We start from the raw sequence: 72,089 nt of genomic DNA, 5'->3' as shown, positions 1-72,089 counted from the left end.
TGATGCATGAGCACATTCTGAGGCTACACAAACAAAAATTGTATGCTTGCACCACTAGATGGCCTTATAATTGAACAAAACCTTTGATAACAAGCCAGCCCTATGGTCATACAACTGTTTCTCCACTAAACTAAAGTGCATAGACATAAAACTAGCTAGATGTAAAACAATCATGACCTGATGTTGCATGCACAATTTTGTCATTGCGCCACCTACTGGTTTTGAGATAGAATATGGTATTTTTGCCTAAAACTATTGCAACAACACATCTAAAACCACGAGTCATCATGGATTATTCCTTTCATGGCTTTGACTATAATCACTGGTGTTTGCCAATTCACTCCCTAGCAACCATTGAGAATACCTTATCAACCGTTTTTGCAAAAGCTATATCTCTGCATCAGAACATCGTAGAGACACTGGGATGGTCTCGTTTGACTAATTAAACTTGTTGTAACATGATGTGACCCATGTTTTGCAACTGCAAACACCACTCACATGCCCTTCAGTGCTCTAATGTTCCATGATTGTCAATAACAGAAGGACGATTGCAGTAGACAAGAACTTAGATTATTTTTGTTGATAACTTTTTTGTTTTTTCATCTAAAATTATTAGGTTTACCTAGGTTCTTCAATCTGCTTATCCAATCTCAATTTTACATCCTTCTGTGCCCTTTTCGGCTTGACCCCGGCATTGCTGCTTGCAGCTATATTTCAGGTAAGTTTTGTCTCTCAAATTACAAAAATAATACACACAACTGTGGTTGACACCTACTTGATACGCTTTTGTTCAATATTTACCTCACTGAAATGGCTTGTGTCTTCGAGAAAAGTCCGTTAGCATATCCGTTAGCATGGTGCTAGCGCTATAGTTTAGCGCTTGTTTATGAAAGTTTGGGTGATTGAGAACATCTAAATGTGTCATTGGGAGGTTTTAAAAGCGTTGTAAAGGGTGTCAATGCATTATTGGAAGTATGTTAATTTGTTTATCCTAAAATATGCGATTTACTCACAGTCTATGGATGTACTGTTACGTTAGGCAGTAGCAACTTCTAGGACGTCAAAATTAGCTGAAAGTATGTTTTATCGTAAACCAATATAGATAAAAAGTTGTTCTCTGATTTCAGAAGTGACAAAATAACCCCATAATAGAAAATAAGCTCAAGATTTCTGCATTTTCGAATGGAGCTGCAGTGCTGACAGAGAGATGTTGTAAATTCAGGTGAGTTGAAAAAGCTCATTCAATCACAAATGCACTTCACAACGTAATCTTGCATCTTGTTATTTCCTTTAAAAAATCATTACAGTTATTTAAAGAAGGTTTTGACAAACGTGAGTGACACTGTGCAATATATAATGAATAAATAAACCTAAAAACATAAAATTCTACGGAAGAGGATTAGGGCCACTGGTGAAAAAAAATATTTGAATTCTGACTTTATTCTCAGAATTCTGACTTTAATCTCAGAATAATATACAATATATTACAATATATGTAACCAGCTGAATAGCCAGCCAGTGAGCATAACAGCGTGAGCCAGGCGCTTCTTATATTCAAAGCTCACTTCAGTTTGTCATCATTATATATTTGTTATGCTTCAGAAGTAAATGAGTGTTAACATGTTAGCATGATGAGGGCCAGTGCAATTTGTTCCTTGTGATAAGACCGAGATTTCTGCGGCGGGTCAACTCGTCCCCAGCGAACGCGGTTTGTAATGTTATGATGCTTCATCCATACACTGTATAAAACAATAACCACAGTGAACAAAGCGGTTTCCGCACTGCGATCGAGTTGCAAAGTCAACAAACACCTCAAACTATTTCTTGTTTGTAACGTTAAACACTTTAGAAACGAGTATGCCACACATCTGGGATTATAACAAGTTAATTCATCCACATATTAAATTGGGCTGTGGACAAATAGAAGTTAAATTAAGCAAATATATGAGTATAACAAAGAGTGTACGAAGTTACTGGCAGACATTCATTGTATGATTTCAAGTTTATATAAATATATGCACAGATATTTACTCCTTATAATAAATTAACCTCTCAATTTGCTTTTGAACCATTGTATTTAAAATGATTGAGATATCTGGTGACTCTTGTCTAGTTGTCAAAAAGTTTTCGTTGACACAGAGCCTACTTTGAAAAGGGTTGATTTATTATGAGGCTTAACCTTATTATTTATGGAATGTGCACTTTGGAGATCATTGTCTTTTTTTCTTTGTTCTTCTGTGCAGATTGACAGTGACGTCATCATGCTCATGGATGATGCAAAGCTGGCAAATTACATCCCCTCCTATGGAGACAGAATCGCCCTCTTCAATTACTGCAAAAGTAAAAAGCCCATCTCAAAGCGAAAACATGGGCTTTTAGAAAAACTTCGTGAGAGCATGAAAGTCAGAAAGGAAGGCACCAAGGAAAACATATCACATGCTGACACAAGAACAACACAAAAAAGAAGCTAAAAACAACACGAAATGTAGAGATAGGATGGATTCACAGTGACGGTCACATTGCCAAACAGGTGAGTGCAAAGCAGGGAGGTGGCACCAGAAAAATTCAATTGGCAGCTGATGCTGTATTAAATGACATCCTTCAAGAAGGAAAGAAACTTTTTTTCCCAGATGGAATATCTCCTAAAGGACCAGAATCAGATTTTGAGTTTGAGGTGTGGGACTTCAAACAGAACCACCTTACTGTTGACACATGCCTGTCCATTGGCACTATGTATGAGACTGTAAGGCTCACAATGTTGCGCTTTTACATTGCAACAAAGCCAAAAGATCTTGAAGATGATGCCAGCGAGACATCTGAAGTCATTCTTGTATCTGCACACAGTCGCAATGAAATCAATACAGCAGAAATACAAGTGGGAGAGGTCATGCTTGGTTCTGATGGAGTCCAGTCTTCTTTAAATGTGTATGTTGACTCTGAAATTACTTTTGGTTCGAATTACAGCACTGAAGAAGTCACAGAGGACACATTGATCTATGAGGGATTTCTTATGCCCACCAGTCCAGCTCGTCCAGAGGATGTGATAATTATCACCATATATCATGCTAACACTTTTAATGACATGATTACAGCTTTCTCGGATGAAGAGATTTTGAACAAAGCACTGCATGTGAGGCGCATACTTCCAGACAACAAAGAAGAAGCAGGCAGTGGATCTGGGGTCTTAAGAGATGTCCTCACCTGCTTCTGGCAGGAATTCTATGATCGTTGTACACTTGGTACAACAGTTAAAGTGCCCTTCATTCGCCACGACTTCCCTGCTGAAAAATGGAAGGCAGTTGGCAGAATCCTTGTGAAAGGTTACCAAGATTGTAAATATTTGCCAAACAAACTTGCACTCCCCTTCCTTGAACAGGTGCTTTTCAACAATGTGTATAGTGACCTTAAAGCACATTTTCTGCAGTTTGTGAGCAGCCAAGAACGTGAGGTTTTGATGCAGGCAATGAGTAATTTCTCCGAAGTTGACTCTGATGATCTTGTGGAAGTTCTAGACAGCTATGGCTGTAGAAGAATAATCACAGCGGAGACTCTTCCTACAATAGTTGATGAAATATCACACAAAGAACTTGTCCAAAAACCCATGTTTGTCATTGACTGCTGGAGGGAGGTCACCCATCATCAGCTCTCTCTCAGTCAAGAAGCACTGACAAAGTTGTTCTCTGACCTGCAACCTACCACAAAAAAGGTCTGCAATCTGCTGAAAACTGGCATCGATTTGACTACAAAACAAAAGGAAGTAATAAATCATCTGAAAAGATTCATCAGAGAGCTAGATGAAAGTAAACTTCAGAAATTCCTGCGGTTCTGCACTGGATCTGATCTCATAGTTACAGACAGCAACTATGTGGAATTTCAAAAAATGACAGAGTTCACAAGAAGACCAGTTGGGCACACATGTGGGAATATTCTGCATATAGCTGACACCTATGAGAACTTCCCAGACTTTCGCTCAGAATTTAATGCAGTTCTTGAAAGCAATGTGTGGGTAATGGACATTGTTTAGATTGACAAAACCTATCCCACAACAAGCCACTGTTAAGACTTTTCACATTTGAAGTTTGAACTAATGCAGGATTTCAAGTATAGAAATGCAAGGAAGTGTGAGGAATAGACCCTTAAAGTCAGACATGTTACTCCAGCTATGCAGAAGGAAGCCCATCTTTTGCTACAAAAACTATATTATCCCTAGTTTCATGTGTTTTGGTGGTGCCTTAACATACCACAACAAACTGTCATACTGACCATTACCAAAGCCAGTTTCATCTCCACCAGATCAAGTTATCTAACTGTACAACCCAAACCTCGTTGCTGGACAGAAACATGTTTTATTTGTTTAATTGAGGTTAAGGATTCCATTCCAACAGCAGCAACAACTGTGTCATGCTTTATCACTGCACTCTGGAAACAAACGGTGCTATATAGCACAAAAAGTGGTACTTTGCTCGTAATCATGGAGGAACCATTTTTGGTGCCGTATAGCACCTGTGAAGAACCATATAGGGGCCATATAGCAGCACATCTGGTTCTACATAGCACTATATGGTTCTAAACAGGTGCTTCGCCGGTGCTATACGGCACTGGGGGTGGTTCTTCTATGATTACGATTTTTGGTGCTATATAGCACCGTTTGTTTTTTGAGTGTGCTTTATGCAGTCAGCTATATCAGCTATAGGATTTTTGTAAGTTGCAAAATAATGACCATGTGAATGTTGTGTGTAAACAACTATTCAATTTCAGCCAGAAGTGTTCCCAAGCCACAACTGACTATTGGCTGAAATGTCATGTTGGACCAGCAAGCGCATTGTTCTAGTCAGACTAGTTCATCTAGACCAATTTTTTTTTAAGTCTGCACTAATTACCATTCATGATCTATAAGTAAGGCTTGCAGTTTTTCAACACTATTGTTAATTTCCCAGTTTATACAATTTTCCCATGGCTTTTGCATTAGCCATGTTTGTGTTTGCCGGATTTAATTGAATTCAGGTCTTTAAGGCTTAAATACTTGTTGATTATTGTTAAAATACCACTTCCTAGTTAGTGAAAGCAGGTCTGAAGTGTATGTTTTCTTTTTTACTGTTTGATATTGCACGTGCACTGTACAATGCAGTCTGCAATTGTGTGTTCTTACATTACCTTGTGAATCAACACATTTGATACTAGCAATGCCAAATGGCTGTAGTTGTTCAGGAATCCATGTTACAAACTCTCAGGTTCTCATTTTATTTAAATACGAGAAGGTATTTCTTTGTTTGTAAGCAAGTGTGGCATATAGCTTTGCAGGTTGTCATAAGCATTAATACTTGCCTTAATTCTACACTACGTGTATGATTTTGATTTTATGATAGGCTTTAACGTTTGAGGTAACAGGCCCTGGTTGAATAGCCAATGTTGACCTGAGATCTTTTACATTAGGTTACTGTTGTAGAAGATGCATCGATAGAGGCTATACGAGATGTTAAGGCATTTTATTTTTTTAAGCATTAATATAAAATTGCATGCTTCATATACTGCATTTATTATGTAGAATTTGTCATGTGGTGTTCATGCACTTTTAGCTTGTGACCATCTCTTTAGTTAAGATTTCTTTTAAGCCTCTTTACTGTAAACATGTTAAATGTTACTTTTAATAGTCAAATGTTAGTTTAAAAAGTCATGCACTTTACAGACCAGGCTATGTGGTTATGATATTTAACCATCTTATTATTATAAAATGTTTAACATGTAGTTTTAATGTTAATAAAATGTTACTTTTTCCACATTTGTATTCAGGTATTTAATTGAATGTTGATGAAGCTCTCTTTTCCATATGTGTAAAAGTGATGGGGTAAATGAGGTTTAAAATACTGTTCAAGAATATTACAAAGTGTTTATTAGTCATTAACATTTGACACAAGTGTGAAAAAAAGAATTCAACTGGGATTAAAAACAAGTCACCCAGTGCAAGGTGTCAACTAGTCACAATTAAACAGAGCTGATCTTACACAAAACCTAAAACAGTTATGCTGAAAATTTTAATAGATGCACAATGATCAGATAAATACATGAAAATTGTGTTGCTGGGGGTCAAACATTTCTTAGGAACACATGGAATAGAAAGGGCAGTTTTTGATACATATTTGGAAAATAAAAACAACTTATTATAAGTTGGTTGGTTAAGTTGGTTAGTTAAGTTATTATAAGTGGGTTATTTTAAACCATCTTAATTTCTTTAACTGCTTACAAGCCAGTTTATTCATCATATGTCCTCACTGCATATAATGTACCCAACACTTTCATTTGTCCCCATTTTTTGCAGAAACAAAATTAAACTGACTAATTACTTTAAATAAAACTGTAACCACAATTTTGCTATTTTTATTAAGGGTCTTGTAGTTTTCTAATTTCATCTCTTAAAAGTTGGCACTTTGTATGCATCCAACATCCATTCATCTTAAACACATCAAATTATTTTCTGTATTTCCTCTCTTAACATGATGTACAGATCAGCTGGATCAAGTGGATCTGCTGGAACATCCCATCCTTTCTCCTCCATTAGGAGACAACACAGTTCAAAAACAGTTTCGTTACACGGAAACTGGCCTTTAGGAGTACACTCTTCCATAGTTACACAAAGTGACTTCCTCCATGACAATTGGTTTCAGTCTATCCTCAGCACTGCGTAACTCTGGAAATGAGTACATCACAAATGGCCGACCCGATGCCGCATCATCACTTGATCGTGCTCTGATTTTGTGTGAATTCCATGTGTTGACAACTTCATCAAGTTCATCCTGCAGAGAAACAAACACAGTAAATACAGACTACAAACATGTGATATAGTTGGTCTTAAACTATGCAACTGCTGCCTAAACTGAAACCTAGGTTTTCTGCATTTCATCAGCTAAGTCAACAGTGAACAGATACAGCAAGCCACACTAATCACTGTAAAACTGAACAGCAAGATAATGTCATTTTCACCAAACAGCATGAGCATATAGAACAATGCTGCACTGATACTGTAATACTTTACTAAGACTTTATGTCAGTGCATACAGTAACTGCATCCTAACAGGAGGCTCTGAATGAAAGTCTCAAATGTTCACTGTACATGAACAGAAAACTAGAGATGGATCATGTAAAAGCACCAGACAATAAGTGTATCTTAAAGGTGCAGTGTGTAATTTTTAAAAGGATCTCTTGACATAAATGCAAAATAATGAACAAATCTATATTATCAGGGGTGTTTAAAGACCTTTCATAATGAACCATTATGTTTTTAATACCTTAGAATGAGACATTTTATCTACATACACTGAGGGTCCCCTTACATGGAAGCCGCCATTTTGTGCCACCATTTTTCTACAGTAGCCCTTAACAGACAAACTTTTTTACTAAGTTGTCTCCGACGATGACATGTTTGTCCAGTGGTGGCTACCGTAGCTTCTCTATGTGTTTCAAAAGCGAGGGGTGAGCAGTGGACTGTTGCACTCGCAACCTCACCACTAGATGCCGCTAAAATTTACACACTGCACCTTTAACAGGGGGATAGTGAGTTTTACATCAGATGTGAATACAAATTTCTTTGCATTTTTATGGCTTTTTATTTCTACTTATTCAATTTCAATTCAACTTTATTTATAGTATTAAATCATAACAAGAGTCAGATAGAGTAGGTCTAGACCACACTCTATAATTTACAAAGACCCCAAAATTCCAGTAAGTCCCCCAAGAGTAATCATTCATGCCAAAGCGCATTTGGCCCTCTGCAGCTGTATTGACGTCTTCTCAAGCGTCTGGCTCGTCTTAATTCCACACCTTGTGGATCAACCAATTTGATGATGCGTCTGATGGTATCTTGTGATACAACAAATCCCCGTTGAACTGCACGAAGATGTAGCCAACGGTAACCCTGCATCTGTCCATTGGTCATGATCTCATGTTGAACAAAAGCCAGCACTTCATCCAAGTCAGACTGGTTCTTCCTTCTGAACAGACCAAGTCTTCCACAAATTCTCTTTAAAGTTCGGACACTTATTACTATTTGATTGTTGTGTGCTAAAATTGCAAGTATTTCTTTGTTACTGAAAGAAAGTCTGAAGTAGAGTTTGATGTATTCATCCAAATCTGACATAGCAGGCATTGTTATGAGTAGCAAAACTGATCAAATCCTATTGAGGGGAGGCTTTAACAGTAATTGAAGAGGGCGATTCGGTCTCCATAGGAGGGGATGTAATTTGCCAGCTTTGCATCATCCATGAGCATGATGACGTCACTGTCAATCTGCACAGAAGAACAAAGAAAAAAAGACAATGATCTCCAAAGTGCACATTCCGTAAATAATAAGGTTAAGCCTCATAATAAATTAACCCTTTTCAAAGTAGGCTCTGTGTCAACGAAAACTTTTTGACAACTAGACAAGAGTCACCAGATATCTCAATAATTTTAAATACAATGGTTCAAAAGCAAATTGACAGGTTAATTTATTATAAGGAGTAAATATCTATGCATATATTTATATAAACTTGAAATCATACAATGAATGTCTGCCAGTAACTTCGTACACTCTTTGTTATACTCTTATATTTGCTTAATTTAACTTCTATTTGTCCACAGCCCATTTTAATTTGTGGATGAATTAACTTGTTATAATCCCAGATGTGTGGCATACTCGTTTCTAAAGTGTTTAACGTTACAAACAAGAAATAGTTTGAGGTGTTTGTTGACTTTGCAAGTCGATCGCAGTGCGGAGACCGCTTTGTTCGCTTTGGTTATTGTTATATACAGTGTATGAATGAAGCATCATAACATTATGACCCGCCGCAGAAATCTCGGTCTTATCACAAGGAACAAATTGGACTGGCCCTCATCATGCTAACATGTTAACACTCATTTACTTCTGAAGCATAACAAATATATAATGATGACAAACTGAAGTGAGCTTTGAATATAAGAAGCGCCTGGCTCACGCTGTTATGCTCACTGGCTGGCTATTCAGCTGGTTACATTAATACTGCCTGAAAATTCAACATTAATCACAGGAATAATGCTGCCTTCACGTGCTATGGGAAAGATGATATTTTCCATTTGTGAACTGGTATTTACCAGCGTGTTGTGTTCAAGTGCATTTTCCATTTGTGAACTAGAATTTACCATTGCTTTTGTTGTCATTCAACCATTCACGACGTTGCTGCTGCTCTCCGCCATTTTGAAAAGGTCAAAGGTAATCTCATCTCGGCAACTCGGGCATCAAAATATTTTACGAGTTGCCCAGTGGAAAATACCACATGAGGGGTGTTCATGTGCATTTTCCAAGTGGGATTTTGCTATTTACCATAATTACGATAGCACGTGAAGGCAGCATTAATTACAACTTACAATATGTTCATATAATAAAAGACGTAAAAAAATTGAACCTAAACCTTTGAATGGCATTGTAAATTATAGTTATGATGGCTTGTTCCTCCAACTTAATGATACTATTGCATATGTAGTTTGTTCCATAGATAATGTTCCAAATAATGAGGACAAATTTACTAAGGAATCCAGAAAAAAATCAGATTGTGATTTGAACCAGATAATTGCTTAATAAGGTCACAAAATTCTTGGTAGTACCCAGGAGTCAAACTCTTCCAGTGTAAATCTAGAAAAAGTCCTACCTTTTTAGCCAAGCATTCACATAACACATTTTATAACCTTGTTCTTAAGTTATGAAAAGTATTAAACAAGTGCACATGATCATCTTTTGCTTGAAATAATATGAACAGCAGCTATGGTAATCCTTTTGCTTTCCTGTTTCTATCAGGATACCCATACAAGTTACAGAAGCTCCAGTATGGATCCAGCCTCACTTGTAAAGACTTCAGATGACGCCTACACTCTCAGAGACTTCAGATGATGGCAACTAGATGGACATACAAGACTGCCAAACATTATATATATATTGCACTCAGTGCCTCAAAGCATAAGTTTGCAGATTTTCAACCCACGTTATATTTTTACAATAAATTGGGGTATTTGAATGGACAATGTTAACGCTTTAACTTAGATCCCCAATTAGTTCTTGACAATACTCTGCCAGATGACAGATTACATATATTACAGACATTGTAACAATACAAAGTGGGTTGGAAATCTGTAAACTTCCTCTATAATCATAATTGTCTGTTTAACTGAGCATGACTGAGCAATACAAGGCATGTGTTTCATCTTAGAGCTATATGATTGCTGTATTAACATCACTTCGTTACTTAATGAGATTTATGCTTATCCCTAGTTTCACAGACAAGGCTTAAGCCCATAGTCCTTGACTATAGTCCTAGATGTTTGAGCTGTCTCACTTGAAAAGAACTTTCAATGTGAGATTTTAAAAAAAAGCCAGTGCCAGTGATTTGTCTTAAGATAGACACCAGTAACAAATTTTTTCTAAGGCATGTTTATTAAAGATGCTTAAACATCTTATTTTAACTAAGGCATAGTCTAGCTTTAGCTAAGCCGTGTCTGTGAAACCAGGCCTTTATTCTTAATGCATTAAGATATGTAAGTTGAATTAAAAGATAAAATTCTGTTTACACTTTATTGGTAAAACATACCAAGCAGATTAGCCCAGAAAATAAACCAAATGCGTTAAATTACAGTTTGCTTGACCATTGTATGAATTTAATAATTATTAAAATCCTTATACTTGTATGACAAATTAATATATCATTACTGAGAACTGAGATTTGGCATTTTGTTTAGTTTTGTTTTGAGTAAACGTTTCCAGTGTTTGTATACTATTAGTTTAACTTGATATGTCTGTTAGGAAGTCTTTGACTAACGTTTTTTTACATTATTTCATTGTTCATTATGTTTACAATTATATGTTGTGTCAGTTAGACGTTTTGTCATATTAGGTTGCATTAAATTAAATCCTTGTAGTTCTTAGCATAAGATATTTTCTCCGGTGATTTGTCAGTGTAGCTAACAGGTCCTCAGAAGAATTGTGTTAAACATGAGTTCAAAGCCTACTGGAAATCTAAATTTTTCACTAAAATAATGGAAGACAGATTTTGCGGAACCTACAGTTCAAGTCTACCTACAGAAGGATTGAGAGCTCACAGGTTTGATGATTAACGCGTTCTTTCTGTTAACGCCCAACGCGTTTCGGCACGTGCAACATGAGAGGTATTAACCCATTTGTGCCCAAATTTTTCTGAATGGTTTCATCCATATAATTGTGTTAATAGTGTCCTCTGTAAACATGTTCTGCATTTATTTTCCCCATTTTTATTTTTATTTTTTTGAAAATCGTATTTGAATGTGCGGCAACTATAGTTGCCGGTGGGCAAAAAGGTTGTATGCACCCCTTTAATGTCAAATTTTAATACATTTGGCATCTTTCTCAAAATAACGGCTTTCAACAGATCAACCTTTATTCATAAACACATTTATTATGTATAACAGTCAAAGAACATTCGATGCGAACCCCCCCCCCCCCCAAATAAAAATGCATCTAGCTTATAATCTCTTGTTCAATTCAATTCAATTTTATTTATATAACGCTTTTCACAATTGTTAATTGTTGCAAAGCAGATTTACATGAGTAGATGTAAAGGAGAACACAGAAAATCAATAGATAATATAAGATGTAGAATATAGCAGCTAAGGATAAACCGTACAAGCGAGCGTATTAATAATGTAACGTATACAGTAAAGTGCTAAGTTAAGCCAAAGTTGGCTGACTCTCTCGGGGACGAAAACCCCCCTAGGACAAAACCCTGTGGGAGAAACTCCTAGAAGGGCAAAAACCCTTGGGAGAAATTAATATATATATTTATATATATATATATATATATATATATATATATATATATATATATATATATATATATATATATATATATATAAACAGGGAAGGGATAGGAGGCGGGTAAGCGGATTAAACTGGTTCAGCCGGTGGTCGCGCATCGGCTGGGCATCACGTTGAAGGACAGCAAGTAGATCAGTGGTGTGATGACCTTCACAGCAACAGGAAATGGGTCTGTTTGTCCCATTGTCCTCGGGGTCGAGGACAAGACAGGGAGAGAGAAACAGAATTCTATTAGCATAGGGGCCGGTCGCATGAAACGCAAGTGTCATGCAGTATTGTAGTTTAAAAACGCTCGGTTCCAGACAGGCTACCTATTGCAGCAATAGTATACTACCCATATGAGGTATGTGAGTGCTTTGTTCTAGACAAAATAACTATTGTGGTGTAGCGTAGCCACATATGGAGATGACTATTTATACGCTGTTAATATTAGCGTCTTGTTAAATGTCTTTATTATCTCCACCTGTACTGTTTTTGTCCCTTCTGTTTAGTGTTTTGTCCCGTCCCTCGCTATCGCAAGAGTTTGCACGGCGATCTCACATCACGTGTGAGATTGCCGGTTGACTTCCGTATTGGCCATATATGGCGCCGGTTCCGGCGTGCGAGACAGCGTGTTAATGGTTGGCTGGCGATCGCAAAGAATACTGTACACATTTGCTGTCACTGTGAAGATACCTTTCCTTGAGGAATTGATCATTTGTTGGGATTATTCACCTTGGAGGACACCTTCACACTCACTATTTTGGATTATGCTGCTGGTTGCTATCATCACCGGTGGGACTTATCCGCACTTGTAAATATACTGAACTTGAGACTTTCACGCACACCCATACACGCACATTCATTGTATTACTCGTTGTTTGTCCTGTATATATTTTGGGATTGTATATATATATATGTGTCTTTTGTATAATACACTTGGGCAAGTTAAAAGTTATTGTGTCTGTCTCCTTATATTCTGCTATCGTATTTTACTGTTTTAAAGGAGAGCATCTTCCCCTCTCTTATTAGTAGGGTAGGAAGGGGGGGTTCACCTGCACCCGAAAGGTATATTTTTTTAACCTAGTTTTTTGTAATCCTTAAGGTGTCTAGAAAATAAATTTTGATGTTCCCCATGCAAATTATTGTCCCATGTGTGATTTTTTGTATCATCTTTTGTGTCCGTGCTTGATTTTCGGCTGTGAAAAAGGAAAACTTTAAATCAACATAGAATCTGAACAATACATTTTACAGACACAATCCACCCCATTTCCTATTTGTCTTTGCACGAGGAATTGATAGATATGAGGATTGTCATGATTAGATGATGTATAATGCATAAAAACTCAAATAAACACAAAAAAATGTAAATAAAATTGTGACATTGGATCACTGGAACTCCTCCCCTATGGACCCTATTGATATATGTCTTCTAACTTTTGTATTTTTACATTCTGTAAGATGTCTAATAAACAAACGTTGATGATCCACACCTGAAATATTGTCACGTGTATGTCTTTTCTGGCTATATTGGTTGCCTCCCTGGATTTCCAAAAAAAGCAAAAAAGAACATTTACATAATGTCTTTTTCAAACTGGTATATATTTGTAATGCTTCAGGTGTCTGATAAACATATTCCACATTAAAATATTGTGCCAAGTTTTTTATTTAGATTGGAATCAATTTGAAACTTAGAGCAATAAGTGTGGTCGAAAGTTAATAACTCTGAAGGCCTTCAGAAAGTCCAGACTTAGCAAGCCCAAAATACAAAAAAAGCTGTTTGGAGTAATCCAGTGCCACACTGTATCAGTGCCGGCCCATCTTCCCAGCTTCTCTTTTTTTGCAATTGATGCATGCTTATCATCCTCAAAAAAAGAGAAGAGTGATATCGATGGTGAGTCTGAAAAATATACTCCTCTACCAAGTTTGAAGCTGCCTTGAAGACATTAAGGAAAAATAAAGTCAACACTGTTATACTATAATAGCTAATTGGCTAGTTGGTGATCATTGCTAATCATGCCCAAGTCAAAGAAACACAAGGAAGAAAATGATAGTGAGTTTGAAGAGTTTAATCCTGCTACAAAGAAATCCAAGAGAGATGATGGTGTCAAATAATAATAATAATAATAATATGTTACATTTATATAGCGCTTTCCGGCAGCACTCAAAGCGATTTACATATGAAAGGGGGATTCTCCTCAACCACCACCAATGTGCAGCATCCACCTGGATGATGCGACGGCAGCCATATTGCGCCAGAACACCCATCACACACCAGCTTATTATTGGAGAGGAGACAGAGTGATATAGCCAATTAGTATGGGGGGATGATTAGTAGGCCAACGGGCAAGTTTAGCTAGGATGCCGGGGCACACCCCTACTCTTTTTCGAAAGACATCCTGGGATTTTTAATGACCACAGAGAGTCAGGACCTTGGTTTAACGTCTCATCCGAAGGACCACACTGATGGCCATGTGAGAAGTACTATGTGAGATACCTCAGTTGGATTCAACCCAGGAAGACACTGACAACCGGGTTGTTCTGTACTTGCTGTATGCCGCTCAACTGGGGCACAAGTTGGCTGTGGTGAGGACTGCAGACACAGACATTTTCTTCATCCTCCTACACCACGCCCAATCCGTCCCGCTGACCATCTACGTCGACATTGGGATTGGAAAGCACAGGCAGATCCTAAATGTCAGCGAACTGGCAGAATGTAAGGGGGCAGACTACTGCACAATACTCGGCCTCTACATCTTCACAGGGAAAGCTTTACAAGTACCTTTAGAGGCAAAGGGAAGGTTGGGTCTCTGAAAAAGCTGCAGAGTAATCCAAGTACCATGCAGCCTTCAAGTGAGTTTTTCAAGGCAGATATTCTGTAGCATGTAATGGCAATTACAGTTTTTTACAGATGCTAGGACACATTTCTCAATACATAGGTCACTTTTGCAAAACTCTTCACACAGTTCTCCTAACCAACTTTCAGCTTGGCAAAGCAGTTCATTTCACATTCAAAATCATGCTGAAAAGAATGATTGGAGAGGATGAGACGCTTACCACCAGATCCAAGGTGGATCTGTCCGGGCTCCCTCCCTGCAGAGACAACCTGGTCCCACACATCAACTGTGTCAACCACCGTCTGGCCATCTACAAGAGAGCAGCCACACCGATATTCTGGTGTCCCAAGCCCCATGATCCTGGCCAAGGCTGGGAAAAGACTGAAGAGGGTACTCTGGAACCAGTGTGGTCTTGTGGACCTATCCTCCCCACTTCACTCACTGGCTTGCTGGAGGAAACAGTCGGGGAGATGGATGGAGATGGTGAAGACGACGAGGAGCAAGAGATCGATTATGAAGACCTGGGCTGTTTCTCAATTCCAAGAACGCAAAGAACGGACTTGCGTCCTTGTGGAAATTGAACTTGCCAGGCGACCTCGGAAGAACGAACTCAGAAGGTCGCGAGAACACAGAACGCACTTATGAGAATTGAGATGTGTGCGATCTTCCTGTTGGTCACCTGACCTCTGCCATTGTTTTGCTTCAATGACTTCTGGGGCGTAAAGCGATTTCAGCGCGCAAGTCTGCACTCGATGCATCCTCGAAATCAAGAACACATCCGGGAATTTTCATGCGTCCTCTGTACTTGCGTTCTTGAGAATTGGAATGAACTTCGACTGTTAATGATGACGTAGAGCGAGGACACGAGAACGCAAGATCGCTAAAGAACGCATATTGAGAAACAGCCCTGCTGTATGATGAATAGACTTCATTGCCCTTGACCTTTTGACCTTTGATTAGAACCACTTTTTTCTATTTCAGTTTATTCTAATGGGGATTTGTTATACCCTATATATACACATATTTGACTATATGAGTGGTTTTCTCTTTTGTTTCTATAAATATAATACCAAAATAACGGTTTGAATAGTAACTCCTTATTATGGAAGATGTTCAGTTGGACCAACATGTGACAATATTTTAAGTAGGGATCATCAACATTTGCTTCTTAGACATCCTAAAGACTGTAAAAATACAAAAGTTAGAAAACATATATCAATAGGGTCCATAGGGGAGAAGTTCCACTGATCCAAGGTCACAGATTTTTTTTAATTATTTGTGTTTATTTGAGTTTTAATGCACCATACATCATCTAATCATGACAATCCTCATATCTATCAATTCCTTATGCAAAGATTAAGAGAAAATGGGGTGGATTGTGTCTGTAGGATGTATTGTTCAGATTCTATGTAGATTTAAAGTTTACATTTTTCACAGCCGAATATCAAGCACGGTCACAAAAGATGGTACAAAAAATCACATATGGGACAATAATTTGCATGGGGAACATCAAAATTCCTTTACTAGACACCTTAAGGATTACAAAAAACTAGGTTAAAAAAATATACCTTTCGGGTGCAGGTGAACCCCCCCTTCCTACCAGACTATATTTTTGTACACTCCGTGACTTATAAATAGTTGCGGAGTGTTACATAGTGGTGGCCCGTACGGGGATCGCTCTGTTTATTGTATTTTTTAGTTACAGTTACAGTTTAATATGTATGTAGACTTTGCAGACACTGTTATGCCCATTGCTTTTGTAAATATGGATGTACCAAATGTAAATGCAGACAATGATATTCAACAGACAAACAAAAAATGATGTTGCTGATGCAGATTTTACAACATGCCCATTTGTTAATAGACACAATCCAACTGCTGAAATAACATCAATGTTAAATTCATTATACACTTCTGATGATGATGATGATTCTGATGATGATTGTTGTACATTGAATGTGGATATGGTACAAATAATGCAAACAGATGTTGTACAGCTTAAGGGGGATTTATTGGCCCTAAGCACCCAGGTACAGTCTTTAAAGCAAGACTTTAAACAGTCCATTGACAGTACACTAAACCGGGAAACTTGTTTAAGGGAGGCATTGGACGCTAGATTAGAGGGGTTGGCAGACCATTTTCAGAGGTCCCTGGAGAGACTGGAAAAGGCCATCATCGACTGTTTCCTAAGGAGAGATGCAAAATGGGAACATCAGATGAAGAAAATTCGGACACCCTCACTCTCACGTTTGCAAGCAGTCACTCCAACCACATCTCATACTGCATCCATCCCTCAGCCTAAAACCCCGGTGTCAGCCAGAGCCAAGGTTTTTCTACCTGCACCTGTCAACAATGCTGCATTAACCCTACACTATGCTTTACCTTCCACAAGAAATCTCCCATCATTACCCAAGTTGCCTCCGACCATCACGTCAGGAAATGACACGGACAACCTGGAGGAGATAGTCAGAGCACAAATCACAGACAGCACCATAAGTCATCTACAGTCGGTTCATAAAGACCAGCAGATTTCCTTTCAGTGCCACCAAGGGGTGTTGTATCGGAGAGTTCCTTCAAAGAACACCGGAGAAAAGTTTCAGTTGGTAGTGCCACAATCACTAACATCAAAATTTCTCCACTACTACCATCACAACCCTCTGGGCGGACATCATGGGAGGCTGAAATCACTGCTGAGGCTGTTGGAGGTGTCATGGTGGCCTACGGTACGAAAAGATGTAGGGCAGTATGTTAAGGACTGTGAGATGTGTCAGAAACACAAACCAGAGAACACCAAATCCAGTGGTTACTTACAACACACCCAAGTCACAGAGCCAGGACACACCCTGGGCATTGAGTTTATGGGGCCCTTTCCACCTAGCAAGAAACAAAATGCTTACCTGCTCGTTTTGGTGGATTATCACACAAAGTGGGTTGAATTGTTTGCCCTCAGAGACCGCCAAACACACAGAGTGATAAAGATTCTCCGGGAAGAAATATTCACCCGTTGGGGGGTTCCCAAATACCTCGTCTCAGACCAATGCTCCTCCAGCGTGTTATCAGACTTCTGCAGGACATGGGGAACCACGCTAAAACTCACCACTAATTATCACTCACCAACACACCCAACAGAAAGAAACAATCAGACATTGAAAGCAATGATTGTGTCATACGTGGGACAGCATCATCAAACCTGGGATCATATGTTGCCCGAATTGCGGTATGCCATCAACACTGCCCACCAAGAGACCACCAGAAAAACTCCAGCTGAACTCATGCTGGGCAGGCAGATACGAGGTCCGCTGGAACGTCTCATCCTCCACCCACCTGTTACGGACCAAGCATCTGATAACCTGATTGAAAGGCAAAACTTCATGGCAATGGAGGAAAAAACGAGGGGTCATGCATCAAACCAGACAAGCCAGACTCTTCAGTACCCGACGGAAAGATGCGCAATTTCAGCCGGGCGATCTGGTCTGGATTAGAGCTCACCCTCTCTCCTTTGCTGCTACCATATCCTCTGCAAAGCTAGCGCCCAAGTGGGAGGGTCCAGCTAAAGTAATTTAAAAACAGGGTCAATAAATTACACTGTTTGTTGGGGCATCCACTTAAAACAGAAATTATTATGTGGTTTACCCGAATCGCTAGAACGGAGGTTCTCCTCAGACGCCACTGGCTGGGGGAGGGGTCTATGTAGCGTAGCCACATATGGAGATGACTATTTATACGCTGTTAATATTAGCGTCTTGTTAAATGTCTTTATTATCTCCACCTGTACTGTTTTTGTCCCTTCTGTTTAGTGTTTTGTCCCGTCCCTCGCTATCGCGAGAGTTTGCACGGCGATCTCACATCACGTGTGAGATTGCCGGTTGACTTCCGTATTGGCCATATATGGCGCCGGTTCCGGCGTGCGAGACAGCGTGTTAATGGTTGGCTGGCGATCGCTAAGAATACTGTACACATTTGCTGTCACTGTGAAGATACCTTTCCTTGAGGAATTGATCATTTGTTGGGATTATTCACCTTGGAGGACACCTTCACACTCACTATTTTGGATTATGCTGCTGGTTGCTATCATCACCGGTGGGACTTATCCGCACTTGTAAATATACTGAACTTGAGACTTTCACGCACACCCATACACGCACATTCATTGTATTACTCGTTGTTTGTCCTGTATATATTTTGGGATTGTATATATATATGTGTCTTTTGTATAATACACTTGGGCAAGTTAAAAGTTATTGTGTCTGTCTCCTTATATTCTGCTATCGTATTTTACTGTTTTAAAGGAGAGCATCTTCCCCTCTCTTATTTTTGTACACTCCGTGACTTATAAATAGTTGCGGAGTGTTACAGTGGGACAAGTAGGGGTGTGGCGGTTATTATATAACCGTGAGACCGACGGTTATAGTTGAACACCGTCATTAGAACTCTATAACCGACAAAACCGTGTTATTAAAATATAAAAAATATATATATCATAAAGAATGTTTAAATACTAATTAAAAACAATTGTCAACAGTCTGTGTTACACGCCCCACCATGTTTATCATGTCACGCAATGAAAAATACAGAGCGGAGCAGACACTGACAACGCGCTGACATACAGGAGAGACCAGGGCACTTTTTGGTTACTTTTGAGATTAAACATATTAAACAAAGTCTTACCTTTCAAATCATCTCTTCCTTCTATTTAATTTATAGAATCAAATAAACATGACCGACCATAAGATGTTTTAACCGCGGAAAGGCTCCGCCCCGCTTTTCAAGTTCAAATCCTCCCATGTTAATCTAACTCTCCTGAAAGCACATTCACTGCTAGTTGTCTTGCTGTTAATTGTAAATAAACGTAGAGCAAGTAAGTTATCAGTGTTTAGTTTATTCAAATGCTGGTTTCACATCGCAAGCATGAGCACTGAGCAGCGCGTATGCGGAGAGCGTTTGCCGCGCGTGGCCATTGTGCTTTTACACCGGCTGCGTTTGCAGCCCACATGGCACAGTTTAATAACAGTATAACAATCTCAAGTTCACATTACTTTATTTTACATGCATTTATGAGCAAAACCTCTTCAAGACGCTTTTTAATCCACATTGTTTTCGTGCTGTTCTGGTCCGTGTAATGACAGATATAGATACAATTATAGACATTAAAAGCCCATGGCACAAATCTGTTTCTCTGAATATTATTAAGATAATGATAGATAGAGGATTCATTTATGCTGGGCAGAGAGTGACAGCGCAGTCTGCTGGCAACAGTGTGTTTTTTAAATATTTAATTGCTTTCTGTTAAATTTCTCAAAGTCCTTACTGTTTAAAACACACTTGGCATCACATTCATGATTTTATTGTAAAATTACACTTTCGCATCCACGAGCATTTAAACAAGCAACCCCCCCCACCCCCCCAGACGGTTATGTGACGAACCGTCACATTTGACTCACGTCATAACCGTCATCACCAATTCTGAAACCGGCACAGCCCTAGGGACAAGTACAATTACTGGACATTTTATGTGAATGCTTTGTTAAAGAAGAATGTCTTAAGTTTACGTTAATTTACGTGCTAAGTGATATAAACTGTGACTTGTTCAGGTTTTTTATTATTATTTTTATTTATTTATTTTCTCTGTTGCATTCAGTGCTTTCTTCCAGAAACAACGGACCATATCTCAGCTCCAAATCAGTTCATATCACTTAGTTCATATCACTTAGCACATCGTTCGTGGCTCGACTTGTCGAGTCTGTTTTTCAAGATGTCTGCTGTCTGAATACGCGTAATGTGCTGTCTTTATAAAGTAGCTTCTTATTAAACTGTTTGTACACTTACAAAGTTCTCAATGCTTCGGTTTGCATGTAAGGACCCTCATTATGCTACTGTGGTAGTGTGAGGCTTGTTAGTTGTATTAAATAACGATTTACTTGTACTTACTCTTTGCCCCATATACTAGCGCTATACGCTAATCTGTTTTTATTGATAAAAAACTCTTTACATTCGATTATCATGAAAACGCATCCCAGAGAACGATCTACTCGGTAACCATGTGTTAATTACACCTAGGTTCATTTTTCACCTGAGTTGTCCTTTAATGAAAATAATATGAAAATAAATCAATAAAATGGGCAACCAGTCTTTGGAAGAAGAGGAGATCTCTGTCTCCCTCTTTAAATGACCTGTATCAATGGATTTTATTCCCTATCAAATTAAGGTCTAATGGACAGTAGATATGTTAGTTAAAGGGTTTTAGGTATGATATTATGAAAGAAAAAAGCACTAAAAAGACCAATAACCTTGATTATTAACCTATTGACATAGTATACACCATTTCCCCATGATATATGTACTTACAAGGCATTTGCCCACCGGCAACTATAGTTGCTGCTTGGACTTTTGACTAAGTATATAAAAAACTATAGATCTCTTGTAAGATTTGATTTGTTTGGATGACTCTAGAGTCCTTCATGATTATGTAAATACATAAATGTCAACCAAAAATACTTGTTAGTAAAATGAAAATTACCTTTCTTTGGGAGGGTTTGCCTTCGCCATGTTTCTTGGAAGGAGAGGTAAGAAGTTGACAGCCTCATGTGACAGGAAGGAGATAAATACCTTTTCTGTCTTTTGTATATCCTTTATTTGATTGTTAGCTTGCATGTCATTGAGAAATAAAACATGGATAACATCTAAAAAATTCTTAAAAAAAGGAAAATGACAACTATGCACTGTGGCAACTATAGTTGCCGGTGGGCTGAAATTTAATAACATTTTTTTCACGTTGTGAAAAGGTTGTGATAACGTTATTTTCCGACATATTTAATACGACCAAATGTCGGGTTTTTTGAACGTTATAAATACGTATTTTTACAACGTTGCAAAAATGTTTAGATTACGTTATCAAAACGTTTTTGCAACGTTGTGAAAATACGTATTTATAACGTTCAAAAAACCCGACATTTGGTCGTATTAAGTACGTCGGAAAATAACGTTATCAAAACTTTTTCACAACGTGAAAAAAACGTTTTTATAACGTTTTTGTGTTTGCTGGGTGGAAGTACCTGTAGCACGCGGCGAGCTCAGTGTTGTATTTGTAAACAATCCACGTCGTTCATATCCATGGTCCGTATTTTGCTGTTTTCACGTCTGTGGTAAACAGTCGCGAAGTTGCTCATGACCAAACAACATTGAATGAGACGACGTCAAACCGAAAATGCGTTTTTATCAACAGTACTGTTTGCACTTTAGGCTTCACAGAGGGCGTGCTAAGGACGTCGGCAATTCGGCGGTAAGCTGTTTTAAACAACTTTGGTGAAGAAATGTGGACGTAAACTTCCGAGGGCTATTTCATAAAACTCGCTTGGAAAAGCGAGGATTAAAGTTACAAACTCGACTTGAATTAACCTAACAAATGAGGCGAGGCTAAAGCGGTTTCAAAAAAGGCAAATGAAGCTTACGCAATCCAACTAATGTGATCCAGATTTCCCTAGTCAAGATAATTGCGCGTGCACGCTATTCTTGAGCAGCCCTAGAGGTCGAGCGTGGATCAAATCGATCAAAGTTAAAGAGAAAGCGGTAATTTTTGATAAAAATTTATGAAAATGTACTACTGACTGAAAATTATAATACTGCTGCAATAAACAAACCCACAAAATAGTTGGAAAGTCCTTATGAATGAAATAATTGCATGCAGAAACTAAATTTAATGAAAGCATGAAACACTGTTAGAAATGATGGCCTAGTGGTTAGTGCTCTCAGCAGCGCATGCGGCTATGCTTTGCTAAATTTTATATGCTGTACTTTTTAAAAATAACACAAATCTTAACTTTTAAAAGACAATTTGTAGTTTACTAAGTAACCTATATAATACATATTTAGCAGATGAATGATTTTAATACATTTATAGTAACTTTAAATGTAACTTAAATTTATTTATTTTTTATTTGGGGGTACATTTCAAAAGCAGCAACTTGAGTGGACAATAAAGTAACAGGTGAAAATAAAATATAAATATATTGTTCATAAGAAGTGTAGTTGATTTAAGCATAATCATATGATAGAAGAAGTGTCTGATCTCATAATGTTAGCTGCCAAAGATGTTGACTGGCAATGAGGAGAGCACTGTCATCTATCAGCAGCACAGCTTTACCCCAGCAGATGAACTGTGCTTGAAAGAAAAAAATGGGGTCACTGAGAGCATGGTGGGTGAACAGCATATACATTTCTGAATTTACAGTAGTACAAGAAATGATTGTGTAAAATCATATATGTTACACATATTCTTGACCAATCATTATTACTTGACATGTTACTCAAAACATTTTTGATGGCAAATAATGTGTGCGTTATAGAGCCACAAGTCATCATGTTAAACCCTGGGAGGATGAGAGATTTTAAACCACTGGTTTATTATCACACTGTTAAAAAAATTTGCTGTAGTTATGCAGCTGTTTGCCAGTAACTCATGCAGATTTAAAGGTTTATTACTTACTGGCAACAGTTTGTTAAAAGTTAAATCAACATTAAACATTAACAAGTATATGATTTTACCGCATAAATCTATAAAATAACAGCCTCATGCAAAGCATTTTGTGAACCAGAAATCCTCATCAACCTTTTTCTGTTGTTTCCTTCATATTTTGGTTCCCAGAATGCTTTGCATGAGGCTGTTATTTGATGGCTTTATTCTGTAAATAAAAAGACTTGTTAATGTTTAATGTTCATTTGGCTTTGAGCAGACTGTTGCCAGTAAATAACGTACATATAAATCTACACTAAGTTACTGGCAAACAGCTGACAGTAATACTGTAAGTTCTACATAATTTTTTTACAGTGTAGTGTTAGGTGTTGATAGATAAACAGAGTTTTATGAATGGTTACACGGTGAGGATCAGTTGAAGAAAAGCCTGAGGTATAAGCACATTATACTGTAAGTCTACAGTACAAGCCTTGTGAGCTGAAAAATTATTGTATGCAGGACACTAACAATCTTCTCTGTGATAAAAAAAGAATTTTAACTCATTACAACAAAATGCCAAGAGCATACCATCACATAATTATATTGTATTCCTTCAGCCATGCAGACACCATATATATATTTTTTTAATTTCAAGAAAAATGTAACAACTAGAGAAAGATACAAATACTGTAGATCTTTTAAAAAATGTGCATTTTTATGCACACCAAGCATAAAACAATTAAATGACTGTACTTGACTTTTGTGTGTTGTATATTTAAATTAAATTTCCTCTTTGTGTGACAGACAATCTGAAAAAAAAAATATATATATATATATATATATATATATATATATATATATATATATCATCAATACGTTGCAATTATATGAATTTAGATACATCTTAAATTTGTTAATATACTATTATCCTTATATTGAGGTAGTTAAGATTATCATTTATATTCAACATTTGATAGGCCTATATACCATATTATGAAACAAATGTCTATATTTTATTAATTATTATTGTAACAAAATTTATCAAATGTAATATATAAGTTGATTTTCTTTAATTGTTAGATTAATAGTGGTTAATAAAGTCAAATAAAATGGCAAAGAGTCAGCTGTAATATCATTGCATTTACATTTCAGTGTAAGTGGAAGTCTAGTTAAGCAACAACTGAGGCTTAGCCTGACAGTTAGCCTGCTCCGGACCAGGCTAGTTTGCAAGCATAAGTTTCCATAGTAACCAGGGTTGAGCTAGTTCAAGTTTGTTTTATGAAACGAAATCCACTGGCAATAAGCCAGACTTAACAAAATAAGCCTGGCTTATTCTGTAATCTAGTTTTATGAAATAGCCCTCAGGTGTGCTAAACTTTCAAGCAGCATGTGTGTGTGGAAACGTCAGTAAACACTGCGGGGTAAACGCGTCATCTGTATTAAAACGCTATGATTGGCCCGAAGCTGTCAGCACGGTCTGACGTCTTCCGTTCTAAATGCCGGTAATCCTATAATTTTCGTTCACACACAGCGCTTACCGGTAAATTACTGGTAATCTTACAACCTGTCTTACTGGTAAATTGGGAGCACTGATTTACCGGAAAGGTTCTGTTCACACATGACATGTTACAGTTTTTTACAATCACTTTGCTACTATTTTCAGAACCTTGATGTAATTTTTCACAACTCTAGATACAAAACTCAAAACGGTAATCACTTGTAACACAGGCTGTCTAGTGTTCAAAACATTGCATTGTGCATTCACATCTTTAAAGACATCTTGCACTTGCACAATCATTGTTTCAAAACACAAATTTACTGTGAAATACCATGGAAACATAACTATAGATCACCCACACACAAGCAACTGATAGTTTCACTAAGTAATTGTTTGTACAATCATTAAGTATTGTAGAACAAAATTGGTGATACAGATTTCATTATGGTACATGTAGAGCAAATACATATCTGTAAAAGTTCTGCAGTAGTAGAGAGAATACGACAGACACATTGGAATCATTGAACAAAGTTTGTAATGTATTGATGAAAACACTACAGTACAATCACAACATAGGTCACATCATTTCACAATCTGCACTCAATCATCAGTAACAAGTTGGCAGAATTGGACAAGCAAACAAGGGCCTGCATCTATACAGTACAGTGATAATTGGTTCATGCTCCATGCTTATTGGTTACAATGAACCTCATTATCTTGAAACTTTCATGATTTTCAGTAAACATGGAAGATTCTTTGTCTGTTTCCATACAACTATTACAAATAATGCTACAGTTACTTATCATTTTGGGCAGTTGTATTGATTGATAGTTAGATCATTGTAAGAAAATGAATAGACATGAATTTGAAATGTGATGTGTGAATAGCCTTTTGAAACAGTAGTACTTTGATGTTAAGTTGTGTCATATTGAACATGTGATTTTGGTTGAATGAACAAATGATCCAAGTTTTATGTGTATTGTATCCAAGCAATTGAGAAAAGAGTTAAGAGTTTTGAAAAATGTGCATTTTGATCTTTGGTTGTGAGTTTTGTGTCTAGAGTTGTGAAAAATGACATCAAGGTTCTGAAAATAGTAGCAAAGTGATTGTAAAAAACTGTAACGGCAATTTACCAGTAAATTACCAGTAAAGACTGTATGTGTGAAAGGGACTACTGTAAACTAAACTCTCACTCTGTTTACAAAATCACTGTAAACATGTCTCAGGATCAACTAGTTATACCAGATCACCAACACATGTTCTCTTCCAACAGAAACATTTAGTCAATCATAACACAATGTCATGAAAAACACAAACATAAGATGGAAAAACAAAAACTGCATAAGTTTATGTGTAAGTCTGTCCTTATACAATAGACAGTAGATTGTATTGATTATAGACTGAGTTTTGCACTGCAGTTTCTTTTGAAAACTTGTTTATATTTTTTTTTAGTTGGGTTTAGTAAATGCATGCATTATGTTTGTTTTGCTGCAGCAATTCAAGACAAAAATGAATCATCCATCTTAGAGTACGGTTTATGAAAAAAAGTAGACAGAATATGTTGCAGTAAAGACTTTACAGTATTTACAACAGGACATTACTGCAAGATAACAAACATATTGAATATTACTTCCATTTAGAGTAAAAAAGTAAAAATAAACGAATGCAAACAAAAAAAGTCACTGAAGAATAAAGCAAAAAAGAAAATCTCATCATCTAATCTATTGCGTTTCTATTTGGCCACATGTTCTCATTCACATTACACCTGATTTTTCTCTGGCAAGGCATCTTGGGAAGAATCCTTTTGCTATGTCTTATCCACCTCTGACAGTGTTCAGGTGTGATGTCTGGGAATGCACCATCTATTGCATCCAGGTGGGACTGGAGGAAAACCTTCCCCTTGTTCTGGTGGTCTTCCGTTGACTTGTGCAGCCATATATCTTATTTTTTTGTGTGGCTCATATTGTTCCTTTTCCACACAAGATCGACCTAAAGAGCCCCTCAGTTACTCTATTTACAGTATACCATATAATAATGCAATTGAAAGAACCTGAGTGTGTTTCCTATGTGGGAATCAGCTGTGATTTATATATTAGCATTGGTACAATAAGTTGTTTTTCAATCCCAATGGAATAAAATACAGGAGATATATTTATGTTTCAATTCATCATATTAGCACATGATGTTATCTGTTTTGACATACTGTGTGAAAGCATTTGTAAATTTGACATTAAAAATCTATTGTTTTGGTCTTGTTTGAGCTTGTATGTAAAAGAAGTTAAAGCATTTTAAATTTGTGTTAATTATATGCATTTTGTGTTAAACCAACAAGAAATGTGTTAATAGTATAGCTTACACAGGTGGATGTAGTGCTAACTGTGTTAAGAGTTTTGAAAACGTGTTAAAAGTATTGAAAAATCTGTCATAGCAATCGTAAAAAACTGTAACCCGAGAACCAGAGAACAACGCATATAGGAATTTGGTACTGATTGGTTATTGTAAAACTCAGGGCTATCCTTAATTTGAATACAGGGGGTGATTGGTTTGGTGTCTAAGATGGGAGGTGTCTATCAACATTGAGTGAAGTTTGCTTACACTTTAACATTGAATTATGTTGTTATAAGAGTGAGACCATTGTAACCACTTGCAATTAGATATTTCAATACAAAACAAATAAGATCTGTTTCAGATTCTTTGTGCATGTAGCATTTCATATTCTGTTTGCTTTGAGAGAATGAGAATACAGATCCGAAACCAAATGGTCACGGTGGGAAGTCCATTGCATAGTACCCCACGGCTCGGTTCAGCTTGGGTCGGGTCAACTCACTTTTGGGAGCTTTTCCATTAGGTGCAGTAAGTGGTACCCGATCCTTTTTTCGTACCACCTCGATTGGGGTTCCAAGCGACCCGAGCTGATACCAAACGTGATGCGAAAACACAGTAGATCACTGATTGGTCTGAAAGAAACGCTTTACCTTTAGTGTTAGCTTGCGCTGTCTCGAGCAAACATGTTGTCATCTGTGCTCTGCTATAAGTTCCCAAACTCCCTTTTAGCAAAAAACAACCACATGTTGAGAATCAGCGACACCATAACAGTTTTTTCCAGACTTGCAGTTTGTGGCGAAACATTCGCGACGAGCACTTCAGCATTATATGCTTAAATGCAACTTCAGTGAGGCTCAGCGGAGCGCCGTCGGCTGACGCCTCGGGTGTTTGAACAGAAAACTGTTATGTGATACAGAGGTAGTGATAAACGCGATGTGCAAACATCTATTTGTGGTGGCCAATTTTAATTTTGTAGCGGACTGAGAAATAAATAAACGTATGGGAATATACAACGATGCTCTCCTCTCACTTGTATGATGTCACAGCTGTAGGCAGCACAAATATAACGACACGCCTATAATCCCTCCCACTGCGAAGTGATACTAAACTCAATGGAAAAGCTAACCACGCCAAATTAGGTGAGCTGACCCGACCCAAACTAAACCAAACCGTGGGATACCAATGGAAAAGCGCCAACAGAGAGTTGTTTTCCCGAGCACTCACTGTGCACCCATGCTGTGCTCTGTGGGGAGGGGCTATCTTTATTCAGGAAATTGTCCTTACACTCATTTCTATTTTTCTTAAGAATATATTGATACAACCACAAAAATACAAAACCACCCACTAAACACTAGTGTCTGATTACTAAAGAGGAGACCCTTACTATATATGCTAAAACTAAGGCATGAACTAAAGACATGGCCTTCCACAAATAACTCCAATGATAAACTTACATCTGTGTTTCAATATACAAATTAATAAAATATAGCAAAGCCATTGTGCTGTATAAGTACAAAGCAATACTTAAAGATCTACTAGTACACTGTTAGGAAAAAATGGTCAAAATATTGTATGTACACCAGCTGTCCCTGGGGCAGTACAGAACCCTTTAAAAATGTCCTAATATTTACTGTACCATTAGGTATAGAGACAGAGCGCCGTTATGCAAATTTGAAAACCACGCCCACCGGGGGGGAAATCAATCCAACCGTCTCCATTGAGTCTGCACCGCGAGAAGCCGCCTCCCCGTCATTCCCGGCTCCCAACAAAAAACTGAACAATGCCCAAAAGCTGCTGTGTGACAATATGTACAGCTAACAAGCCAAAGAACCCAGAAATAAGTTTTTATAAGCTGTCGAGCCGTAAAACCCAGCCTTTAAGGAGAATAAAGTGGATCGCCGACTACGTTTCCCCCTAGTGGACGCAGTTCTACTAATAGAAGTACTATGAAAAGTTGCCTGTATCCATTTTTGTGTCTTTAAACGCTCGTTTTTTGGGGTCGACAGCTTATAAAAACTTATTTACAGATTAAACTTAAAAACAGAATAATACCTAAAAGCTGCTGTGTGACAAGGTGTACATCTAACACGCCAAAAAAATAAATAAATAATTTTTTATAAGCTGTCGACTTCAAAAAACGAGCGTTTAGACACAGAAATGGAAACAGGCAACTTTTCATAGTACTCCTATTAGTAAAACTGCGTCCAATAGGGGGAAACGTAATCGGCGATCCACTTTATTCTCCTTAAAGACTGGGTTTTACGGCTCGACAGCTTATAAAAACTTATTTCTGTGTTCTTTGGCTTGTTAGCTGTACATATTGTTCCAAATCAGCTTTTAGGCATTATTCAGTTTTTTGTTATAAGCCAGAAATGACAAGGAGGCGGCCTTTTGCAATACAAAGTCAATGGAGACTGTTGGATTGCTTTCCCCCCCGGTGGGCGTGGTTTTCAGGTTGTGACGCGCTGCGCTCTGTCTCTATAGATTTGGCACCAAAAGGTAGATACCAATATATACATATTAATACAAAGTCTTTAGGTCCAATTAGTCGGGGAGCCAAAGTCCCAAAAGCTCAATTAAATGGGCCGAACCTGACATGGTCTGCCATACTTTTTATTTGTGTTTTTTCTGTTAACTTTGACCCCAAGAACCAACAACCGGAAAGTCTGCTCTGCCGGAAATATCGCGAAAAAAATTGTGGCCATTTTAGTGTATGCACCCTTTATTTTTATCAGAAAATTGTAAAAAAATATTTTTTCCTCAAATTCTCAGTGGGTTGGGTAAGCTGTCAATGAATGCATTCCAGACACACAGAACACACGTGCTGACAACGTCCACCGAAAAAACAACTCTCCAATCACATCTCTGCATAATTTTGCATCAATTTAATGCAAAAAAGTAGGCGTTTTTTCACTTTTTTCCAATATTTTCATTTTTACTTCATTGGCAATCAACCACTCCCCCATGTTATGACATCAGTCAATATGCTAGGGCTGCACGACAAATCGCATGCGATACCACGCGCATCACGTCAGCAATGCCGGCTCCCTGATCAGTACCAAATCGCCATCAGCTGCTCCCAGATGGCGCGACACCAACTGCACAGAGCCGCAGCTCCCCGACAATTTGGGCCATATCGCATACACATCGCAGGCGATACGTCCGCGATAATTAATGCGAAACTGCCCCGATTTTCAGGGAACCACGGCTCTGTGCAGCCACAGCCGCTCCATCTGAAAACAGCTGATGGCGACCCAACACCAATCAAGGAACCGGCACCACCGACGCGATGCGCGTGAAAAACACATGCGACCCATCATGCAGCCCCACAATATGCCATTCCCTTCACCAAACAGCACACCCACTCCACAGAAAAAAGTACAAAAATCCAAACAAAATCAACAGATCCGCGATGACTTCACCACCAGTCGGCGATCAACAGGCCCAGAACCCCAACAGAACCCCTGCCTACTTTCAAAATTCCGAAAGACACACTGGACAACACGATTGCCAATGTCCACATCACCAAACATCATGGTCCAGGGGTCCCTCCAACTTCAACACAACCCTGCTCTCCCAATGGAAATGTGCCACACAACAAATACAACACAGCAGAAGGACTCTACTCTTCCGCCTCAGATCACAACCATTACAACTCCAAAGAGACACCTCACCCATTTGCATTAAGCTTTGTAGCTTTAGAAACCCAGTCATGTTTTTGAATGGTCATGCATCATTGTCAGTTTCCTCTGAGACGGGAGAAATACAGATTTCAGTGTTGCACTTCCTTCTTTCAATGATGTAAAAATCGTCATTTTGTGTCATTGAAAGAAGGAATTGCTATATCTTTGACGAGGGTGTAAGACAACAAACACTCTGTACTTATTTTTCCAGGGGGGCTATGGGTGGGACCCACTCACGCTACAGACCTATTACAGATTAGTGGGCGGAACCAACGAAAACACACGAAAATAAACCATACAGCTGCCATCTCTTTGGGATCCAAGCTAAAATATGCCGCGGAGCCAGGCTTGATGTTCTCCAACAATGGCGGAAGGCCACCAACACGATATGGAAGAGGGCGATCCCGACCAAACCAGATGCTCGTGGCCATCCCCATGAGCCACAATACAGGGAAGAGCAGCCGAGGCAGATGGAAGAACAGGAGGCAGAAGACCCGCCTGTAGAAGGCAGAAGACGAGGTAGAAGACCTGTAAGTGTTTCTATTTTATTTGGGAGTGGCCCGCAGAGCTGCGCGCTGTGGGAGCTGCTGTCCTCCAAACAAATGCGCCCCAAAGTCACCTTCTGCCCTTCCTCGGCCAAACAGGCACCACATATCAAATGCACTTCACATTTCGACCACAAATATGACCCTCCCCCAATAAAGATCAATGTTTCCATGGGTGAAACGTCCCTTTAACGGAAAAAAAACATAATTAACTAGATGCAGGTCCACGTGACGTGGGACAATCAGAAGGGTGGCACACCGCAGACACCGCCCCGGTGACAGACCCCCACCCCCACCCCCCGAGGCGACAGCAAACAAAAACGACAAGGTGGGCCACACAGCAGCGCGACAAAAGATGCAACCCCCTCTCTCTCTAACACACACGCGCGCAGCCTACTTACGTGTCCCCGTCTTCAAGCGCAAGTTCAATCCTTAAAGATCCCCGGTGCAGAGACATGCAATGCCACACTTCACATTGGCTCCTGCACAGGAGCATCCTCGGGCATATATGCTTTTCTTGCAGTGGCAGTATTTGCCGTGTTTGAGGTCAGAAGGTTTTGCCTCTTTCAGTATCATGGTTGCCACCAATTTTCCATTGACAAGTTGTCTCCCAAAATCAGGGGCAGCTGGGCTGCACGCGTGTGTGTTAGAGAGAGAGGGGGTTGCATCTTTTATCACACTGCTGTATAACCCACCTTGTCGTTCTTGTTTCCTGTCTCCTCAGGTGGTGAGGGTGAAGGTCTGTCCCCAGAGCAGTATCTGCAGTGTGCCACCCTTCTGATTATGCCACGTCACATGGACCTGCATATAGTTAATTAAGTTATGTTATTTTTTTCCGTTAAAGGGACATTTCAACCATGGAAACATTAATCTTTATTGAAAGTGGGTCATATTTGTAGTCGAAATGTAACATACATTTCAAATGTGGTGCCTATTTGACCGAAAAAATACAGAAATTGACCTTTCTTTTGTATGGAAGACATTTGTATGGAAGACAACAACTACCACAGCGCACAGCTCCGCAAGCCACTCCCAAACAAAACAGAAACACCTACTTTATAGTCAGACGTCCGCTTGTCCCTGCAACGGATATCCAGAATGCTGCTGTCCATATGCAGTGCAAAGCTTGGGTGGTTCACCACACAAACGTCCATATTCTCATCTGATGTAGAAATTCCGTCCAGAAGAAACTGGAATCTTTGAAATTCTCTGCAGCACAGGCACCACCAGTCCCTCCCAGCTCAGTCCAGGCTCCTCGCCTGCGACAGGCAGGTCTTCTACCTCATCTCTTACTCATTAACTCATTCATTTTGCTGACGCTTTTATCCAAAGCGACTTACAATTGCTATATATGTCAGAGGTCGCACACCTCTGGAGCAACTAGGGGTTAAGTGTCTTGCTCAGGGACACAATGGGGTCACAGTGGATTCGAAGCCAGGGCTCTCACACCAAAGGTGAGTGTCTTATCCACTGCGCTATAACCACCCCTATCTTCTACCCTCCACAGGCAGGTCCTCCACCTCCCGCTCCTCCATCCGCCCCAGCTGCTCCTCCCCGCATTGTGGCCCATAAAGATAGCCACGAACATCCGATTCGACCGAAATCACCCTCTTCCATATCGTATTGGTAACCTTCTACCATTGTTGGAAAACATCAAGCCTGGCTCCACAGCAACTTTTAGCTTAGATCCAAAAAAGCAGCTGTATAATTTATTTTCGTGTATTTTCGTAAGTCCCACCCACTAATCTGTAATAGGTCTGTAGCGTGAGTGGGTCCCACCCATAGCCCCCCTGGAAAAATAAGGACAGAGTGTTTGTAGTCTTACACCCTCGACAAAGATATAGCAATTCCTTCTTTCAATGACGCAAAATGACGATTTTTACATCACTGAAAGAAGGAAGTGAAACACCGAAATCCGCACCTCTCCCATCCCAGAGGAAACTGACAATGATGCATGACCATTCAAAAACATGACTGGGTTTCTAAAGCTACAAAGCTTAATGCAAATGGGTGAAGTGTCTCTTTAAAGTTGCAACAGTTGCAATCTGAGGCAAAAAAAACAAAGTCATTCTGCTGTATTATACCCACTGTGCGACACATTTCCACTGGGAGAACAGGGCCACGTTGAAACCAAAAAGATCCCTAGACCATGATGTCCAACAATGTGGACACCAACAACCATGCCACCCAGCACGTCCCTCGGAACCCCGAAAGGCAAAAATTCCATCAAGGTTCTGAGCCCGCCGATCGCCAACCAGCAGTGAAATCATCACAGATCCGCCGACCCTGGTTGGATCCCCATAATTTCCTCTGTGGAATGAGTACACTGTTTGGTGAAAAGAATGGCATATTGACTGATGTCACAACACGGGGGAACAGCCGACCGCCAATGAAGGAAACATGAAAACATTGGAAAAAAAGTGAAAAAAAAACGCCCACCTCTTTGCATTAAATTGATGCAAAATTATGCAGAAATGTGATTTAAGAGTTATTTTTTCAGTGGACGTTGTCAGCACATGCGCTCCGTGCATCTGGAATGCATTTATTGACAGCTTACCCAACCCACTGAGAATTTGAGGAAAAAATAATTTTTCACAATTTTCTGACAAAAACAAAGGGTGCATACACCCAAATGGCCAAAAAAAATCTCCCGCGATATTTCCGGCAGAGCAGACCCCCCAATTATTGGTTCTTGGGGTCAAAGTTAACAGAAAAAACACAAATAAAAAGTATGGCAGACCATGTCAGGTTCAACCCATTTTTGAGACTTTGGCTCCCCGACTAAATGTACTTTTTGAAAGGGTTCCACCCCTGTGGCAGCTGTCAACCAGCTGTCCTTTCAGTCAAGAATTAAAGCGTAAGTGCTATTGAAACTTTGGTTTCCTGTTAACTGTCATATTAGCAAAAACTAAAGAGGGTGCTTGCTCTGGCCTTGATCAAGGCTGGCCTCTCCCTTCATTTCATTGGACAATTGAATAAAACCCAAATGATGTCGGGTGCTTTTCCACTCAGAGTTGACTTTTCTCAACTTCTCAAGCGCTCCTGCAACAGCACACAAAAAGCTCACTGCCGATAGAAAATATTTTAATAAAGGCGCCTCACTGCCAAAAGTGTGATCTGTCTGATCAGCCCCTTATGGAGTCAGTGTGATGGAACTACAGTAAACAAAACAAATTAAGGCATGGAAATCACTGTTAATTTTAGATGAATATGACTGCTTCTCATTTATTCTTGTTTTTTTTTTGTATTGCACTTAGACCACATACACAACACAATATATTCTCAGGGTATAGGTAGAATAACAGAATGATGCTTCTTTCATGCTTTGCTACAGTATATTAATATCTCATGCAGAGACTGTCATATTAAACCGTCAACAGATTGCAACCATAGACTGTAAAAAAAAGATGGACTTAATGTCCGTGACATCACCCATTGGTTTCTGAAGATCATTTTTGAAGCTTAAAGTAGGCGTTGACTGCCTTCGCCATCTTGGCTGCGCGTCATCGCGCATCACTCGCGGATATCCGAAAATGAGTAAAGAGGCGGGACGTGGGTAAAGTTGAGGTGTCTGGTTGCTTAAACCAAGCCCGCCTAGCTTGATTCTAGTGACTGCAGTGGCTGTTCACCCCTCACTCAAGTGGCCACGCCCTTAATTATGCAGAAGTTAAAGCTTAATATAATTTAAACGGAGGAGTTACAAAATAATTAATCCCCCTCACAGTTGTCATGAAGGGCAAAATTAGCTATACACAGACCAAAAACTATTTTTGTACCAGGCTGTAAACATATTATTTTCTACTGTAAAGTTGGCCACTTTAACATATGGGGGTATATGGGAATTGACTCCCTTTTGGAGCCTACCTCTAGCGGCCAGTCGATGAATTGCAGTTTAAGTTACTTCCGTATTGGCTTCATCAGAGAGATCGGAAGGTTGCCCCTCCCATGCAACTAAATGTCTCCTATTTAAACCAACACATAGCATACAATGTGTGATTTTGGGATCAGTTTACCTATAATTGAAGGTATGGCCTTTTCATTATGTAAACCTCACATCTACTTTATTAAAACTTATGATTAAATCTTGTAAAATAAATCATTAAAAGTGAAGTTGGCTTACTTGTTGTCTCTCCACGTTTAACTGAAACAGGAGAAATCAATATAATAAAAAGTTACACACAGCGCCTTTGAAACTGGTCATATGGCGAGCGCCATTACTCAAATGGAAGACTGCATCCTTCCATTTGTAGGTCTTATTTTAGAATTTAAATTTTTTTAAAGTTTACTATTATACTTTATTATATTATACTTTATACTTTAGTTAATCGTAAATTGTTGTAATATGCTTATGATTTGATAATGTAATGCTCAGTTAACTGAAATAATCCAGGCTTGATGATATGCTACCTCCGGAGGATGCAGCCTTGCCTTTAAGAAATTGCCAATGTCTAACATTTCTGAAGGCTTGAAGGATATGCAGCACAAAGATTTTAAATTATTAACAACAAATACACTGTATTCTGTAGTTCCAGCAACACACTGTATTGCTCAGTGTTTTCAATGTGCTCAATATTAAGGTGTGCAGCAACACTTGCTTTTGCATAATATCATATCTACTAACAGGCACTTCGTGAATTGGAAGCTCGAAGTGCCAGGCTGGCAATGGACTTCACCACACATGTAGAGGCTCTGTGGCAGACACTCGCACCAGCGATGTAGTTAGAGGCTAAGCGATGTAGACGCTTGCTGCCAAAAGTGTTATAATGGCCAGGCATGACCTGGTCAATCTCCTCTTTATTGACCATCTCCACCAGTCTTTCACAGCTACGCACATAGTCGCCAATCCTACTGTAGGGCAACCAATCAATCATGGAACCGTCATAGACCACGTCACCACTGAACAGCATCTTATTCTCCTTGTCATGGAGACAGATGCTGCCTCTGGAATGACCCGGCATATGAAGGACAGTCAGTTGCTTGTCCCCAAGATTGATGACATCACCTAAAAAACACAAGGAGAAGGAGGAAAGAAAATAGTGGAGTGTGGTAACTAAATATTGTCACTGCATTGCAGCATTGACACAACCAATGCTGTATCAACTCACAAATTACCAAGCAGAGATGGAGATGATGAGGGGCATTTTTACAGTTGAAATAAGATCTCGTTCAAATCTGGCTCAAGCAATAAATGAGTTGGAGAGGAGATGTGCATACTGTAAGTGGTTTGTTTCTAATTCCAAACATGCATGGAAATGTAACCTACACTGAAAAAAATGATTAATTGATTTTAATCAATTTTTTTAAGGTAAGTGGTTGCAATCAATTTATTTAAGCTACATTTAAATAAAAAAGATTAGTAAAGTAAAATAAAATATAAAACTTTTTGTTTAAATGTAAAACAATTTAATAAATGTTTTATTAAATTCAATGAATAATTTTTTTCAGTGTAAGGATGATATGACCTAATGATAAATCACAGATTATTTAGGGTCTTCACACTTTGTTTGGTTGTTTTTCATAATTCAGTGAGAATTTTTTATATATTTTTTAAACACACAAAGAAAGGACCATTTAAAGCAAGCATAATATTTTAGGGCTGAACAAAACTAGGACAACATACTACCTTTATTTTTTTCATGACATATAGGCCTGAAACTCACTAGCTGTAAACTGATACTCTTATTTTGGTTTTTCATGTTTCTGAAAACCATAACTGTTTATTAAACCTGTGTCATTCATTAGTTCCACGGTGAGGAATCTAGGTTGCTATATTAACAATATGTTAACAAAATCTCTCTTTATATCCAGCACATCTCACTTTAAGTAGTTTGTTTATTGGGAATTATGCAGAGAAGGCCATATGTGTGGTTTACAGACAGATTTTTCCTGGGTTTCTGACAAATGCTCTCTGTTATAGTGTATCTGCACCATTAAGGAAATTATAATGCCACATTAGACAGTAGGATAGCTTTTCACTAACCACTAACATGCCTCTGATGATCTGATTTGTTTCGATCAATCTCCAGATCTCTTGAGAGATATTAAGTAAGGTTGCTAAGGATGAAGTCATGCAATCCAACGCACGTTACTGCAATTTATTGGAGCAGGCTTCATCTGATAATCAGAATAATGCATCCAAAATTCATAATCCTGCGCATGCAATGCATCTTAAGCACTATTCTGACGTGTCTATTGCAATATTATATAAAGTTAAAGATTTCTTAAATGAAAAATAATTATATACCCTGTATTGTTCCCTAGGGCTTCCATACATTAATTATTGTGTGGAAGTATGGGGAAATACATATAAAACAAACATCAAATCAATATTTCTGATGCAAAAGAGAGCAATACGAATTGTGAAGAAAACCAACTATAAAGAGCCAACAAACTCCCTATTTATTGAATTAAAGGCGCTAAAGCTTGAAGATAAAGCAAAAAAAAAGCAATTGCCAGAAAGTATCCAAGAGAATGTCAACATGACTTAAGGGGAGATTGTGTATTTAAAAAGAAACAAGTGAGGACCAATGCAAAATACTGTCTGTCAGTAAAAGGTGTAAATCTATGGAACAGCTGTGATGAGGAATTAAAAAAATGTGGGGCACTTAGTAAGTTAAAGAAACTATTCAAAAATAATGCACTGAAACTATATGAAACCAGTTGTTGATAAATGAACAAGTTGCTTTTGTTGAAGATTGGATTATGAAACTGTATACATAAGCAAAATTAATGTTTATACTTTATCAGTATTTGATTGACAACTCTATATAAGGTAATACATTATTTATTTTATTTTTATGTTGTTAAAATATGAGATGTTTTAAAAAGGGTTGGCATTATAGGTATGTTGCTAACTCCGCTGTCGCGGCTGACTTTTTGGTTCCGCACAACGAAACTCAAGATGTCCTCAGGCGGCGTGCGGTGTTGTGGAAAATAATGCTTCAGTTGGTTTGTTGATGGCGAAATTTAGGTCACCACCTATCATGTTTAAATACTGGCCTTGCGCGCTCGCCAAAGTCTGTTGTTTGTAAAATCGTCTTTGTTTTTGCTGAAGATGAGTAAAGACATTCTTGAAATTTTAAAGACATTTAGTTTAATTGCTAAACTACAAGTGTACGCAATTTTAATAAATTTGAACGTCGACCACGGGAAATTTACCTCTACCAAAATCTGCTTGAATGGACAAAGAATGTGAAGCAGCCGTATAGCCATGTAGTAGATGTCTGTATATAGACGGTGGGCCGAGGGTCCGTAACTGCATTACTTTTCAAAATGGATGATCCCCATTGAGGGAGAACCTGAATTTGTAAAGTTTGGACGATTGTTTTATTCTCAACGATATAAACCGTGTTGCCACTCGCATTTATTGCACATTTTCCCCCGAAATGATAAAATTTCCCGGTAAATATGCAGGCAAACGTGGTTGCCTACTATATCAGTCGAATTAATAGAGCGGCAAGATACTGACATAGGATTATTATTAACCAATCAGATGTAGGTTAGTAGAACAGCTGTTACACGGATTCAGACACGAGCTGCAGCGGAAGCACATTGACCATCGCCATTCTTTGTGTGATTGTAAGCATTCATTTTATTTAATTTATATCTATATAAAATGTTTGTTGTGTACACTGGTTTGTTCAAGCGTATGTATGCGTCTCGTTAGTGTCGTTTTGCGTAGGCGTATACTAACCGTTCCGTACCATGGTTCTGTACAAGAACGATTCCGTGCAGATTAACTTTTACCGCCGATCGCTGAATAAATATACAAAATATGTATATGTGCCGTCTTCATTTTTCTTCCATCTCCGTTTAAGAGAGACACGTCCCAGCTGGTTGTTCTGGTAATATTTCATAAAGTTTGCGCCCACTGCGCTTGAAAAATGACTGTTTTGCAGAAGTGCTTGTAGCCATTTGCATATGTTAGTTAATAATCTCGTGTTTTTGTATGTTGAGGTACCGGGTATAAGCACCCTTACGAAAATAAATCATGGTTTTATTGTGGTAGTAACCAAGGTTTTTTGTTGTATTGATTACTATCAGCAAAACTATGATTTTACTACACTAACCACGATTTAACTATGGTTTTTGAAAACCATAGTTGTCAAGACAATAGTTATTTTGTGGTTACCATGGTTTTACTACAGTAACCATTTTTAACTGTAGAAAAACAATGGTTAATTTTCGTAAGGGCAGGTGAAGGGATACCTTGTTTTATACTGTGTTAATTTTATTTTAACCCCTTTTACCCAGCTAACAATTTTTTGGTTCCCAAAACGTTCCCCTAACGTTATTTTTTGGTTCTAAAAACGTCCCCTAACGTTAGTTTTTGGTTCCCATAACCTTAATTTTTAAGGTTTGTTTTTGGTTAGCCAGAAAGGTTTTCTTTACAAGAATAGAACGTTATTTTTAGGTTATTTTAACGTTTTCCTAACGTTAGGAAAACGTTACAATAACGTTAGGAAAACGTTACAATAACGTTGGGAAAACGTTACAATAACCTAAAAATAACGTTCTATTTCTGTAAAGAAAACTTTCCTGGCTAACCAAAAACAAACCTTGGAAAATAACGTTATGGGAACCAAAAACTAACGTTAGGAAAACGTTAAAATAACCTAAAAATAACGTTCTATTTCTGTAAAGAAAACTTTCCTGGCTAACCAAAAACAAACCTTGGAAAATGCACAGTTGACATGGAGTGAAAAATGATCTCACCAGGGCGCGAGGGCGCGTTGCCGCGGCTCCGTGCACGCACTGACAGAGCGCGCAGAGCTCAAGACTCCAGCCTCAGTGAAGAAGTGAAGGCTTACAAAAGTACGGCACGTCTATTAGTACATCCCATGCTGTGTTTTTATCTATCATCAGGAGTGCTGTAAAGGGGGGGTAAACAATGATGATTCTCGGGGCCCACGAGTAAGAGGGGGCCCAGAGAAGCCCCCAAAATTGTGGTGCTAAAAATATTTAATAGTAAAAATTATTAACTTTAAATTATTCTATTTGCTGTTTCCTGGTATCAAAACATTTTTTGTTTAGGAAACACAAACGTCTGTGGGCCCCTTTCCCCCCTCTCAATTGTCATAAAATGGTTTAGTCCGCCCAAATTGTATAATTTAGGCAACACAGCTTGACTTCACTTATAGTGCTGGCAGAATATCAACTTGACTGACAAGGACGTGAAAATGCCTCAAAAATCTGGAAGTCAAAAACGGAAAGAGAAAAAAATAAGAAGTGAAAGAGGCCAAGGGTCGACATTATGTTACCAAGGTGGGTTTGTAAGTAGGCCTAAATTGTTAGTGGACCGCCCGTCCATGACAATGATCGTAGCCGACGGCACTTTTCTGTGCTAACGCGCACGCTTTGTACACGAGGCCCCAGGTCTCTACGGTAGCATTTTTCGACAAGTAAGCACGTTTATTTATGCACGTGATTTATTTAGACAAAGTTATTGCAAAGTTCAAACTGTCAAAATGACGCCTTGTTCATTCTAGTGTTAAAGATAATTACCACACTGCAAAAAATGAATTTCAAGAAAAAATTCTTAGTATTTTTTTCTTGTTTTCAGTAAAAATATCTAAAATTGCTTAAATAAAGATGCTTTTTCATGATGAGCAAAACGACCCAAGAAAATAAGTCTAGTTTTTAGACCAAAAATAATACATTTAAGGGATTTTGTGCATAAAACAAGCAAAAAAATCTGCCAATGGAGTAAGCAAAAAAATCTTGAACATTTTTCTTAAACAATAAATTCAAGAAAAATTAGCTTACCCCATTGGCAGATTTTTTTGCTTGTTTTATGCACAAAATCCCTTAAATGTAATATTTTTGGTCTCAAAACTAGACTTATTTTCTTGGGTCGTTTTGCTCATCAAGAAAAAGCATCTTAATTTAAGAATTTTTAGATATTTTTAGTGAAAACAAGAAAAAAATACTAAGAATTTTTTTCTTGAAAATCATTTTTTGCACTGCATAAGTTTAAATGTTGCGGTTAAAATGACTACTGGTGGCCGTTCTAGTGTTAAAAGTGCATGATAAGGGGGAACTCAATTTTCTCCTCATGTTAGGTCAAGAAAACGCTGGAAAAAATAACAATACACAGTTTTAGTTAAACATTCAACACTGCAAAAAATGACTTTCTTACTTAGTATTTTTGTCTTGTTTTCAGTAGAAATATCTAAAAATTCTTAAATTAAGATGCTTTTTCTTGATGAGCAAAATGACCTAAGTAAAACAGTCTAGTTTTAAGACAAATTAATATACAATTTAAGTGAAATTGTCCTTAAAACGAGCAAAATGATCTGCCAATGGGGTGAGAAAAAATTGTGAAATAAGATTTCTTTTTTCTTAAACACTTAATTCAAAATTAAATAAAAATTTTCTCACCCCATTGGTAGTCAAAATACCATAAAAGTGCATGATTTTATGTAAATTAATATGAAAAAAGTCTCAGCTGTGTTGGGGGCCCTGTCAAGATTCTTTTCATGGGGCCCAAAATCCTTAGCAGCGCCCCTGTCTATCATATCTATCTAAAATAAGTAAAACACATTTCCGTATAAGGAGGAATAAAATAATTTATTTAATACAAAATCTATAATAATTAAATTATGCTATTACTGGAAAAAATGTCTATTAAAATATTATACCATTATATAACACAGGTTATTTTATATAAAAATACCTCAACACATCACATATTATGTATTTAGATAACATTATATTTTATCAAATATATAAATAACCAGTGACTTCAACACAATAAAGAAGACTTAAAACAGATATTTATTGAAAATATATAAACATTTAATTCACTTTAGTTTAACAGACCCTACAGCAGCCGCCTCTCCATTATTAAGTAACAACAATCAGCATCTCTCAGTTTTTACAATAATCAAAAGCTTCTAACTTCATATTCTCTTCATGGAAATAATTAAAATATATTTTCGTTTTCACATATTTAAGCTACTAATGAAGAAACAAAAAAGAAATCGCTAGAATGTTATACTCTGAAGTTAAAACGCAATGACAAATAAATCAGTCACTGTAGGTTAAAAGATCTTACCACAGTTGGTCGGCTATCCGTTTTTACAACAATAAAAAGTTTCTAACATTATATTCTCCTCAAATTCTCCTCAAATCGATTGGAAATCACTCGTATATATATTTCTTCTCACATATTTAAGTTACTAAATCAAGAAAGAGACAAAAGAACCGCTAAAATAATGTTAGTCTCTGAGGTAAAAACGAAAGGACCGTTATTTTTTAAATTAACGACTTTTCCTGAGCACAAGATAAAACGGGCACTCGTGAAGAAGGTGGTAAGCTCGTGCAGACAAGCACGCGCATATTAGACGTGCACACTAAAGGAATGATGGGTTTAATTATGCATTCACTTCATTTCCAAAAAAAAAACATAACCAAAAAAATAACCATTAGAGAACGTTATGTATAAGTTATTTTTAGGTTATTTTATGGTTCCAGAAAATAACCAAAAAATAACCAAAAAATAACGTTCTGTATAAGTTATTTTTAGGTTATTTTAAAACTAACCACCCTTCAAAGTTATTGGAATGTTATTTTATGGTTCCATAAAAATAACCAAAAAATAACATTCTGTATAAGTTATTTTTAGGTTATTTTAAAAATAACCACCCTGCAACGTTATGGGAACGTTATTTTATGGTTCCAAAAAAATAACCAAAAAATAACGTTCTGTATAAGTTATTTTTAGGTTATTTTAAATTAACCACCCTGCAACGTTATGGGAACGTTATTTTATGGTTCCAAAAAAATAACCAAAAAATAACCAAAAAATAACGTTTTGTATAAGTTATTTTTAGGTTATTTTAAAAATAACCACCCTGCAACATTATGGGAACGTTATTTTACGGTTCCAAAAAAATTACCAAAAAATACCCAAAAAATAACGTTCTGTATAAGTTATTTTTAGGTTATTTTAAAAATAACCACCCTGCAACGTTATGGGAACGTTATTTTATGGTTCCAGAAAATAACCAAAAAATAACGTTCTGTATAAGTTATTTTTAGGTTATTTTAATGGGAACGTTATTTTATGGTTCCAAAAAAATAACCAAAAAATAACGTTCTGTATAAGTTATTTTTAGGTTATTTTAAAAATAACCACCCTGCAACGTTATGGGAACGTTATTTTATGGTTCCAAAAAAATAACCAAAAAATAACCAAAAAAAAAATAACGTTCTGTATAAGTTATTTTTAGGTTATTTAAAAATAACCACCCTACAACGTTATGGGAACGTTATTTTATGGTTGCAAAAAATAAAACCTATAAATAACGTTCCCAGAACGTTATTTTTTGGTTCCCAAAAAAATAACCAAAATATAACCAAAAACTAGGGGGAACGTTCTGTGTTTGCTGGGTAACCCCTGCTGTTTTTCTGAACCTTATACTTCTCATGTTTGCAGATAATGCATTGTACTGGAAGCAGGTGTGGGGCCTGCTTGGATGTGTAAAGACCATGGGCTTAAGACCTCAGAGCCTGTGTTTTTACTGGCGTTGCCTCGCCATCCTCTGCCTCTACGACTAAAAAAAGTGCAAAACAATAGGTTTAGGTTCTGCACATCACTGATTGAAGAAAGATAATTTGTAACTTTCAGCTGTGAAAACTCATGCTACATTGGTTCCACCTGTTCCCTTAAGATGGGTAATAAACCAGTTTCACATCGTTTAGGGGTGTCATTTATAAAACTGTGTGTAGGATCCTTACTAAAAGTCTACGTACGCTCAAAAGGCAAAAATGGCATACGCAAAAAAAATTAAGACTTATAAAACTGTAAGGGGAACAAATATGACCCCATCCATCCGTTTGGCCCAACGACGGAATCCAAACGCTGGCGATGAGTTATAGCGCGTTCGGTCTTTTCCGGCGCTTATAAAGACAAATTAACGTTACGCAACTTTACACCTGACTCCAAAGATATAAAACGTATTGTAATATGAGTCAAATTGATATAATTGTGGAATTTGGATAAATGTTTGATCATTCTATTCACTCATGTTTACATTGAACTCATTCATTCGATTACCAATGTCATATCAGTCCACACCGGCCGTTGTGTGGGTACTGAACACAATCTCGACCATACTAGAGGTTGTAGCTAAAGCAATTTAACAAAGTCAATCTCTTGTTAAAAGGTCCCCATGTAGCTCTCAAAAATCGCCTATTAAATATAAACATAAGACCATAATCAGAGGTTCAATCTAGCTCCTTCTAGACGCATATAGTTGAATCATAGAACTATATAACAACTTAATTATGAAGAGGTAATTATACTTACCAAATGCGATTACAAAACAACTTAGTTAAGGTTAAATAATTAATCTGACCATACAAAAACTAGAGGTTATGGCTAAAGCAATTAAATGATACCGCTTCATGTTTACGTGCTCTCATTAAATAGTATCCATATAGCCCCCACAGTCGCTTACACCATAGTCAGAGGTTCAATCTAGCTCCTTCTAGACGCATATAGTTAAATCATAGAACTATATAACAACTTAATTATAAAATGGATAACAGGACTATCACTCTGGTAGTCCATGCGACTGCCCACCAACATAGTTAAGAGGCAGAATCTAATTAACATGAATTAACCCCGATCAAAGATTTGTGGTAACAAAGGATATCGTAATACTTTATAGTAACTTAGAAGAGTCAATAAAACAGAGCAAATTAGAATGAATGCAAACGTAACAATTTATTAACCAGGTAGGTAGCACATAATTCAGAAGCCAATTTACATTCCAATTCAAATACGAAACAAACGAAAAACCGTTACATACCTGGTAAGGAGATGAAGATCTGGTTACAGATTCCTCAAAATAAAATAAAAAGAAACATGATGCTGTATCAAAGATACAGCATCACGGGGGTGCATTTCTAGATATAGAAAGTCCCGTCTGAGTCTTCTACACATCTCCTTAAATAACCAGAGAACAAAGCATATAGGAGTTTGGTACTGATTGGTTGTTGTAAAAATCAGGGGTGTAGCCTAATATACATACAGTGGGTGATTGGTCAACATGTCTAAGTTAGGAGTTGTCTCCCAACATTAGGTTAAGTTTACTTATTTATTGTCACAGATTAACATTGAATCCTGTTGTCATATTAATAAACCCAAATGTACCACTTGCATTAAAACACTTCATAAAACACCAAACAAAACCAGTTTCACATTCTTTGTACATGTAGAATGTATTGCTTTTAGAACATGAGGAGAGGGGGACAAGAAAGTGTGGTCGGGTGTGACTCTGTCCCACACCATGGGGTAACTGTCTTGGGGGGTAGATGTGAATTCTTTGAGGAAGGTTTGTGGGTAGATGTGAATTCTTTGAGGAAGGTTTCAGATGATAATTCAACAGGAATTAGGAAGCGGTTTCCTGTGGATTCAGCCATTTGCTGCTGGCTTCAGGAAATACCTTCTGTCAGGGTTTGGCACCACCTTACAGCTCTTACAAAACAAAGCACCGTTCCCTCTACAAAGCACAGATCACCTGCAAGTGTTCATACATGAATCATCCTCAGGTCCCACCCTGCAAGCACATCTCCCATTAAGTTTTTTTTTTATAGATCACAACCTTTGCGTGGGAACTGGTGTACGCACATTTCCAGCCCCGTTTTGTGCGTACGCCAGTTCCATGCAAAGGTTGTGATCTATAAAAAAAAAACTTTAATGGGAGATGTGCTTGCAGGGTGGGACCTGAGAATGATTCATGTATGAAGAATTGCAGGTGATCTGTGATTTATAAAGGGAACAGTGCTTTGTTTTGTCTTAATATTTTTTGGCGTGTGCCATTTTTGGCTTTTGTGTGTACGTAGACTTTTAGTAAGGATTTATAAATGAGACCCCAGGTGTCTGGTCTTGTTGATAATAACGATGCCATAATTAAAAAGGTAAATTTTGTAGGTTTTTATTATATTACTGTTAATACAGTGCATCTACATTTGTACTACTCTTTTACTTTTACTACACTGCACATGTGTATGTATAAACACTGTATGTCGCCGCATCTCCCAGCGATTTTCTATGTAAATGTTATAATAATCTTAAACCATTTGTCTATGGTGCATTTTTGGTCTGCTATTCAAAGGCTACTGCTAAAACATTGCATATTTAATTTATACACTACTTTCTTCACTGCATGTCTATACAATATAATATCAACCTTCCTTTGCAGTTTCTTCAATAAAAATTTCCTCTCTTCTCCTTTGTGCGCTTTTTATCGTTGTGTTATTTGTGAAATGGCTGTAGCACTCCCTGTGGTAGCCAGTGTTAGTTAGTTTGACTAACTTGTTCGTAGGATCCTGGCTTTGTAACTTATATGCCTGTACTGCTTGTTCTTGTATACTGCTTTCTCTGCATTCAAGGTATTTCCACAAAAACACTGATTTAATCAATTTCTGCCAATTTGTGCCTGTGTGAAGGGAATGGTGGGTTAACTATTTCGTGTTTAAATATAAGTTTTATACATTTATACATTTCTTAAGGTCTATTTCAGAGTAAACGTAATGTTTATTTTTAATTAATTATATTGTATGTAGCACTACACCTGTTGTACATCTGTTTTTGTTTTTTTACTTGACTGGATATTAATTTTTCTCATGTGTAACTCTGTTGTGTCGCACTGTTTCTGCCTTATCTTGGCCAGGTCGCAGTTGTAAATGAGAACTTGTTCTCAACTGATTTTACCTGGTTAAATAAAGGTTAAATAAAAAATAAAAAATAAAATAAAATAAAACTACCCTCAAAAACATGCATGCAGCACTTCATTTTTTTTGACATTTCTTTCCAGTAAACAGGGGAAATAATTGTCAGTCTCGTTTTTACGACGTTGTGTTTCCAAGCGATAACACAGATCAAATGTATTAAATCAGAACGGTGTAAAAAAATAGAACGGTGTATTTATGAAAGATTACAAAAAAAATGACAGGGCATGACAAAGATGGTTACATAAAATAAAAACAGTAAGAATGGGCAACGTTACCTCTACTTTCACATTTTGTGTCAAACTGAATATTAAAACTGCATTAGTGGCTAAAATTAGTTAACAACCCAGATAGCACAGGTACGTCTGCAAGATGTCTGGTAAAGATCTGGAGATCTGGAATACATCTGGTGTGTAAAAACGTCTTATAAAGGTCTTAGAAAGAGCTGCTTTACATACATTCTAAATCAAAAACGTCTTGCAGATGTCTTCAATATGTCTATATGACATCTTTTAGGAAACGTCTCAGAGACGTATTGCAGATGAGCAAACGATCTAAATAATACGTCTTGCAGATGTAAACGCAGACATCAAATAGACGTCTTCGAGATGTTTGTGTGCTATCAGGGAAGTTCAATCTTTCCTGCGAAACTCGCCAGTGTTGACACGCGTCATCCCTTTTCCACGCACGCTATTGGATGAAGGCAACAAATACGTCATGAACTTCGGAACCCAAACGTAGCTGCTTGCTCTATAGTCGGGTTGTACGGCGACGTCACTAACTGGTTGCGCGCGCAACCGAGAGGCAGAAAGAAGAGAAGTGCATTGTGTTGTATGCTAGTAGCGGTGTCTGTAAGTCAAAATGCCAAGGAATTGTTGCGTGGAAAATAGTACCAACAGAGTCAGTGCTGGGTGCCTGATGTTAACATACCAGTAGAAGCGACTATTACGTTACACGCATAATAATTATAACATTATAATTCATACATGTATCACAGTAACACTGCAAAAATAAAGACAGAAGAACAGATCCAACTAAAATCAAGTCTTATTTATATACAAACAATAAAGAACGCTTCAATAATTAAGGTTGTTGCAGTAGCGGATCAGCTCACCAATCGGGCTTTCTGCCTCCTGGATGCGCGCGCACCCTGCAATGTTTGTAAACTTGCAACCCCTCTATTCGCCGGGAAAATAACCTGGAGAAAGTTACCGATATTATAGAAATGTGCAAAGTATGTAAGTGGCAACAATTTTTATTTGCTTTGTTGAAATTTAGCGGTTACATTAAAAAACTGGGTTATCCATCACCAGAGATCGTCTGATAACACGAAATCTCCCCTCGGCCCACCGTCAAATATATAGACCGAATAAAGAGTGTTATTTGTTGTAATTAGTAGTTTGTTTTTTTACATATCTGACTTTTCAGAAGTAGAATAGAGGATATGGCAAACGGCTTATACTGGATGATTCAGGTCAATATCTCAAAATGTAAAAAGTTATTGTTAAAAACTTAATAATTTTCATGATTCGGTCACACATTTTCTTGAATTTTAATTGAAAACATGGGACAACACAAAGTGATGATTTTCGAGTTTCAAATTGCCAGTATTTTGTTATTCTTTAGCCAATAAACACGATCTTTGTCTCATTTAAAAGCTTTTTTCAAGCTCTTTCTATCTGAATAACTAGTTTTAACATTTAACCATTTTTAAAATTTTAGCAACATACCTATTATAAGCAAGGGCTTCAGCCTACACCTGTTTCAGACTGAAGTATATATGTTGTTGTTTGTTAGCTCAATTGTGTTGTCTGTCCGTCAGTCTGAAATCATTCATTCATTCATACATTTGCATCCGGACGGATTTGCCGTAAGGTCTTAACGTGCATATATGTACTTCCTAAGTCCCATTCATTCAGATATGGATTTTTTTTACATTCAGCAAAATAAAATATTTAAATCAAGATGAGCTGAATATAAGACTGGCCACTGTAATATTAGTATAAGGTAAACTCAACCTTATTTAGCTTAACTCCGGAATGGTAGTGTTAATTAATAAAGATAATAAATATTCATTCTTTTTTTTCATTTCTTTGGGTTTATTATAAGCAGCAGTTATAAACAAACACTCCCATCTCTGATATCCTATGATTTTTAATCCTGTCTGAATCAGTACATAAAATCACAGACGTCGTGGAAGACATATTAAAACTCAAACGTCGTTTGGAAAACTAATCCCGTCCGAATAGTGATTTACTGCAGGCATGGGAAGAGTAGAAAGAACATACCGTCTTGTAATATATGGGTGGGCGTGACCGCCTTCACCCGGTACTGCCTTGCTCTCCATCCAGGTGCCGGGTCCTCCACGATCTCGCGGTCAGATAGCCATGTCACGGTCTCGAAGTTATCTCCGTTAGCCAAAGCATCCACCTCTGCCTTGTGCACGCCCACCTGTCTAAACTGATGCAGCCCACCCGAATGATCGAAATGTACATGGGTGCCGATTGCTAAGACCGGATTCTTTCGCTTCGACTCCTCGCCTAACAGCCCCTTAGCATTGATGTATTCAGGCAGACTCCGTAAACCTAGCCCGGTATCTATGACGACGTCCTGATGGGACCCCCGTATGAGCCATATATTCGCCCTATTCCCAGATTGATAAAAGCGCTCCTGGATCCAAAACACTTCGTTTTCCAGCGACTTGTGCGCGTACCAGTCTGTCACAGACATTCCAGTACATTCAAACGGCAAATAAAGACAATTGTATGGTCGTTAATCAACAATTTTGGTTTCAAATCTAGCTGCATTAGCCGCAGAGAACGTTGACACCCTGTTCCGCAAGCGCCGCACGTAGCCTTGCAACGACATGACGTTGTTGGATATTCGAAATACTATTGGTCAATTTGACAATGGAAACACCCAAGTGATGCATAATATAAAGCTAATCCAATAGAGGCTATGCATTGACGTCACTTTCCACATGACTACGGGAGAGCTCGCCCGTTGAGTGGCAAAACATGCAACAAAATGGCAGGTTTTCATAGCGGGTGCTGCGAAAATGCCAGTAAAACTGACATTCGGGTGGGCTGCATCAGTTTCAATGCATACCCTCTATTCAAATTAGTGACAAATTACTTATAGAGCACGTCACGTGAGGATATCATTTCACTTAATAATTCGTCTCCTCTGTCCTCGCTTGCACCCTAGAAGGGTGGACCTAAGACGCGAGGATGCACAAATAAGAATTGAGAAGCACACAGTCGCTGCGTCCGAAACCGCTTACTTCCATACTATATATAGTAGGCAAAGTAATGCTTTTTGCATACTATATAGTATGATAGTAGGCGATTTCGGACGCAGCAAGTGTTTCGAAAGCGACGATCACTAATTGTAATTGCTTACAGGTGCATATGTATATATTATTTGAGACTAAAATTGTAGCAAAGCTAGATAATCACTTTATGCGCCAAATATATTATTAACTGATAACTGCATATTTACTTCAATACTGCCAGTCATATTAGCAAAACTATTTTAATAAATGTGATAAATTCTAGGAAAGTTTGATTGACCAAAATGGCAGGAAAGGGCAGAGGTATAGCAGCTTTCACCTTCAACCTAGAGGCCCTGGGCATCACCAGAGGATCCATGCCAGAAGCCCAAAGAGGACCAGCTCCAATCTTCCCAGTATGTTATTCTGAGGCATTTTTCAGAACTCAGTACTTTAAAATCTGGGATTAGTTAAGTTTTTAATTGTGCACGTGTCTAGTCTTGTTGTAGTTTAACTTAAGACAACGATAAGTCACATAACATGACATTTTATATTCATTCAGCAAATTGAATATAAACCAGGGCCTTTGAAAGCTGGAGAAGATGAAGACTACATAAGAGCTTTGAAACAAGAAATGAGGGGACGAATGAAAGATCTCCCTTTCAACGTAAAGCCCTACGAAAAAAAGAGTAGTGAGTGGCCTTTTTTAATTTAAATATTAAAAAAAAGATAAATATTACCGTTTCCTAACGAGGGTCTTAGGAATACTGAGGTGATCACATTGTAAAGGTAGATGAGCAAGAAGTAGAGCAGTTCAGTACATTTTTGACACTTCCCATAAGACACTAAGGGATGGTTTCCCAGACAGGGATTATCTTAAAACAGGACTAGACCTTAGTTCAATTAGGCAATTTAGTTTTAACAAACATGCCTTACTAAAACATTAGTTGTGTGCATTTTGAGGCAAAACAAAGGGCACTGATGCATTTTAAATTTGGACAGCCCTTACATTTATTTTAGTCTAGGGGTGTTTTCACACCTAGTTCGTTTGAGCCCTCCAAACGCTCTCAGAGCAGTTCAGCATGTATATGTGAACAAACCAAGTGATCTCAGACCCCCCTAAAAGGACCCAGAAGTGAACCGAACTCAGACCACTTCTGGAGGTGGTCTGAGTACGGTTCGGTTTTGGGTTCTTTTGTGGTTCGATTTCTTTTTGATATGTGAAATCAATGAGGTCCGGGTCCGTTTCGCATGTGGTTTTGACATTGTATCAAAATCAACTACTGCATAGAAAGCTGGGGTCTGAGTTCTTATGAAGTTGTGATGTAAAAGGGTCTGACATCACTTCAGTTCTGAAGAGAACCAAAAAATGAACTAGGTCCTCTTTTGAGTCCACTATATTGTGAACACCAAAAGGACTGAGGTCACATTCGGCTAGTCCCTTTTCTGGTTCACTTTAAGTGAACTGGGTTTGGTTCTTTTAAAATGAACTATATGTGAAAACACCCTAGGACTAGTCTAATCCCTGTCTGGGAAACTGCCCCTTAATCTATTTGGCCCTGCGTTTAAGTGAAATCTTATACTAATATTATGTTCTTGTATTGTGGAAATTAGTCATTTTTTTCTACAGACCTAAACAAATGTGGTTGTACTGTATCTCTTGTAATCTGTTTGATAATATGCTGACCATTATAACTTACAGATGTAGAGCGCTACAAGGAAAAATATGCAAAGGAAATAAAAAAAATTGAGGATAGCGATTGGACACCAGGTATATTACAGGTATTGTAACTTTTACTTTTAATTGTCTGAAGGATTGCAGATAAATTAGTTGTTTTGTAGAATGGAACCGTCTTCCAAAAGAGCTGAAGCCACAGAAGATAATGAAAAAGAAAACAGGTGAATTAACAAAAACACAGAATTCTTTTCAAAATAAACTTTCCTTGTAAACAACCCAGAAATATTTTTTTCACAGATTCAAAAAAATCCAAAGTGCTCACAAATAAAGACAAGGAGGATGTGCTGACTAAACTGGATGTGAGTTTTGGTGTTTTTCATAAAAACCTTTTGCAGTACAAATAAGGCTACTATTAATTAGCCTCTTTTTGTTTAGATTGAGCTATTGTCTCATTTCGCCTTATTTTTTAGGAACTTGAAAAGAAGGGAGACGTCAACTCAGATGAGGAAGATGACGCAAAAGTAGATAAGAAAGGAGAGGGTGAGGAAGAACTTGAAGGAGACTTAGATGAAGAAGAGATTGAAGAGGTAAGTGCTAAAGACAAAATAATATTCCATGTTAAATTAAACTATAATGTGGTATTAAATTAATTATCAGAGATGGTTTCTTACTAAATATAATGCATATATGCACTTGTGCATTAGTGTACACACATTCTTAATGCTATCAAAAACAAAAAGGATTTTTAAAAACATGAATGTATGTTTTAGGTAGACATACCACAAATGCTGTTGGAAAAGCACTTCACATATTTGTCAAGTGCATAGTACCTGCTTGCATATTTTTAAACATCCCCATGGTGCTGGGATCAGCTAAATCCCAGAATAGAAAAAGTACCATCCTAGTACCCTGGGCCCGGTTCCCCGATAACGTTCACTCTTAGCGCGCTAAGAAGACTCCAAAAGATATATCTTACCAAAGTTGTTTATGTTCCTAAGTGTGTTTCCCGAAGTGTCTCTTAGGAAGCTTCTTAACACGCTGCCTCTAAGTTCAACGTAACAGTGGCGCTGTCCCAAGTGAAGGTGCTGAATTATTTGCGATCGATCGCTCAGGGATCGATTTTCCACTTCACGCGAAAGTGCATTACGGCGTTAAGAAAGATGGAACATTACTCAAATTATTCTAGTAACATTTATTTTAACATAGTTTAAGTTTTCCGTAAAATATAGACTATTAATTAAATTATCAAATTGTCAGTAATACGGGTAGATGAACTTCGCTTAATCATCCACCCTCCTTATCCCGTTGTGCCACTTGTGCCGCTTCTTGACATGGGTTTAACGACTTAAAAAAATATATAATACACTTTTATACTAATGGTAAGGTACTTAACAATCAGAATTACTTGGCAAGCAGCTGTAGTACTTCTGTTTAATGCGGTATTGCTTGCCATTAATGTTTTCAATAAAAACCTACAATACAACCTACAATAAACAGAGAGAGTTAGATAGAGAATATGGTCTGAGAAGATCTAGCAGCTCCATAATGAGTTGTCTTGGGAGGCGATATTTTTTATTTAGCCACATCAGGCAAATTGTGAAAAGGTTTTAAGTGTTACAGAATTAAAAAAAAATTGGCATGGACTAAACGGTTACGGGGTTACCGGTGTTGTGTGGAAGTCTGTTCCCCCTATGTTTCCCTTTAGTGTTTTTATAGCGTTTTTATCACATTATACGTTTATTCTTTATATACATTGAACGTTTTAATGGCTACTGAGATGTGTGTGTGTGCATTTATGTAATGTATCTTTATTGTTCTTGATTGTAAATTATTTTTACAGTATTACAGTATAGGGGTTTTCACACTGCGCTTAACCCTGGGTTATCTTCATTCTAAACCCCGCTTTTAACCCTGGGTTAGGGAGCGTTTCTCACCTGTAATTTGAAAGCGGTGTTAGCTCCGCTTTTTACCCAGGGTTATGAAACCCTGCTCTGGAGCAGGGTTAGCACCGCATTTGTGGTTAACCCTGGGTTTAGAATAACCCAGGGCAGCCCCGCCGCTCCCATAACGCGCATCACGCGCTGTGCGTAGGGCACCAGGTACTGATAGGGCACCAAAAATAAGCCTAATGAAAAAAAATATAATGCTGATAGAATTTCATTAGCCTATAGAAATATTATCAGGCATTTTTAATCCATGTATATGTTACAAAAAAAGGAGAAACGAGATAATTTAATTGCTCTAGTATAGAAAGTATGCCCCCCAGCCTTTGATGGTACGTGCCGGTTGATCGCGCGGGCGCCTGACGAAGTTTGACAGAGGCCGTTTCTCAATCCGAAGGCTGCAGCCTCCAGAGGTCGCATTTCTAGGCTAGATACGTCATCAAAACTTTTTTATTTCGTAATATTAACGCTTAATAAGTTGACTATTATTCTTAGTTAATCGTAAATGGTTGTAATATGCTTATGACTTGATAATGTAATGTCCAGTTAACTGAAATAAACCAGGCTTGATGACGTATGTAGCCTGCATATGCGACCTCGCGCAGCTGCAGCCTTCGGACTGAGAAACGGCCAGACAGTAGGCAACTTTTAAAAATGGCCCCGAAAAGACAGCAGGAGTCAGGATCGGAAAAAAACTGCGGGATGATGCGCGTGCATCACTTGCAGGTAAGTCCATTATGTTTAATCAATCAAGGGAAATGTGCATGGGCTGCAGCTGCTGCTAATCGTAATGCGCCTCGAACTTGCTGTGCTGACATCAATGTTAGCAAACTATGTTGTTATAATTTATAACTTTAGTGCAAGTTAAATTGAGATTTTACTGTAAAACATTACCTATGCATATGCATTTTATAAATAACTGACGCCAGCTGTTACTTTCTTTACTACATTTCTTTAGATATTGAGCAGTAGTTTATTTTGCGGTTTATTTTGACGTGACGGTGGTTAATACTTTCTCAGTAAAAGTTAACGTTAGCAGTCAGTGCACATGGTAGGCTAACAATTCCTGACTGTTAAATATATATAAATATAAAATGTCATCATGTATGATATGAAGCAAACATTACTGTGGCACTTAGTTCTCTAAATCTTTGTTTTATTTAAGAATATTGGGTATTCTTGTGTACTTATTGATGTTTATTTAATGTAATTTATTTAATATTGTACTTGGGAAAAACATGTCTGGATTATTTTGATAATTTTTTAAATTTTGTTATTCTATTTAAGTTTGTTAATTTTGTTGTTTTTTCTATGTTGCTATTCTATAAAAGTTTGCACATTCAAATTAGTGTGTGTTGGCTAAAACTGTGAAGATTTTACTTTCTGCTTTTAAGTTATATGTTTGTAAAAAGTTAAACTGGCAAAAACAAACTTTTTTTGCCTCAGGGTCAGGGTGGGGGGCATTATAAAGGAATTTTGCTTAGGGCACCAAAATGGCTAGCAGCGGCACTGACCCAGGGTTAACAATTTCAGGTGTGAAAAGCGCTTATGAATCATATTATATGTATAATTTATTATGTATGGAAACATAACAGTTTTAAAACAAACAGTAGAGGAAAAAAATGAAAAAAAGACAGGTTAAAAGATATAAAACTGTCAAATAAGAAATATTTAATAAATTGTATAATAGAATACATGATATTATTGCTTTTAGTATAACAAATTCAAATCTTTAATATTTCTAAATAAATTATAAATGTAAACGCTATAAACATAGAGGAAACATACTTCGATGGGGAACAAACTTCAACACCGGCGCCGTCTTTGATTCATTCTGATACCAAATAAAGTCAACTGCATAAATAGCCCTGTATCCATTGCAAACATATTTTATTATAAGTCTTAAAATGTCCATAACATAAAATCATTGTCAGCATACCATAGTTTGACTTGTACTGCACTGCGATTTCTAAAGACTGCGGCGATAGCGTTTTGCGCTCAAACAACGCTAAGAGAGAGCTTACGAATGGTCCAGACCAACCTTACGAAAGTGTGACTTACAGAAGATATACTTAGCGTACGAACGTTTTGGGAATCGTGCCATAGAGTTAAGAGAGAGGTTAAGGAATAGGTTAAAAACTACTTAGCGATAAGAACGTTTTGGGGAACCGGGCCCTGATTGTTTTATCACTTTTTTGCAGGAAAATGACTACATAGCAAACTACTTTGAAGATGGTGATGATTATGGAGCAGGAAGTGATGACAACATGGATGAGGCTACTTACTAGCAAATGAAAAAGTTTGTTAATTTAAAATCTAATTATACAAATCGGAATTATACAAAAGATGTTGGACATCAATACATATGTGCATGTATTATTAATTAACACTAAATTTAATTAATACACAAGCTTAAACAAAGCTTTAATGCATATAAAAAAAACATTTAGATACTAAAATATAGTTCCTTTATTTTCAACCTGCATCTACAGAATACAGGATGAAGGCACATGTTCAAAATCGTTTCAATAAAATGTTTAAACCTCTGCTGTTTCAACCTCTGCTCACTCAATGTGAGCACATGTCTGAGAACTTTTCACAAAGTATTATTGTATTCTTGGTAAACATAATCATTCCTCCATTACGTTTCTGTTCTGTTTTATCCAAGCAAAATTTAAAATTAAAATCAGCAACATTATTACCATAATTTGCAATACTGATTTTGGATACATTTCTTAAAAATAAATTATTCTTTATTTACCTGACAACCAGACAGTGCCAGGCAAACTACGCTTACTGAAGGTACATAACTAAACACTGGCTCATGAGTGACCTACCCAACAAAACCAGTTTTCAATTGTGCAAAATGTATCAAGGAAAATTTCAAAACATGAGGAATTATTTTTGGATTAATCAATCCTCAATGGTATTGAAGTTCAATGTCACCTTTAAATGTAGTTTTGCTTATAACTTCAAAATGATTCCCTGGTACTATTCATGTTTCTACATCATGCTTCCTAACAGGCTGTACGTGAGAGTCATGGTAAGAGCCAGCACTGGCCTGTGGTAAAACAAGTGGCTCAGCCACAGCTGGTTGTGTTGGTCCAGGTCTAACAGAGTCTATTGTAGTGTGGTGGCTAACATCTGCTTTCATGAGGACCTCATAGTACAGCAGGTAAAAAACAGGTGTAACAATGCCCACGACCAACATGATAGCCACTGCAGTCCACCACCTCATTCCCCAGTCGGCTCCATAGTATGGGTCTTTCTTTTGAAATGGTCTGCGATCAGGGTCACCCAAAAGAGGCTGCTCCAGCGAAGAGACTACCTCACTCAGGTTGCTCCTGGATGTGGCAGAGGACTTGACTAGTTCAATGTCCTTATCCTTCTCCTGCAGGAAGCACTCCACGCTATCAGCTGATGAGGAAGATGATGAAGAGTCCAAGGAAGCTCCAGAAATTGGGATCTTTGTGATTCTACGAGTGCCATTAGGTGAGCTGGTTTTGTGAGAAGTGGTATTGTGGGTTTCTGTAAAAGAGCTGAACTTTTTTACAGGGATCCTTATAGACCGCAAGGCAAAGAAATCCTGCTCGGTTAGAAGATTATTGGCCCGCTTTATATCTGCAACCGTGAATCAAAATATGATTAAGATCTGTAAAGCCATATCTGTAAAAAAACAACACAGAACATTTGGATACCTTAATATAGATTTTTCATGATTGTGCAATCCCGTGTTTTAACTTTTTTTTTACAATGCCACTGAATATCATAGAAGATTAGGGCCAAGCTAAAATAAAAACATCTTGAGATTAAAGTAATCAATGCGAGATTTAACTCTTAGTTTTTCGAGAAAGTTCAAAAGCAAAATTATGAGAATAAAGTTGTAATATTTCGAGATTAAAGTCAATATATCAAGAAAAAAGTAGTTTTCTATTTTTTTTATAAGAACAAAGTCATTACATTTTGAGAATGTAATTTTTACATTAACTTGTTTGGAATAATGTGAAAAAGCAGATCTGCAAAGCAGATACCAAAAAGGGACATTTGCTCAGAATCTGAATGCAAAGAGCAAAGTTTTACTTTCTGAACACGGCTTATTGTATAAGTAATATTATACAACAGTTCTTTCTGGTTCTCGAATCTGATTGGCTAAGAGCTATGCGATATTGTACTGATAACGGCACAGTAACCGCTTCACCTTTCGTATCATTCCGCCACCTAGTGAATGGAGGTCCTTTAAACAGGCTTTTGTCCTCTGTATTCACCTACTACTTCCGGTTAGATTGAGAGTGAGCATCGTGCATCAGAGCTCCGTCGAGTTTATCATCCAAATCCTATTTTCTGACTACCTTGTTCCTATTTATATAATATAACATATTCGTTTATCTCAAGAATACTTTACCGTGTCGACTATTGAGCAGTACTACCACGTGAAACGATTTATCACTGCTAAACACCCAGCATATAGCCCGCTAGCATCAACAAACAGGTGCCGGTTTTAGTTACCATTTGGCCGATCTAATGGCGGACTCATCCGATGTATGCTATTCAGACCTGTCCTCACCTGAGCGGGAAGCTGTGGAGCAGTTGATACCCGGTTATCGCAGATCCTACGCGACGTACAGCGCCCAGTTCACCCAGGCTCCAGACATCCACAAGCGACCGAGAAGTGCAAAAAGCGAACACCCTACGCGATGCAGCTTCACGGACCGCGCTCGAGGGAACGGAGACGCCATCGCCCAGAATGAAAGCGATCGGGAAGCCGTGGAGGAGCCGCTGCCCGGCCGTCGCAGATTCAGCGTGCCTCACATCACACTGGCTACAGACGTCCGCAGGCGATCGGGGCGTGCTGCGAGTGAGGTTCCCTCGCGATGTAGCTTCACGGACCGCGTCCAGGCGACCGAAGACGCCATCACCCAACATGAAAGCGGTAAGACTGCGCTTGTTATTGTAACCTGCATTACTTGCCACATGTACAGTTTAGCTTCTTCCATCAGCACAGAGGGGTTTACTTGTGCTAAGTGTATTGAAGTAGTAAGGCTGACGGAGAAGATTGCAGAACTAGAAGCGCGCATCCAAACGCTAGTTGATGACGCTAATACCGCTAATGCTACGAACGCCAATACCGCTAATGCTACAAACTTTAATACCGCTAATGCTACAAACGCTAATACCGCTAATGCTACAAACACTGTTTCGGGTGCGCCTAGTGTTAAACGTAATACACATAGCTCGGTTCCATCATCTGAGTCAAGGGGGCCGACTAACTGGGTGACTGTCAGGCGGCAAAGTCGTTTCCGGTGCCCACCCAAGACCCCCCTGGTAATTTCAAACAGGTTCGATATTCTAAGCAATACACCGAATGAGACGTCTGTTAAAAGTGCCTTGGTCATTGGAGATTCGATACTTAGGAACGCGAACATTGAGGCACCAGCCACCATAGTCGATTGTATACCGGGAGCCAGGTCTTCAGACATTAGATCAAAACTTAAAGTGCTGGCTAATGCTAAGCGTAAGTTTTCTAAAATTATTCACGCCGGCACGAATGACACCAGACTCCGCCAGTCGGAGATCACCAAAGATAATATTAAAGAGATATGTGAAATCGCTAAAACAATGTCAGACAATGTAATATGCTCTGGTCCCCTCCCCGCCTACCGGGGGGATGAAACTTACAGTAGATTATTGTCTCTTCACGACTGGATGTCAAAATGGTGCCCTCAGCATAACGTAGGGTTTATAGACAATTGGAAGCATTTTCGGGGGAGACCTGACCTGCTAAAGAGAGATGGCCTCCATCCATCTCAGGAAGGAAGTGTGATTCTCTCTATAAATCTGACCAATAGTCTTACTTCGAATACAGTCTGACTATCCAGGGTACAATTCAGGCAACAGACGGATCGGCTTAACTGTCCATCTGTTAGCTGCCGTGATATGTCAAGATCACTTATATCCCAGCACTTCGAGTCAATCTTACCAGAATATCAACACATTTCAACTGTATCTGTTCCCCGAACAAATAAATACAGAGCACCGCTTGCCACATCTGGTACAAATCTGATTAATATAAAATTAGAAAACAATACATTAACAGATGAACCTCGAATGTTAAATTTCGGCCTTCTGAACATTAGATCGCTTACCAATAAAGAACCTATTGTCAATGAAATAGTTACAGACCAAAACTTAGATGCACTCTGTTTAACAGAAACCTGGCTTAAAGCAGACGACTACATTAGTTTAAACGAATCCACCCCACAAGACTATTATTATAAACACAAACCTCGATTAAAGGGGAGAGGGGGTGGTGTAGCTACAATATACAACAAAATTTTTAAAGTAAACCAAAAATCTGAAGTAAAATTTAAATCATTCGAACTAATGTTGTTAAATATGGAAATAACCGATCGTAACCACAAACAGCTCTCTTTTGCCTTAGCTACAATCTATAGACCTCCGGGCCACCATGCAGATTTCCTTAAAGAAATAGCAGATTTCTTGTCTGAGCTTGTAGTCACTGTAGATAAAGCTCTTATCGTTGGTGATTTTAATATTCATGTGGATAACCCAAAAGATGCACTAGGACGTGCATTTATGGATGTTCTAAATTCTCTCAATATTAGACAAAACGTGACAGGGCCAACGCATACTCGTAAGCACACATTAGACTTAATTCTGTCACTCGGGCTCAATATTAATGACATCAAAATATCACCTCAGAGTGATGCAGTTTCTGACCATTACCTTGTGTCGTACACTGTACTTCTAGATAGGATCACTCAATCCACAACATGCTACAGATTAGCCAGAACAATAATTTCCACCACTAAAGATAGATTTATTAGCACTCTTCCAGACCTGTCCCAAATTAAACATGTAGCAGATAACTGTGACGATCTAGACATTGTAATAGAAAACCTAAACAATGTCTGTTCTAACACATTGGATGCCGTTGCTCCCATTCTAAAAAAGAGAATCAAAGAAAACCGCCAGCTCCATGGTATGATCATCACACCGCAGCACTCAAAAAGGCAACTAGGAAAATGGAAAGAAATTATAGAAGCACAAAGTTAGAGGTATGGCGTGCAGCATGGAAAGAGAGTGTTAAACAATACAGACAGGCTATTAAAACCGCCAGATCTACCTATCTTAGCAGGCTTATAAATGAGAATCATAATAACCCTCGTTTCCTCTTCAGCACCGTTGCAAAACTGACTAGAAATAAAGAACAAACAGAAACCAATAGTAAACTTCAACGCAATAGTAACGACTTCATGAACTTCTTTTCTAACAAAATTACGGCTATAAGGGACAACATCGTAGCTACCCAGGCAGCCACCACTCTACCCGTTAGTTCACTTAACACTAGACTACCATACGAACATCTTGATTCATTTAAACCTACTACAATAGATGAGCTCTCTAGACTAGTTACATCATCCAAATCATCATCCTGTATATTAGACCCCGTTCCCACAAAACTGCTTAAAGAGGTATTCCCTGTAGTGTCAACCCCGGTTCTAAATATCTTTAACTCATCGCTAGAAATAGGATACGTTCCAACAGCTTTCAAACTAGCAGTTATTAAACCGCTGATTAAAAAACCGCAGCTTGACCAGGGAGAGCTTAATAACTTTAGACCAATCTCAAATCTCCCTTTTCTTTCGAAAATATTAGAAAAGGTAGTGGCAAGCCAGTTACGCACATTCTTGACAAATTATAGTACATATGAAAAGTTCCAATCAGGATTCAGGCCCCACCATAGCACAGAGACAGCGTTGCTTAGAGTTACAAATGACCTCCTATTAACATCCGATCGTGGTGAAATCTCAATTCTTATATTATTAGACCTTAGTGCAGCCTTTGACACAATAGATCATACAATCTTACTCAATAGACTAGAAAACTATGTTGGCATCAGTGGTCAGGCGCTAGCCTGGTTTAGGTCGTATCTAACCAATCGCTATCACTTTGTTTATGTAAACGAGGAAGAGTCATATCACTCCCTGATTATATACGGTGTACCGCAGGGTTCAGTTTTAGGTCCTATCCTGTTCTCGTTATACATGTTACCTCTAGGAGACATTATCAGGAAACATAACATAAGTTTTCACTGCTATGCGGATGATACCCAGCTTTACATCTCCTCACATCCCAGCGAAACACACACGTTTTCTAAGCTAACAGACTGCCTTAGCGATGTTAGTGACTGGATGGCACATAACTTTCTTAAGCTGAACTCCAATAAGACAGAGATACTTATTATTGAACCGAATCGCTACAAACATAATATGTCAGATTACAAGTTGCACATAGATGGCTGCACTGTGGTGCCATCTTCCACGGTTAGGAACTTAGGTGTGATGTTCGACAGCAACTTATCCTTCGATAGTCATATCGCCAACGTCTGCCGCACAGCATTCTTCCATCTTAGAAATATCTCGAAAATACGCCATATACTGTCTACATCTGACGCAGAGAAGCTTATCCATGCTTTTATGACCTCTAGAATAGACTATTGTAACTCGCTACTCGGGGGATGCCATGCAAATCAAGTAAACAAGCTTCAGCTAGTTCAAAACGCTTCCGCAAGGGTACTTACTCGATCTAAAAAGTATGACCACATAAGCCCAATTCTGGCATCTTTACACTGGCTACCAGTTAAATATCGCATACAATTTAAAATATCACTAATCACCTACAAAGCTTTAAATGGCCTAGCACCCTCATATCTTAGAGAATTACTATCAGAATACAATCCATCACGCACACTACGGTCGCAAAATTCTGGTCTCTTGATTATCCCTAGACTATCAAAAGTGTCTAAAAGTGGAAGGTCATTTTCCTACTTAGCCCCTAAGCTCTGGAATGATTTACCAACCGATGTCCGAGAATCAGACACAGTCGATAATTTTAAATCTAGACTTAAAACTTTTCTCTTCAACAAACCATTCGCATAATTTGTCTAGTAAAAGTACTTAACTCGAAATAGTTATCTGTACGGAACAAAGCACTCGCGGTCATAACACAGACCAACCAAATAAATAAATAAAAACCTTATCTTAAAGGCGGAGTCCATGATGTTTGAAAGCCAATGTTGATATTTGAAATCACCTAAACATACACGCCCCTACCCCAATAGAATCTGGACCTTCTGTTGATAGACCCGCCCCCACACATACGCAACCCGGCATTTGATTTGATTGGCTATAAGTGTGTTTTGGTAGTCGGCCCGTCTCCTTTTCCAACGCGTTTTTCAAACATCGTGGACTTCGCCTTTAACCTATAGTCGGATTGCGATTTTGGAACTTTCGTGTTCTTGTGAATAGTATGCCATACAGACCCGTTTGCCACTGAACCTGCATTAACGACGACAGTGGGGCTTTTGGCCTTAGTCAAACAGGTTGGCACGTATGGTTGGGTTGTGATTTTGGCGCTTTCTTTCTATTGCGAATAGTATGCCATACAGACCCGTTTGCCACTGAACCTGCATTAACGACGACAGTGGGGCTTCCGGCCTTAGTCAAACGGGTTGGCACGTATGGTCGGGTTGCGATTTTGGCGCTTTCTTGTGTCTTGTGAATAGTATGCCATATAGACCCGTTTGCCACTGAACCTGCATTAACGACGACAGTGGGGTTACAGGCCTTAGTCAAACGGGTCGACAGGTTTCATTTTCTCTTGAAAATCGGAAGGTGACCCTTAGTTACCATATATACCGTCGCAGTGGGCCCCCAATTTGCAAAATCCTCAACTGTGGATAAAACAATTATGCCTCAATAGTTAGTCTGTCTGAAACTAAGCTGATTAAACCACATCACTGTGTGACACTTGCATTACCTGTGAACGGCCCCTACGCTAATATGATTTTGTTTTTCTCTCCCTGTCTCGTCCCTGGGTCCCATTGACCCTGAGGACAATGGGACAAACAGACCCAGTTCCGGTAGATGTGAAAGTCGGCACACCTCTGATCTACTGGTCGTCCTTCAATGTGATGCCCAGCTGATGCCTGACCAACGACCACCGGCAGGACCCGCTTAATATCCGCTTAATCTCTGCTTAATCTCCGCTTAATCTCCTTATCCGTTTATATGTGTGTATATACATGTATATCTCCCAAGGGTTTTTCCCTCCTAGGACTTTTATTTTTATTTCCTCGGCTAAACAACCCGGGGTTTTTGTTTTTTTTTCTCCTAGGGGGTTTTTTACCCCGGGGAGGTAGCCTGCTTTGGCTTAACTTAGCTTCTTCTTCTAGACGTTACATTAGTAATATGCTCGCTCATAATGTCGCGTCATAGCCGCAGCAAATTTGACTGCTTATGCTATTGTGTATTATGTTATGCTTTCTGTCGTTTTTCTGTGCTTTTACTGCTTCTATTAATGTAAAGCTGCTTTGAAACAATTGAGTATTGTGAAAAGCGCTATATAAATAAAATTGAATTGAATTGAATCTCTGAATGGAAAAACTGCACGCACACATGGACACACACAAACGCGCTGTTTTTAATCACTCTCCGTGTGTCTCATTAGTTCACTAGCTTGTAAATCAGTCTGTGAATCCCAATCAGAAGTTATTATTCCGTCAAAGATCAGCGCTCTTGGATGTTACGTTAAACTTAATGTGAGTAATGTCTTGTCACATCATGTGGACGATTAACACTTGGAAAGAGGAATGTAAACAATACTTTTTTTCTCCTCAGAATGCGAAAACACAGTGGAACTGCAGGTAAGCACCGCAGCTTTTAAATGTGGACATTGATCAATTATTTTATCGTGACGTGACTATTAAAACATATTATGAGATATCACCACTGATATATTTATAAGCAGCATGCAAAAACATCTCCCTGACACTTATAAAAAACAGTTTTATATAGTAATGACAAGAACAAAGTTTTAAAATAATCGAGTGCTCATATCGCGTTAAGATTAAATGGGAAAGCAATAGTAACATTATATACGTATAGTTTTATTAACTTTTACCTCGCGCCTAAACAATAACAACACAATATGAATAAGAAAACAAGTAAAAGTTTCATCATGACACCAAATACTGCTGATTTGATGTCAATTTTGACCATCAAACACAGACCGGGCCAACATCAGAGCCAGGGAATCCCTGTCAGAGATGTAGCGCAGATAGGGCGGTGGTCAGCGGGGTGAATGAACACTGATGTCTGCTCATGCTCTGGTTCTCATACCGAATCTTACTAAGCAAACGTTTAAACAGGAGCTATCTTTACTAATCGACTGCAGATTCAGATATAATACATATATATTCTCGACTGAACTAATCTTAAAACTACACTTTGTGACCAAGAAACGGTAATATAAAGAAACGGCTAATTCGTCCATTGAGTTATTATGAGATTCAAAGCAGCCGAAAGTAGTGATGCACCGAAATGAAAATTCTTGGCCAAAACCGAAAAAAGTAAACCAAGGCCGAAAAACCGAAACCGAAACACCGAAATAAATTATTATGCCAATTATTAGTACAATCGCATTTATGGCTATCACTGTGTACTAACTTTACTAGGGGTGTGTGACGGATGAAAAAACTCACAGTTCAGATCACATTACAGTTTTTGAGGCACAGATCAGATTATTTTTCGGATCAGCAAAAAGCGGGTGGGAAAAATCTAATAAACAATAAAGAAATTGCAAACATTTATAAAAGAGAACAAAGTTGTACATTAATAAGGTCTGAAATTAGCATTAGGTACAGAAAACAAATTAAATCAATCATAACACAATAAATTAAATATATTATTATTTTTTAGAGCTATGTGTCTCTTTGTCATGGGTTGTTTGATAAACATTAATGACACAGACTTAAGTAGGTTAATCTGACTGTAATCTACATACCCTTAAGACATAAACAAATGTTTTTATTAGAAAAAGAATACTGTGGAGAGAATTTTGTTTATATGTGCCCTGTCAATAACAGAGAGATTTTATGTTTGCTTGTTTTTTTTAAACGTGTTTCTCTCGTATGTGCACTACCGAGGGCACTTAAACGCATGCACATACAGAGACCGAGAGTGAATCCCAAACAGCGCAACAGTCGCTCCACATAAAAACGTTACGTTGTTTTTCATTGCTTTATTCGCCAAATGTATGTTAATGGATTGCAGTATGAGACACATTAGCGCGACTCTCTCTAAAGTTTACACATCAAGACATGCTTAATCTTTGCAGACGCGTGCAAACAGCACGACCGTGAGTGAAACCTGCTTGAGCACGACGGGGAGGGGTGGGAGACGACTGATCACCGTGAGTGAAACCCAAGCGCTAGCGCACGGATGGGAGGGGCGCGGTTGACATTCATTTTCGGTTTATGTTTTCGGCTGGATTTTTTATTTCGGCCCGAAACCGATAATGGCATTTTCAACCGAAATTTCGGTGCAAAAAGTTTGAAAACCCCTGCAATAGCCTACACAATGCCAAGACGGAGGATTATTGCAAAACATAATTCTGGTCTAAGCTGGTCTATTATTTTGGTCTAAGCTGCGAGTGATAAGCACGCAAGATGGCAGAACATTGCTTTGGTTATCTCTGTGTCAATCATCACATTTTCGGAGGTGATTCTTGTTTCGTACAGACATTTTGCATTTAAGAAACATTTAGGGGACTCCGCATTTAAATGCCGAAAAGTTTGCAGTGTGTATGAAACAATGTGTGGAACTCCAGCTAAACGATCACGTCTTAACACTTACTTTGCATCGCCTGCCACAAACTCTTTGTCTGCACCTATAAAAGTAGTCATGTCTCTTTGTATTAATTTGTCCTGTTATTGACATAATGCGCGTCATTGACAAAATGCGGAACCAGATGTTCGAATATTCGTGTTTTTTTTTTTAGAGGAAATATTTAAAGGGGCCATGTCACAAGACTCTTTTAAAATGTCAAATAAATCTTTTGTGTTCCCAGAGCACATATGTGAAGTTTTAGCTCAAAATACCATATAAATAATTTATTATAGCATGTTAAAATTGCCACTTTGTAGGTGTGTGCAAAAATATGCCGTTTTGGGTGTGTCATTTTAAATGCACATGAGCTGCTGAAATTCAAACACTGATCACAATGATGGTGGTTTGTTGCAATTCAAACTCAATTGTGCTGATCTCTGCACTAAATGTCAGTGCTGTGGTTGGATAGTGCAGATTAAGGGGTGGTATTATTATAATAAGTAGAGCCCGACCGATTTATCGTTTTGCCGATTTTATTGGCCGATATGAGCATGTCGCAGATATATCTGTATCGGCATATAAGCCGCAGATATGCGCCGATATGAACGTTTGTTACGGAACACATTAAATGCATTTGAAAGATGTAAGTACTTGTTTGTCCAGCAGAGTGCGCCATACTGGTTGCTAATGGCGACCCAGATCACTCACTGTAGTGAAACCAGCCAGGCAGCCAATCCCCCACCCCCTTCACTTCAGTCAGTCTCTCAGTTCAGGTGGCATGGAAGCAGTCACGCAGTGTCTTCTTCACAACATTTTTACACCTGGTATTAAGACGCGCTTTGGTCGATTGGATTATAAATGGACAAGAGAGACGCATTCCCGCTTACATTTGGTGTTTTTAATCCGTCTCTTTGTCGACTTGCGAGTTAAAACGCAAGCGGGAGAAATGACGCGAGACGGAGAAATGACACGTTTAAACTACGCGCAGCCGTGCACTTATATAACACTATATGAGATTACTGCTGCTTGTGTTGTTAGTTAACATGCTCATTTCAGAGCAATTGATTCAATAAGCTCGCGCAAATCTACACCCTTGCTAAATAAAAGAGGCGGAGCGAAGACGCTTTAGTTTTATAAAAGTTTAAAGTTTGCACGGAACCCTGGGTTTGTGTTATAAAAACGTTGTGCACAACATTAAACATAGCGTACATTAGTATGTGCTCCGTCAAGCATTGTCTTCGTAACTGTGAGTGGCTAACTAATTTGTGAAGTACACAACTTACTGTAAAGCTAATATTAATCAATGACTTCATAAGTTTCTCTTTATAACGTTATTCTCGTCAAAACTGCAAATGATGCAAGTTTTATGTATTTTGTTCTCTTTGTGTTTTAAAGTTATTTATAATAAGTCAAGTTTACTGTTTAGTGCACTGATATCCAACTAATTTTGGATAATAAAGTTTATTGTTAACTTCTTGCCTATAGTACATATCTTTGTCACATCAATATAAGTGTTGGATTACTCCCTAATATCTGTATCGGCCCGAAAAAACGCATATCGGTCGGGCTCTAATAATAAGAGCTCCTTATGACATCATAAGGAGATCCAAATTTCAACTCCCTATTTTTAATGTGCTTGTAGAGAATGGTTTACCAAGTTACTGGGTTGATCTTTTTCACATTTTCTAGGTTGATAAAAGCACTGGGGACCCAGTCATAGCACTTAAACATGGAAAAAGTCAGATTTTCATGCCATGGCCCCTTTAAACGTCAAGTTTAAGCAATTTTGACAGCCCTGCTTGGAATGTGACTTCTGCATTTAACGCATCCCAGTGAGTAGTGAACACACACACACACACACACACACACACACACACACACACACACACACACCTGGAGCAGTGGCCAGCTATCCCTAGGGTGCCTGGGGCCGGTTGCACCAGCTGTGTGGAAGTTACAACGTAGCTTAGTTACGACGTAAATGGGCACTAAGTTACAACTTACACACTACTAAATGTTTTTGCGTTGCACCATTAAACTTAGTTTAAACGTAACAATACGTTGTAATAAAAAATTTACAGTAGCCTCTGTCCATGAATAACGATTGGAATTAGATGTTAGCCAGATTATATTACATCGAGGAGCTTGTAACTAATTATGAAGAGCCGCAAGTTCGTCAACGAGTTTTAACTGTTTAATTTTCTGTGTGTCCATCAATTAAAATAAGATTTAAAATTTCTTCCTGTTTATTTTATCCTCCATGTGTGGGATAGATATTTTCAATTAAAAGTGTAATGTTTTGAGTTCGATTATGTTTGCTTTAATGTCTTTTGTAACTTTCAGTTTAGGCGAGTCAAGAATGAGTTTGAAATTACGTACTGTTCAGACTGTTTCCTGTTAACCCATTATAAGGCTTGTGATTGGGTTAAGAAAAATAAACGTCATTCTATGCGACAACGCATTCCTTCACGGAGAGCTTACGACCTACTAGCTACGTTCTGCCTTAAGAACAAATGGTGCAACCAAATTAAGTAAAGAGTTAGTTATAAACTAGCTAGTAGTTACTAAGCCTCTAGTTTGGACTTTTCGTCCCAGTTTAAGTAAGAACTTACGAACGACTGGTGCAACCCTACCCTGGAGAGCAATTGGGATCAAGAGCACCTCAGTCGCAACCTGCAGAGCCTTACAACTCTCGTGTTACAAGCCCAAATCTCTAACACTAGGCTATGACTGTTTGATTTTATTTACTCTTAACACCATTCCAGCATCTATGGTTATATTCATGGCGAACCGTTTCGACCATATAAGGATCTACACAAGTTAATCCATACACACTTTAGGGAAGGGGCAATTTGCCATCTCCAATTCACCTAACCTGCATGTTTTTGGCCTGTGAGAGGAAACCAGAGTAAAACCACAGTGACAGAGGGAGAACATAGCCTGACTACCTCAGACTTCGTACTTCCGCGATGTAGATGCTAAGCGCCTAATGTAGGATTGTAGTTTTGGTTAGGATAATTGAAAACAACAGCGGACATGGAGACACGGGATGGTATTCGCTCTGCTGATGAGAATTTTCCTGCCATTTTCAAACTGAAGCCAAAACAAGAAGAGTGTTTGTTAAACATTTTGAATGGAGGTGATGTTGTGGCCCTACTCCTGACAGGTTTTGGGAAAAGTTTAATTTATCAAGGAGAGAACTGGGGAGGAGTTGGAATTTTAGAGAGTGTATCTTGGTCGCTTTATCTGTCGATCTTGAACTGCCACCCTTTTGACAGGTCGTGTCTCCTTTCTTTTCCAGTCCTTAAATATTGCCATGTCATGCTGTAATCTTGGAATTACATTGCAGCATTTCTAACAGACTCGAAATGAACAAAGAGCTGTGTTTCATAGAACTGATGTGGCTGAGCTGGCGCATAACACAGGTCATAACCAAACATTATGAGATTGGCTTACGTTTACACTAATGATTTTAAACTCCAGACAAGTGCACCCCCACGAGAAAGTAAACGCTTGTCAATTATGTCCTGGCAGACTCTGTATACAAAGCAAAGCGAAGTAGCAGAGGATGGTATTACCAGGCTAGGGAGAACATGCAAACTGGGGAAATTCTTGCTGTGAGGCAACAGTGCTATCCACTGAGCCACCCTAAGTAGTTTTAAATATAAAACATATCTCTTTACTACAACCTATGACTTGTGATGTCTTTTGTTGTTCTTGTTGATGTTAAAACTTTGTAAAGCACATTAGTTAACTCTGGTTGTTTTAAATTGTGCTTTACAAATAAATTGAGCTTTAGACTTAAGTTTTTACACTGAGACGACTTCTTTGTATGTTATCTTATGTTTTGTGTTATAAAATATTGCTTTTAATAATAAATTATAAACTTTTTTATTTACTTTCCAGCTAAAACAACTTTCTGATATTAATGGTATACAATATAAAATGGGTCATCATGATATAAGAATTTGTTCCAAAAAATTACAAAAAAATTGCAAATAGACTTACCGTGCAGAAATACTGCAGAGAAATGCTGATAAGAGTATCTCCCTCTTTAATGTCCCTTATCAAGTACACAATATCATCCTTTCGATCCATAGATGTGCTCTTGCGATGCCGCTCCTTGCCCCTGGAACGAAGTTCAAACGTCTCACCATCCTCCTCTGAATATTCAGTCTCCGAGTTGTTCCCAAAAGTGTACATGTAACCACCAGTGGGTGGCTGCACTGTCGTTGTAAACTGGAAACTGTTGTGGTGGCTCCTTCCTGTCATTTTATTTACTTTGAAAACAACATATACCATAAGTCAATTGTTATTGTTTACAATGGCACAAAATGTATTGTATTCAAATGCTTAGAGGCCATCAGATTATTTGAACTGCAAGTATGACTTTGTTGTAGCTCAAATAATATTATGTTATGGAGCTAACAATATCAAAGTAAGGGGTTTGATCCCAGTTATTCAAATGTGTTTAGAAAGTATTAGGATAAAAAGCCGGTGGCAAAGTCACTATACACTAAACCTTGCACTTAAAATGAAAGAAAACATGCACCCCATTGGCTGATGTTGACAGAAGTTATTTTTAGGGTATTCCTAATTTATCTTAGAAAATTTAAAAATATATTAGTGTCTCCAGTGAACTTTATTTCTCACGTGGCTCGAGCGACCTAGTATAAGTTAGCTGCCTAACAGCTAAGGTTAACTACATTTTTTTTTAACTTGTAAACATGACTTCATGAGGCAATTGTGCACCCAAACACAGCAAATACATACTAACATGTCACCGAATAGAGTTAGTAGTTATTGTGTAACGTTAAAACGTTTAGGAAAGTAACTTGCATAAGTTACACGTAGAAGCTAATTAGCCCAGTTAGCATGTTAGTCTGGCCGGCGATAAACAACACGACACTATCGCCGTTTGGGGGAAAACTGATGTACTATAATACATCAATTCATATTAACACATATAACTATGTATTAAATTGTGTGTACTGTCTTTATATGTTAAAACAGATCACCAGGTCAGTGCTATAAGTTAGATGCTAACTTAACCAAATCGAATATCAACAAGGTCGGTTTAATACAAATATAAAAACAAGAGAACTCATCAACATTCTTCTTATCATATTACCGCGACTTACCTGAAAAGAAACCGACGATGTTTTGTTTAGTGATTATGCCATTGTTTTACTTTCCTCCATTTGCCTCATAAGAGAGAGACACGCCACGTCAACAGAGAGCAAAATCCCGATGCAAAATTCTCTCTACAATGTCTGACGTCACAGTTTCTTCAAGATTTTTTTTTTTACATCCATTCAAGCTCTGTTTTATTTTAAACCTTACTGTAGAAATAAAACCTGTATAGCCTATAAACCTGTAAAAACCTATAATAACTATATGACCTTTCTGCAATACAAGCAGTCCGAAAAAAATAAAATGTAGGTCACACTGGAATTAGACACAACATTTTGGGTCCCTTGTGTATCAATTATTATTGTAACATACAATTGATAAAATTTAGTTTATAAGTTAATTTTCTTCAGTTACTGATAGTGGTTAATATTAATAGAGGGTATGCACATGTCGTCACCGTCGGCGAGAGA

General features: G+C 38.1%; 3 protein-coding genes across 3 annotated transcripts; 1 reads left to right on the top strand and 2 right to left on the bottom strand.

Annotated features, from left to right (window-relative positions):
- Positions 1-34,358: 34,358 nt before the first annotated feature.
- Positions 34,359-49,815, bottom strand: mblac2 (metallo-beta-lactamase domain containing 2). The gene is made up of 2 exons (XM_055200187.1): positions 49,194-49,815; positions 34,359-36,166 (listed from the first exon to the last, which is right to left on the bottom strand). The coding sequence occupies exons 1-2, from the start codon at positions 49,633-49,635 to the stop codon at positions 35,781-35,783; spliced, it is 828 nt and encodes a 275-aa protein (XP_055056162.1). The 5' UTR covers positions 49,636-49,815; the 3' UTR covers positions 34,359-35,780.
- Positions 49,816-50,313: 498 nt separating this feature from the next.
- Positions 50,314-56,343, top strand: polr3g (polymerase (RNA) III (DNA directed) polypeptide G). Its single transcript, XM_055200188.2, has 7 exons — positions 50,314-50,592; positions 50,739-50,868; positions 51,879-51,947; positions 52,019-52,075; positions 52,152-52,213; positions 52,325-52,441; positions 55,999-56,343. Exons 1-7 carry the CDS (start codon positions 50,482-50,484, stop codon positions 56,083-56,085), a joined length of 633 nt encoding a protein of 210 aa, XP_055056163.1. The 5' UTR covers positions 50,314-50,481; the 3' UTR covers positions 56,086-56,343.
- Positions 56,249-71,783, bottom strand: lysmd3 (LysM, putative peptidoglycan-binding, domain containing 3). The gene is made up of 3 exons (XM_073860950.1): positions 71,628-71,783; positions 70,499-70,766; positions 56,249-57,429 (listed from the first exon to the last, which is right to left on the bottom strand). The coding sequence occupies exons 2-3, from the start codon at positions 70,756-70,758 to the stop codon at positions 56,793-56,795; spliced, it is 897 nt and encodes a 298-aa protein (XP_073717051.1). The 5' UTR covers positions 70,759-70,766; positions 71,628-71,783; the 3' UTR covers positions 56,249-56,792.
- Between the last annotated feature and the right edge of the window lie 306 nt (positions 71,784-72,089).

Source organism: Misgurnus anguillicaudatus, chromosome 22 (genome assembly GCF_027580225.2).
Source record: "Misgurnus anguillicaudatus chromosome 22, ASM2758022v2, whole genome shotgun sequence".
Classification (NCBI taxonomy): domain Eukaryota; kingdom Metazoa; phylum Chordata; class Actinopteri; order Cypriniformes; family Cobitidae; genus Misgurnus; species Misgurnus anguillicaudatus.
Note: the sequence above shows the minus strand (reverse complement) of the source record. Positions and strands in the feature narration are given on the sequence as shown.

Bases quoted from the DNA above. Each gene is read 5' to 3' on its own strand.
- mblac2 (XM_055200187.1), bottom strand. From the start codon at position 49,635: ATGTCTGTGACAGACTGGTACGCGCACAAGTCGCTGGAAAACGAAGTG. The intron at 36,167-49,193 runs GTATGTTCTTTC...TGTGTTTTTTAG, and splicing joins CACCCATATATTACAAGACG to GTGATGTCATCAATCTTGGG.
- polr3g (XM_055200188.2), top strand. From the start codon at position 50,482: ATGGCAGGAAAGGGCAGAGGTATAGCAGCTTTCACCTTCAACCTAGAG. The intron at 52,076-52,151 runs GTGAATTAACAA...TTTTTTTCACAG, and splicing joins GATAATGAAAAAGAAAACAG to ATTCAAAAAAATCCAAAGTG. The intron at 52,442-55,998 runs GTAAGTGCTAAA...ACTTTTTTGCAG, and splicing joins ATGAAGAAGAGATTGAAGAG to GAAAATGACTACATAGCAAA.
- lysmd3 (XM_073860950.1), bottom strand. From the start codon at position 70,758: ATGACAGGAAGGAGCCACCACAACAGTTTCCAGTTTACAACGACAGTG. The intron at 57,430-70,498 runs CACGGTAAGTCT...CATATTTTGATT, and splicing joins ATTTCTCTGCAGTATTTCTG to CACGGTTGCAGATATAAAGC.